General features: G+C 51.3%; 1 protein-coding gene and 1 long non-coding RNA gene across 4 annotated transcripts; one reads left to right on the top strand and one right to left on the bottom strand.

Annotated features, from left to right (window-relative positions):
- Positions 1–17,388: 17,388 nt before the first annotated feature.
- Positions 17,389–51,144, top strand: MEF2D (myocyte enhancer factor 2D). 2 transcript variants are annotated; one of them, XM_079919880.1, is made up of 12 exons: positions 17,389–17,838; positions 34,609–34,800; positions 35,415–35,618; positions 37,057–37,194; positions 38,243–38,453; positions 38,619–38,675; positions 40,319–40,509; positions 40,999–41,019; positions 42,252–42,381; positions 46,291–46,504; positions 46,976–47,282; positions 47,612–51,144. In XM_079919880.1, exons 2-12 carry the CDS (start codon positions 34,747–34,749, stop codon positions 47,621–47,623), a joined length of 1,539 nt encoding a protein of 512 aa, XP_079776006.1. In that variant the 5' UTR covers positions 17,389–17,838; positions 34,609–34,746; the 3' UTR covers positions 47,624–51,144. The 2 variants fall into 2 exon arrangements, with proteins under 2 accessions (XP_079776006.1, XP_079776007.1); XM_079919881.1 differs by lacking the exon at positions 40,999–41,019.
- A 78-nt stretch (positions 51,145–51,222) lies between these two features.
- LOC307187181 lies at positions 51,223–56,693 on the bottom strand. 2 transcript variants are annotated; one of them, XR_013828540.1, is made up of 3 exons: positions 56,498–56,693; positions 54,934–55,096; positions 51,223–51,764 (listed from the first exon to the last, which is right to left on the bottom strand). It is a non-coding gene; the product is annotated as an uncharacterized lncRNA (long non-coding RNA). The 2 variants fall into 2 exon arrangements; XR_013828541.1 differs by lacking the exon at positions 51,223–51,764 and adding an exon at positions 54,853–54,896 and having other exon boundaries at positions 54,927–55,096.
- Between the last annotated feature and the right edge of the window lie 13,374 nt (positions 56,694–70,067).

Below are 70,067 nucleotides of genomic sequence, written 5' to 3'. Positions count from 1 at the left end.
TAAGCCCGTGCACCACAACTACTGAGCCTGTGCTCTAGAGCCCACGAGCCACAACTACTGAGCCTGCGTACCACCACTACTGAAGCCCGCGCGCCTAGAGCCCGTGCTCCGCAACAGGAGAGGCCACCGCAATGAGAGGCCCACACACCGCAACGAAGAGTAGCCCCCGCTCACTGCAACTAGAGAAAGCCCGCGCACAGCAACGAAGACCCAACACAGCCAAAAATAAAATTAATTAATTAAAAACAAAAAAAATTCTTCAAAAACGTTATTAATGTCTATAACATAACCCATATAGTTCATATATTTAACATTCCCATAATATTGGACAGTTTTCCATTTTCATTAATTTATATAATTCTGCAATGGATATCCTTGGGTATAAGATCTTTATTTACATTTCTAATTATCTCCTTAGAATGCTAGGACAGAAATTACTAGATCAAAGAGCATGAAATTTTAAAAAATTAGGTTTTTCCAGATTATAACACATATTCATTGTAGAAAATTTAGAAAATATTTAAAAAGCAAAAAAAGGTTAAAATAATTCATGATACCATCACCAAATGATAGCTACTTGTAATATTTTGATGTATTTTCTTCTAATCATATTTGTAATTAGAATCACACTACGCATCTTATTTTGTAACCTGCTTTTTCCATTTAACACTGTAAAAAATTCACCATATTAAATGGGATATACCATAATTTACTTAATCCATCCACTATAAAATAACCATATATACTTAATCCATCCACTATAAAATAACCGTCTAGAGGGTTAAGTTTTGATATATAGAAGAATGTTATGTTGCAAATCCCTTGTAGGGGGCTCTGTTGGCATTGTTCTCTCTGGGTCTTTTTTTTTTTTTTTTTTTTTGGCCATGCCATGCGGCACACGGGATCTTAGTTCCCTGACCAGGGAGCGAACCTGTGCCCCCTGCAGGGGAAGCCAGAGTCTTAACCACTGGACTGCCAGGGAAGTCCTGAGTCTTTTCCTTTAGGGTACTGATTCTCTCTTCCTCCAAATGACTGGTGGGATTAATGGTTAGCAGAATCTGCCTCCCCCTGACCAGGACACTGGGCTCAAGGCTATAGAATAGACACAGACTCCCTTCCCTTCTGCAATCAGAATTTGAATTCTGAGGGTGACACCCAGGAAGGAAAGCCAGTTGAAGCTGAGTCACCAGCTGGCAGCACCCTGGAGAGACAGCCAGCAGTTTCTGACACTGAGATCCCTAGAGGGGTCAGCGTGTCATCTTTCCCAGGTCAAGTCATCTCACTCCTTACAACCCTGAGTGCTATCAGCGTCTCCTGACAGATCCCTGCTTGCTGAAATTCCTCAGCGCCATGTTTTATTATTTACAAAGATTCCTTCCTGATTCATCTTTCTACCTAAATCTTTGTGCCTGGGTTTATTTCCTTGGATTATACTCCTAGAAGGGAAGTTGCTGTGTCAAAGGGTAGGCACCTTTTAAAGGCACTTTTTGCATGTGACCTAATGTCCTCCAGAAAATCTGTATCAATTAACAAAGAAAGAGGGCGCAGAAGGTGAGAGAAAACCGGTACACCCTATGGGGCCAGTACTCCTTGATCCAGAATGAAGCCCAGCCTGACTCTTGCAAATCAACACAAATCTGCCCTCGTGGGGCTTGCGAAACCTCTCAGTTGCCTTCCTACCACTCCCAGTGTAGCATAAGAAGGCCCCTTCCTCGGCAAGGAACACACATTTTAAAAATACAGATTGCCAAATGCTATGTGGTACCCTGGACTGAATCTTGGGAAGAAAAAAGGACACCAATGGGAAAACTGGTGAAAATGAATAAAGTCTAGAGTTTAGTTAATAATAATATGCTAATATTGGTTTCTTAGTTTTGACAAATGTACCACAACAATGTAAGATGTTAACCTTAGGGATATACAAGAACTCTCTGTACTGTTTTTGCAACTTTTCTGTAAATTGAAAACTATTCCAAAATTAAAAGTTTATTTAAAACTCTATTACACCAATTTATAGTCCCACTAAGAGGGCATAGAAGTGTTAGTCTTACCACGACCTTGCCGACAGCAAGTATTTTTAAAAATTCAGTCCTTCAGCAAATATTTATTAAGTGCCGTCTCTGTGCCAGGCACTATCCTAGGTACTTGGGATCCGTCGTTAAACAAAGCAGACATAGATTGATGCCCTCATGGTGTTGACATTGTAAAGAAAGACAGATACTTTAGTATGTTAGAAGTAACAAGCGCTTTGAACAACAAGGATTTACTGTATAGCACAAGGAACTATATTCAATAGCTTTTAATAAAGTATAATGGAAAAGAATTGAAAAAAGGATATAGATCTATACATATATAACCGAGTCACTTTGCTGTACACCTGAAACTAACACAATATTGTAAATCAACTATACTTCAATTGAAAAGAAAAGAAGTAGGAACTTCCGTGGTGGCGCAGTGGTTAAGAATCCGCCTGCCAATGCAGGGGACACAGGTTCGAGCCCTGGTCTGGGAAGATCTCACATGTCACAGAGCAACTAAGCCTGTGCACCACAAATACTGAGCCCGTGTGCCACAACTGCTGAACCCCGCACACCTAGAGCCCGTGCTCTGCAACAAGAGAAGCCACCGCAATGAGAAGCCCACACACTGCAACTAAAAGTAGCCCCTGCTCGCCACAACTAGAGAAAGCCTGTGCGCAGCAAGGAAGACCCAACGCAGCCAAAAATAAAGAAATTTAAAGAAAAAAAAAGAAGTAATAAGTACTTTGGAAAAATCAGAATAAGGGACAGCACGGGTGAAGGGGAGGAATAAAGGGTGGGTTACGATTTTCAGGAGGGTGATAAGGAGAGGCTTCACTGAGGAGGAGGCATCTCGGCAATGACTTGAAGGAGGTGAAGAGGTAAGCCATGTGGATATCTGGAGAAAAGGTTTGAGAGATAAGGTGGAAGGACCGATCGTGTATGGCCTTGTTGGGGTCACACGAGATGTGGCAGAGACCACTAAATGCTCACCCCAAACCCCAATTACTCTGCTACATTCCCCAGCCCCTTGCAGCTAGACAGGTCTATATGAACAGTTTGGACCAATGAAATGTGAGAGGAGGTGTAGTGTGTCACTTCCAGGCTCACAGGCGACAAAAATCCCACATGTGATTTTCTGGTCTTTCTTTCCCTCATCGGTATCTGTGGTCCAGAGAGTGCAGCTACAAGATGGTAGAGCCTCCATCGGCCTGGGTCACTACCGAGTGGCTACCTGGAGCAGAACTTCCCCCTACTATCCTATGTGTGACAAGTGTCATGAGCTGAGTCACCAGCGGGTGGCACCCTGGAAAGACAGCCAGGCACTGTCTGGCACTGAGACTTACTATCTTCAGCTACTGAGATTTGGGGGGTGGTCATCACCGCAGCACAACTTAGCCCATCTGGCCTGACACAGAAGGACTTGGCTTTGACTCTCTGTTAACCGAATCCATTGTTCGTTTGAAAACTACAAGCGTCATTGTTTAGTTTTCATTTTTTGATAATGACTGAAACAGCAGGTTATATTTTCTAAGATGGCCATAACAAACTCTCCCAGCCCCCATGCTCTCCTTATCATGGCATCGGCCCTCCTCCCATTGAGAGTTGGCCTTTATGTTCCCTTCCCTTGAATCTGGGCAGGCCTAGAACTACACTGAAAGTGAGGCTCTGGGACCTCTAAAGGTAAGTCACAAATGATATGGCTTCTGCCCAGTCCTGTTGGAACATTTATTCTTGGTAGCCTACAGCCATGCTGTGAGGAAGCTAAGCTGACACAGAGGAGCCAAGTGTAGGTTCCAGTTGACGTTCCCAGCTGAGGTCCTAGCTGACAACTAAACATGTGAGGAAGCCTTTGGGAAGACTCCAGCCATTGTCTGTCTGCAACTCCATGAGTGACCCTAAGACAGAACTGCTTGGCTGAGCTCAGGCAAGCCCAGAACCATAATGATAACGATGATGGTGATGAAGGTGATGATTGTGATGATGATGATGATGGTGATGATGATGATGTTTTAAGCCACTACGTTTTTTGTTGTTTTTTTATAAATTTATTTATTTTATTTATTTTTGGCTGCGTTGGGTCTTTTTTGTCTGGGCTTTCTCTAGTTGCAGCGAGCAGGGGCTACTCTTCGTTGCGGTGCGCTGGCTTCTCATTGCAGTGGCTTCTCTTGTTGCGGAGCACGGGCTCTAGGCACATGGGCTTCAGCAGTTGTGGCATGCAGGCTCACTAGTTGTGGCTCATGGGCTCTAGAGCACAGGCTCAGTAGTTGTGGCGCACGGGCTTAGTTGCTCTGTGGCATGTGGGAGCTTCCCGGACCAGGGCTCAAACCCATGTCCCCTGCATTGGCAGGCGGATTCTTAACCACTGCACCACCAGGGAAGTCCCCTAAGCCACTAAGTTGTAGGGTGGTTTGTTACATAGCAATAGATAACTGGAAGAGTGAGGCTGAATATTTTCACTATTCTTACCTAATATATTGAAGTCTTTTTACACCAACATGCCACTCCTTACCAAGCCTGGCTTTTCTCTTTCCAGATAAATATGTGAAAAAGGGTGAGACAATGGATGGAACTACCAGAGATGTCCCTCAAAATGGACTCAGAACAAAAATGTTCTGGGAATAGCTGTTCAGTTAACACACGTAGGTATTCAATAAATAGTTGTTAAATGAATGAATGATCCTATCCATGGGGGGTGGGGAGATAGGAGATGTTGGTCAAAGGGTACAGACCTCTAGTTATAAGAGGAATAAATTCTGGGATCTAATGTACAGCATGGTGACTACAGTTAACGATACTGTATTCTATACGTGAAAGTTGCTAGGAGAGTAGATCTTAAATGTTCTCACCACAAACACACACACACACACACACACACGATAATTATGTGAGGTTTATGGAGGTGTTAACTAACCCTGTTGTGGTAATCATTTTGCAATACGTACATGTATTAAATCATCACATTGTACACCTTAAATTTATACAATGTTATATGTCAATTATATCTTAATAAAGACAGAAAAATAATAAGAATGCTGTCCAAACTAACACATTGTAAAACTATACCCCAATAAAAATAAATAAATAAAATAAAATATTAATGCTGTCCACATTTCTGCATCTTGTTTAAATATATTATAATCAACCTAATTAAATGGTTTCATGAATTTCAGATGCATTATACAACATTCCCCAGAAATACCAATCTATTAAATAATTTTATTATAAAAGGCTTACAGCAAAGTTTTACTTTTTCCTTCTCTTCAGTTTCCTTTTCATTAAACAAATAAAATAATGTATATTGTATCTCAATGTAAAAGACTCAAGTAATAGATATGAAGGTAAGCTAAAACATCTGCTACCTATTTTCCCCAGAGGGAAGGTTTATTGATAGTTTGGTGTGGATCCCTCCAGCCCTTCTTTATATATATTATTTGCATTTATGTATATGAACTTTTTGTGGCAGAATGTATTTTCCAAAAATGGCCATGACACCATTTCCCATCCCACATGCTCTTCCAAAACGTTACCACACTCCCTCAGGTGGGGGCTCTGTCCTCTACCCCACAGCCTGGGCAGGCCTCTGGGCCTGTCTCACTAAGGTGTGACAAAAGTGGTGCTAGGTGACACCCAAGTCTTGTCATAAGAAGCAATATTGATTCCCCTTGGCTGTCTGTATTAGGACACATACTTCTAGAGCCGTAAGCCACATTGTAAGAAGTCTGGCTACCCTGAAGCCCCCATGCTGGAGAGACCACAAAGATAGACTACAGAGGGAATAGATCATAGCTTTTCTGGACCCCTGCTTGAGTGTTCCCACCCCATGTGCCAGACATGTGAGGAAGCTTTCACCTTAACCCCTATCAGAGTGTGACAGTGTAAGACCCTGAATGAAAAAGCCACTAACCATTAGCTAATTGATTAATATACATATATCTATGTATATTATGCTTACTTGCATAAATGACCTACTATTATATAGATTGCTCTGAGACTTGCTTTTTTCACTGAGCAATTTCTCAGACTGATGTGTGTCAGTGGGCTCAGATCCACTCCACGTTTTGTAAGGCTGTGCAGCATTCCATAGCATAGATATTCCATAACAGGGCATAGAAGATTTTCAAACATCTTTTAGCTGGGGCCTGCCTCTTCAAAGGAAAAGTATTCTTGGAAGCCCACTGTTTAAAACAAGTGAAACAAGCCACTGGGGCCCAGACAGAGCCTCTCCTCACTACACTCCATGGAGGGAGGGACCCGTCCTTGAAAGAACTCCTAGCTTTTGATGACACATTTAAAAATCACTCACCTTGGGACTTCCCTGGCAGTCCAGGGGTTAAGACTCCACCCTTCCACTGCAGGGGGCACTGGTTCGATCCCTGGTGGGGGAATTAAGATCCCACAAGCTGCCCTTGCATGGCCAAAAAAAAAAAAAATTCACTCACCTAATAGAGGGTCCAACAGTAGGTCACAGCAGTGCTTCTTGTCTGTTTTTTATTCTCTTTCTCTTTTTTTAAGGTATAATTGGCATATAACATTATATTAGGTTCAGTTGTACAACATAATGATGATTCTATATTTGTATATATTGTGAAATGACCAGCACAATCCATCACCACACATAGTTCCAATTTTTTTTTTCTTGTGATAAGCGCGTCTCAGTCTTGAATGTACATTCGAATCACCTCTGAATCTTGTTAAATGCAAGTTGTGGGACTTCCCTGGTGGTCCGGTGGTTAAGACCCCACACTCCCAATGGAGGGGGCATGGGTTCGATCCCTGGTTGGAGAACTAAGACCCCGCATGCCGCACAGCGGGGCCAAAAAAAAAAAGGTAAAAAAAAAAATGCAAGTTGTGATGAGTAGGTCTGGAGTGGGTTGAGATTCTCAGCAGTTCTTACCGTCTCCCAGGTGATGCCTGTGCCCACTTAAGTGGTCAGGGATTAGCAAACCCCAGCTAGCTCCTGATGACCCCTGCTTTCCTCTCTCACCTACCAAAATGGTGGTGGGGGTTATCTTTCCCTCCTCCTTATTATTATTATTTATTTATTTTGGCTGTGAGGCATGTGGGGTCTTAGTTCCCCAACCAGGGATCGAACCTGCGCCCCCTGCAGTGGGAGCGCGGAGTCTTAACCACTGGACCACCAAGGAAGTCCTTCCCTAAAGATTGGAAGCTCCTATTTTCACCTCCAGTCTTTGGCTCCCCTTCTATTCTCCAGAACTCCAGAATTCCTCACAGATCGGGGGCCATGCCACCACAACCATCTGTGCAAATTCCCTCTGCGCTGCTGCGCTGCTGAACTTCACGGGGTGGAAACAGGAAGTTGCTGAACGAATGGGCTGTAGACTTGATTCTCACCTTTCCAGAACTTCAGTTCTCTCATTTCCACTTTAAATATCTGTTTTAGGAGAGAAACGGGTAGAAAACTGGAGTTGGGAATTGTGTTCCCTCTGTCATCTGTCACCATTACTCAGCCTGCTCCAGCAGACGACCCTTTTCTGGCCCTTTCTCAACACTTTTGCTCCAGACATGACCTTCCCCCACCCCCTGCCATGAGAGAAAGAGAGAAACCTCTAAGATGGTCCACAAACCTCCACCGGGCTTTGAGCATCCTGGTACTATACCAACAGATTTGCACCACTCTGGAATCTGGCCTTGGCTACATGTGACCCTCTCCTTCTGTAGGGGATGGAAGGAGAAGGCCTTTGTAGCAAGGCACCATACATACGTCATTTACATTAACTACTGTAATCTCTGCAGTACTTTATGAGTATCACCCTCACGTTATCACTGAGGAAATTGAGGCTCAGAAAGGGTCAGTGACTCACCTAAGGTCACACCGCTAGAAATGACTGAGCTGGGATTGGATCTCAGACCTGCCTGACTCAGCATTTTGCCCAGGCTTTCTCTAAACCTGAGCAATTCTGAGGTCCCTGTGTGACCATGCTGGGTCTCTGAGTGCCCTTTTCTCCCTCATTGGCACTTTCAGTCCTGAATTCATGAGGATACAGTCCCAACTACGCCCTGGGGTCTCCCCTCCGTGTGGAGTCCTGGGCCCCTCCAGCGTTCCTGTAACCACGTAGTCAGGGTTCTCTTATTTGGCAACAGTGAGACCATTTTGTCCCTGACCTGACTGGGCACACACAGGCCTGGGTTGGAATCCCACAGCCACCTGTTGTATGAATACAAACACGTTCCTTAACCTCTCTGAGCTTCAGTTTCATCATGTGTAACATGAGGATGATAACTCTATGTCAGATGGGCTATTGGAGGATGAGAATAGTGCCTCTAATGCCTTTCAGAGTGCTTGGCATCCAGCAGGAACGAAAACAAAACAAGCTTGTACCTTTTTTATCCTCAATTTTTAAACTTTCTCATGGATCAGGACCAAGGTGGCCTCTCATTGGCCCCTGCGTCTTCGTAGCAACACAGCCCTCCAGGGGCAAGTCAGGAGTGTGTGAGATGGAGCAATTTCCTAGCTCTTACTGAGAGCAGGAGGGGGCTGAAGCACACCCCGTTCCCTGTGGAATTTGGGGACCATGCCAGGACAGACCGCAAGCAGTTATTAACCAGTATGTGCAACATGTGTGAGTGGAGAGCGATGGGAGAACCAGAATTTGGCGAGACACCAGCTGGCAGGCTGGCACTCCACACGGGGAGCTGGGTATGGACCATCACGGTGCCCACCCCTCGTCACTTCCCCAGCTCCCTATCACAGGTGCTCAGTAAAACTTGTTGAACGAAGATGCTCTTTGGGGATAGGGGCTCAGCCAATGGGGGAAGCGATAGAAGAATGGTGATGGCCCTGTGTCGACACTGCATGAAGGCCTGAGCTGCTTCCTGATAGACCTGTTAGAGGTTTGGTTGGGTGGGTGACAGGGCTCAAAGGAGAAACAATAGAGTCGTTCCTTTTGATGGTTACCACTGTCAAACTCCAGCCAACTTGAAAATAAATTTAAAGTAATAGAATAAAAATAGTGAAATACTGTGGGGAACTTCAGCTTTGAGAACACTGAGACTTCCAGGATGAGAGAGGGATCCTGCTGCCAGGCTGCCTCTCCTCTGCAGAGCCTCTGTCTGACTGGGAGGCCAGTGCAGGTTCCAGCCAGCCTCTCCTCCCATTCCAGCTCCTGCCAAGCTTCTACCCTCCGGCCTTTGCAGTTCTGCAGAAGCTCCTACCTTTTAGTGGATGGGGCAAATCCTTGACCCCTTCTATCTCCCGATGAAAAAATGCTTGACCTGGTCTTTTGTCCCCTACCTCCCGTCCCCACTCCCAACAGCCCTCAACAGATAGTCTGGAGCTTCCCTGGTGGCGCAGTGGTTAAGAATCCACCTACCAATGCAGGGGACACGGGTTCGAGCCCTGGTCCGGGAAGATCCTACATGCCGTGGAGCAACTAAGCCCGCGCGCCACAACTACTGAGCCTGCGCTCTAGAGCCTGGGAGCCACAACTACTGAAGCCCGCGCACCTAGAGCCTGTGCTCTGCAACAGGAGAAGCCACTGTAATGAGAAGCCCGCGCAACGCAACGAAGAGTAGCTTCCGCTCGTCGCAGCTAGAGAAAGCCCGTGCGCAGCAACGAAGACCCAACACAGCCAAAAATAAATTAATTAATTACTTAATTTTTAAAAAGAGATAGTCTGATGAGTACCTCACAGGCAAGCCCACACAAACAATCATAGCATCCTGGAGAAGGACCATACACACACTCATTAACACGTGGAGTGACAAGTACACCTCTCCTCTGTAACCATCATGAGGAGGATGCGAGAGGGAGCCTTGAGCTTTGTCCACTTTGTTCCTTTACTGTCTCCTTGCCTCCCCTGCCCCCTACAAATGGTGCCAGGGCCCCCTCCTATGCCGCCACACAGGTACAGCCTCTGGTTGCTTAGCAACGGCGTGCCTCTTCCCCCTACCTCAGCAACCTCCCCTTGTAGCTCTAGTAGCAGCCACAGCAGGGAGAGCCAGGCTGGACCTGCCAGGAGTTGCTGCTGCTGCTGAAAGGGAATGTGTGGGAACAAGCCCCCAAATAGGCCCAGGTGTGAAACCCAAGGTTCTTTCTTAACACACAGGTCCCACACTGACTCTTGGAAAGTCCTGCCACCCTCCCCTGTCCCTAGCTTCTGCCAGGCTGCTGGTTCCCCCTCCCACACTGGACATCTCACCCCGCTGCTGTGCTTTCTCTGCCCTGGGTCTCTGGATCTTCCCCATGTGGTCTGTTCCCCTCTTGAGGTGCAAGGCCCCTTGTCCTTTGTCATCCTATAACTCCACATCCACATGTGTTTGTCTCTGGGGTCTCAGTGGCTGTCTTAGGCTCTCTTTCAGCCCCTCCTGCTCAGACTGAGTAACTGCCTGTCTCCCCTTCACTAACACCAATCCCCTCACTCCCCACCTCCAAAGACTGGTCACTGGGATGACCCCATGTTGCCCCAGCAACCATGACCACATCCCTTGTTACCACCTTTCCAGGAAAGGTCTGTGGCGGGAGGGGCTTCACCGAAATGGCCCCCAGGGGAATCCTGCTTTCTGCACTCAGCCTGCTCTGGGCTTCAGTTTCAATGGAAACTGACACTGGACTTCTGGCCAACTAGAAGAAGACCGGGTCCAGAAAAGAAAGAAAGTCCTCCCTGCTGCCTTCCCTCCATCCGATCAGCTACAATGTCAGAGTCCCCAAGAGAAGCTCCTGAAGAGACTCAGCGCCTGCAGTGGGCAGGAACCTGCCCCACCCAGAACAGTGCTGCCCAGCCCCCAGCTGATAGAGTGCCCTCCCAGGGCATGGTGTCCACCCCACTGTCTGTTTCCACCTGACCTGACCTCTTTACCTACACTCCCTGCCACCCCACCTCCCTCAATCCCTTAGGCTTGGGTTTGACAATATTACCTGTGGGTTAAGAACCAGGACTAGGGAGCAGTCAGCAAAGAGATGGCTGAGAGGAAATACTTTGAGTAAAGGGAGACCGGGTGGAGCCCAGGCACGGCAGGGTTGGAGGGATGCTGAAATGAGAGCATGAGGGAGATTTAGGGAGGGAGACCTGGATTCTCCTCTTCTAGCAGAGGAAGCCAGCAAACAGCAGATGGAACTTTCAGGCAGGAGGCTGGACTGAGTGACCTCACCCAAACCCTGTGGTCTGCTGCTTTTGCAAACTGGCGAGTCTCCCAGCTCTCCTGGGTCCCCAAGTAGGAGAGCTTTTTATAGTTCACTCCCCAACTTGGGTTTGAATAATTAAACAAGATGGACAGAAATAGTAGCCGGACAGCTAAGGCGGGTTATTTTGGGGTTTTCTGGAACACAGAGTGCTCCTGGGCGGCACCCTACCCCCGCAGGGGGTGGAGCCAGCATGAAGGCCGATGGGAGATTCCTGTGGGGGAAACCCACCCGCACCCCCCAGGGTTCCTTGGGTTGACAGGTTTGCTCTCAGCCAGAGGAGGGTCTCACCACATCTTCCTGGTCTTCAAGGAAGGAGAGGGCTCTCACTGCCTTCTGCTCATAGCTCCTCCCCTGGCAGGAAGTCCCTTCTGTTGTCTGTCAGCCCTTCTACTTCAGAGATGGTGACAGATATTGAAAATCAGATCGATAAGCAGCTTCAAGACAGGCTGAACCAGGACGAGGTGGCTACTGCTCCTCTGGCCAAGGAGCTGGAATCAGGTGATAGGAGGTCTTGTGTCCCCCTCGCCCTCCACTATAACTGTTGGAAAGCTGTGGAGGGAATGAGGGTTGGAATGGGGGATGGGAGGCAGAGCTGGGGAGATGAATTGATGGGGGGACAGACTAGGCTCCAGGGAAGAAAAGGCCAAAGATGGATTAGTGTTGGGGCTGAGAAACTCTGAAGGGGCAAGAAGCTCTCTTCTAGCTCCCTAGTGTCCTGTGTTCCTGGCAGATGCCCAGCCTGGGTTTGCTGGGACAGGGTTCTAGCAGCTGGGGATGGGGAGAGGTGAGGAGGGCCCCTTCAGGTCTCCATTGCAGACCAATCATTTGAGGCTTGTTTGCATAATACTTTTGGTTCAACCACAGAGATTAGGGCCTCACCCCAACTCTACCTTGAGGCTCTACCACAGAGCTTAAAACCTGGGGCCAGAGGGGGCACTTGTAATGTTTTCTCTCTTTGGTAACAACTTCAGGGGTGGGTTTGGAGGTCAGATTTCAGGAAATACTGAAATACTCATTCATTCATGTTTATTCATTCAACAAACATTTTAAAAGCACCAACTATAAGCCTTGCATTGTGTTGGTGCTGGGAATAAATTAGTATGGCAAGCTTGAAGAGGCTTGAAGTTCTCAAGAGGCCTGAAGTTTAGTGGGGGAGATGGCCATCTTAAAACCTGCTCTCCACCATTATTGAGTGCTTACTATGCATTCGATACCATATAGGAACTTCACAAAAATTGTCCCATTTAATCCTCATAACAAATCTGTGGTCTAAGTGGCATTAGCCCCATTTGACAGTTATTAGAACCAAGATGAAGAGATTTGTCCAAAGTCACTCAGCTTGTAAACTATATAAATGGAACTGGAACCTACGTTTATGTGATTCCAAGTTCGGGCTCTTAACCACTGCCCTTGTGGTCGCTAATGCCTGGAAGGAAGATGTAAATTCATTAACGCGGTGGGTGTTCAAAAGAGAGTGAGATTGCCTTTAGCTTCGGGTATGTGCTACGCGTGGCTGGGTGGGGCAATCAGGGAAAGCCTCCTAAAAGAGGTGGCTTTGCATCGTACTCAATTCATTCTACAAATACTTAAATTGAGTATCTACTACGCCCTTGTTGTTGGTGCTGAGGATCCCGAAGTGACCGAAGTCCTTGCGCTGTGGACATGCTGGGCAGGGATAGAGGAAAGGCCGAAATTATAATTGCGCGAGTCGTAAATGCCAAGTTTCCTTTACCCTCAGAGTTGTTCTGCTCCTCCTGGGTTTCTCTCCCAGAAGCAAATACCCAAACTTCTGGGGAATCTAGAGAAAAGGCCTGTCCGTCCTACTCTGGGAAGTCCTTCCTAACGTCTATCCTGCATTTCTTTCTGTTCCAACAGAGTTCCCCACCTCCCATTTCATTCCTCTTTTTCAAGGCCAAATCTCACAGCACTAACCCGGCAGTCCGAGAGCGTCTGGCCCTTTAAGGCCACCTTCTTCCCCCCACGTGCCGTCTGGTTGGGCTGGCGACGCTGACGCACGCGTGACGTCAATGGCAGCTGGCGGAGTCTGGGCACGAGGAGCGAAGATGGGGTGGGGGTGGGGGGGGCAAAAGCGAGAGGGCGGTTCATTTGCATTTAAAGGGTCCACTCCAGGGTTAGCGATCAAGGCTTTAAAGAAATGTGTATTTGGAAAACTTTCCGTCTTGCACTATGGGGCAAGAAAAAGGCGTGGTATAGCTAAAGTCGGTGGTGACTCAAGTTTGCAATGTCAATTATGTCCTTCCGCGGGAAGGGGGAAATAGTCCGTCGGTGCCCGGGCTGGAACCACGTGACTTGGAGGGGGCGGTGGGGGGTGGGGAGAGGGAAGAAGGGAGGAGCTGGGGAGACGACTGTCAGGCTTCGTTTCAGCTGCCCCCACCCCCACATCCTGCCCACCCTCCTGCAGCTGCCACCACATCCTGCCCAGCCGGGGGCAGGGAACTCGTGGGGGGGGGGGCACTCACCCAGGACACAGGTTAGGCACCCCTTCCCTACCTCTTTCAGTTCCAGGGTGGGGCGTCTGCCCTTTGCCCTGGGCCTGGCCCCAGGCACCCTGGCACTGAGCTTGGGGCACAGTTCTGCCAACACAGTCTTGGACACCTCTCTGCCCAACTCCGCCCCGCACCCTGCCCCCGCCCAAAGCGGGACTTGTTCGGTCCCAGATCAGAGCCCCATCCCTGGACTAGCACAGTTATCAATAGACAATTAGAAGTGTTCAATAACGTTTTTATAGTCTTAACTCAGATACACAGCTACAAACACATATACAGATTCATGAAACAGACTTTTGCTGAGCACATTCCATGCCAGGCCCTGAAAAGCCCTGAAGAGTCAAAGTTGAGTTAAACTGCTGCCCTCAAGGAGTTCAAAATCTAGTGAAGGAGAGTAAATTAGAAACCAAAAATGTCAGTACAATGCAGTGTGTACTGATGAGGTAGATACACAGAGTGGAGAACACTATACAGAATCAGAGGTACAGGAAGACACACAAGTCGAAGGATCACCAGTATATTACCCATGCTGATGGCCCTTCCCCTCACAAGTGAGGTGGAAGATGGGAAAGATTGGGAGCCTTTGCTGGGATTACTGGAAAACTGGGAGGAAGAATGATCAGCCCAATGGAAAGTATGACATGGATGGAGGTGAGGATGGAGATTGTCCAAATGACTGTGGAGAAGGCAAGAGCGTTAACCAAGCAGCCAGTTAGAGGCTGAAACAGCGGTAATGGCTTCCCATAGTTATGAAACAACAGTCAGGAGAGAAGCAGCCCTTGTGGATGAGGAAGACCTTTCCAAATTAAGTTGGATAGGGATGCTTGGGGAGGTGTGACTAAAGGAAGCTATTGATGTCCCTTTGCCATATAAATTGATGAAGATGATACTGTACTGAGGAGTTTACACACACTTTTTAGGACTTTGGTGGGCATCTGTCCGACTCACAGGGGATTTTATAGCAACGTTAGTTGACTTTTCTCTAAGAAAGATTGAGTTGGTAGTCAGAGGGAGAGAAGGAAAAATGAGACCCAGCCATCTGAGCCTGCCTAGGCATTTTCCACCTAGCACATCCTGGGATGGGTAGTCCAGGGGCTAGAAGAAAAAGATGTAGTGAGTCATTTTCAGGAAGTCTTTATTATAATCTAACTTCCAGCAACACTCCCTAGATCCTTTCTTAGTTCTCCATGGAAATCAAGACCTCATGTTTGTTACTTTTCCTTTCCTATGAAGTTCTCTCTATAAATACATGTATATGTAAATTCTATTCTACTTGTAATGTCAGCCTCTCCTGCTCTTTCCTACTCTGTTTTCTAGTGGATTATCATTTCAGCAACTCAGGGTCCAGGACACTCCATCTCCCCCACTGAGCTTTTCCCTGCCCTCCTTTCTCCCCCCTGCTCTTCCTGGCCCTTTAACACCCTCCTAGGTGACTCACCTACCTTCCTTCCTCATTCCTTTATTTAGGACCCAACATTCCAAGGCAGGGAGGACCAGGTGGCCAATCACAGCCCTGGCAAACCTACCTCGGGCTTGAGATTGGCTGGAGCTGTGGTTGGCGGGAGGCTCACCACTCAGATCTGTAGGATGTTGGGGAGGGGGTTTCTGGGAATCAGCCCTGGGAAATAATTTGTTCTGGGGCTGCTAATGGTTTTGAAGAGAATCCTTCCAATAGAGCTGGGGCCAGAGGGTCTCTAGCTTGAGAGCCTCAAAACTGGAGGCAGGCTGAGAACCCAGCTTTCTCAGCGTCCTGGGGGCTTGGCTGCCCCCCTGCCCACTTTTTTTTCCTGTGATCTGGGACCCAGTGGTCTGAAGGCTGAGTTCCCAGGCCTGTTCCTAAGAAGTCTTTTCCAGCAGCCCTGGATCTCTCCAGTCTCAACATTCTGCTTTCCCGACGTCGGAAACAGCCGGAAAATAAACACCCTGATGACTAAACGGTTTCTCCAGCTAGAGCCTGGGGAAGCACTAAAAATAGAGGCCACAAGTGAGGGGAGGTTCCCCACTTGAGGGAGGGGGGGGCACTTTCCCATCCTGCTATTGCCACAGCCCCAGGCCTGGCACAAGACTCTGTTCTTCTCGGAGTCCTTGGGGACAGGGCAGATGGGCTCCCCCTGCCTACACTGAGGTCCTTCAGGCAAGCTAGCCCTGCCTGGTAGGGAAGACTGACATCTTCTGGTGCTGGGGCCCCATCTCTCAAATCTAATGGGGAACTAAGAAGCTATGTTTGGGGACAAAGTGGAACACTCTAAATCAGGTTTCCTGAAGGAGGGGCCAAGTGGAAGAGTTGGAAACTGAGGCCAAGGAAATAGGAGCTTGCTGGCTTCCTGTCTTAAAGCATACAAGATAAGCCTCCAACCTATTTGCAAAGCAATTCCACTGAACTTGCCTCCGCTAATGCTTGTATGAGATAATGGGCCTAAAGGGGGTCTTGACAGTCCAGCCCTTGAATTATTATAATGCAGCATGAGGTACTGTTCAAAGCAATCTACTTGTATGAACTAATTTAATCTTCACACCAATTTATGAGTTAGGTACTATTATCAAAATCTCTATTTTACCCATGAGGATCATGAGGTACAGGGAAGTTAAGTAACGTGCCTCTGTTCCCAGTTAATAAATGGTGGAATAAGGATTTGAACCAAGGTAGCTTGACTACTCCAAAGTTGATGCCTCTTATCACCATAACATGCTGCCTCTTTCGGGATATATTCGTCTCTTCAGCCCTTAACCTAGAATTGAGTCTTTGTCCAGTAAATCAGACCCAGCCAGATAGAAATCAGGGTGTGTGAAGAACTGAGTGCCCTTCTGTTCTCCAAGGTTCTTTGAGATCTAAGCCAGATTCCATCATTTCCTCAAGCTCAAGGTAGGAAGCAGACGTTGGAGTAACAGGGATGCTGGGAGAGGAAGTCTGATGGGTCAGTTGTCCAGTAGGCATGGCACCCACACTCCTGTTGCAGGGCACGAGAAGATTCACCACACCCTGGAGCAAACAGGAATTAAAAACTTTTTAAAACAGCTACTACTGCTTCTTTAATAAGATGCTTTGGGGCGTTTCCTGTGCTGGGGGAAATTAGGGTCACACCCCTTTAAATTGCCCCCCTCAGCTGTAAGTGTTCTGGGGCCGCAGGCACTGGGGATTAGGTCACCCACGAACTATGAGCTGTCGCTTTAAATTGATGGGCGTCTGCCGAGCCGGGCTCCGGGAGGGGAGGGGGCCTGTCTCAGGTAGAGGGAGCAAGCGAGCTCTCCAGGTAACCCCCCAGAAATGAACGTGTCCCTTTAAGTGGAGCTTCGGCACACCCTAAGCGAGGAAGATGGAATCTTTTCAACACTTAGCGTCTACCGTTAATTTATCTACTTAGACTCCCACCTCCCAAATCTCCTGGGGCTTGGGGGATGGGGGGAGCTGTCGAGGTAGAGTGTGTGTGTGTATGAGAGAGTGTGCACGCAGTCCGAGGAAGCTCCCGGGAAAGGACCTCCTCGAGCGCACGGTGGCAGCAGTGCTAGGCGGCCGTCCGGCCAGCTCGAAGCGGGGGCACCACGGGCGCGGGCCGATCCCTTTAGGGGCCTCTGGGTCTCGCGTGCCTACTTTGCGTCGGTCCGTCGCTGTCTCCCTCCCTCCCGGCTGGCGGAGGGATCTGCCGCTCCCGGCGCCGCAGCCTAGCTTGGAAGGGCGGTGGGGTGGGGGCCGACCCGGCCCGGCCTGGCCGGCCCGAGGAAAGCGAGGGGCGGGGCCGCGTCCCTGGGACCGCCTTTACTCCGGCCCCGCCCCCACGCCCCCACGGGTTCCTCCCATTGGCTCCCCGCCTGTCCATCACCCCTGTTCCCCCCACCCCTCAAGCTAGGCTGAGCTGTGCCTACGTCGGCCTTGACTCTTGGGGGCTGGAGGAGTTACCTTTGAAGCCCGAAAGGAGGAAGGAAGGAAAATATCAACAACAGCCGAGGCGACTCGGACGCTCGGCCCGGGTCCCCCGCCTGCCTGCCCGCCCCCGCGCCCAGGACGGGGGCCTAGGCCCCCCGGCGCCGCCCAGGGCCCGCGCGGACGCCGGCCTCATTTATTATTCCCCCCGCCCGGAGCTGCGGCTTCCAGGTGCTGAAGATCCCCCGGACCAGGGGCGAGGGCTACCCCCCTCCCAGCCGTGACACCCCCCTTCCCCCAGTGGGGCCGGTGAGTATAGAAAAATAATGAGCCTGCCGCTTTAAGAGGCCCCCTCCCCCACCCCGTCCTGGGGTTGGGGTGGAGGGTGGTCTAGACCGTCCCCCTGAGGGGTGGAATGGGGTGGCCTTCTGGACTGGGAGGAACTCGCGGAGCGGGCTGTTTTCGTGTGGCGTTGGTGGGAGATTATATGGGGGACTGTTTGGGTGAGGGAGTCGGCTGTGGGGACAAGTGGAGTGGGCTGTAATTCCCTTGGGTGTTGGGGTCGGGGTGGGGACCGGGGGCTTGGGGGCGCGCCGGTCTGTTGGTGTCCGGGGGTTTAGGGCGATCCCCAAGTGGTCTGGGAAGGGGCGCCATCCTCAGAGGGGGTCTCTGGTGACAGCCGGGAGCGACTGACATTTTAACAGCCGGCCCTCCCTCCCTCTCCCTCCTCGCGCCGCCTGTTCCCTCCTCCTTGGCCCGAAATGGTGCAGAAGGGGGCCTGGGAGGGCGGCGGGAGGGTGGGGGCGGGGGGAGCCGCAGCTGTTTGGGAAGCGGGGGAGGGAGGGGGAATGTTGTTCAGATGACACCAGGGTGGTGGGTTGAGGTGTGTGAGTGTGTGTGTGTCCGGGGCCCGGGTTTGCCCGGCGCCTGTGGAGCTGGGACGCGGAGTCACCACGGAGGTGGGCACGCAGGACCCTTCCTTGGGACCTCCTAGCCCGCTCCCGAGACCCCTGATCTGGTTTGTCAGCAGCCCCAGCCGGAGAACCCCCGGCCAGAAGTTTGCAGCTGTTCAGCATCTGGGCAAGAGTTCTCCAGTCCCTCTCTCCACCTATGGCTGGCTGAACTGGGCTGGGAGTGGGGGTCTAGTGAGTGTTGGGGGGCTTTTGGGGAGGGAGGGCCAAAGAGGCTAAGATGCATCTAGTCTCTCACCCCAGTGCTAGCCCCTTTCCTATCAGTTTTGGTCTTACAGGGCCTCCCTTCCCCTAGTGATTGAAGCTCATCTCTCAGTGGCCTCCTGAGGTCTCTCCCCAATGAAAGGAGGGCTCCTGAGTGTGGGCACCTTTGGAACCACTGACTCGTTTATCCCAGGTTTGTCCTTTGAGTGGGGGACTCTCTCTGCCTTCGCTTAAGCAGCCCATTGTTGATGGGTTGGGGGAGGGTACAGTGGGTGGATCCTGTGTCCCCCTTCTCAGTGCTCAGCCCCCTTTTGAGATTTCCTTGTAGGCCTGGTTTCTTTGGTTTGGGGGAGTGGCCCTCTGCTGCCCCTTCCCCCATCCCCTCAGTGGGTGTCCTAGGCAATTCAGGGGCCAGCCTGGACTATGGGAAGTTTACCGTCTGGGGCGGTGACCTTGGGCTGCTCTGGCCTCGAGATAGCAGGGGAGCCCTGGCCAGCAGAACATTGGGTATTTTGAAGTTAGGGAGCTGTCCACCTCCCGCTCCCCTCCAAACCCCCAACAGAGAAGTCTTAGTAGTCAAGGAGAGCATTGAAAAAGGCACATGTCAGTGTTCACAGACGTCTACCCGCCTGTGGCCGCCGGGTCACACCCGCCCCAGGACTTAGCCTGGCTGTCCCAGCTCCCACGGCCTGCCTGGGAATGAATTTCCTTCCTGTGGTTTCCCAGTGTGTTGGGCAGGAGATGGGGGTGGGGTGGGATCAGTGTGAGGGTGGCTGAAGACCCATTTATATGGAGTGATTGGGGGTTCACAAGAGCTTATGTGTAGCTCTTTCTCCACTTTCCCCAGCAGACATTTGGACCCTTGGGTCTCAGTGGTCATATTCTCTTTGTTGTAACTTCCCTGCCACCCCTCCCCCAACACAGCCTGTGTGTGTTAGTGTATTTGTGTGTATATGTATGTATATGCGTGTGCATTTGTAAAGGGCAGGGTCTCTGGTTTCTCTGGGAGAAGGGGGAGCTTTCACTTACATACCTTTAGAGGCCAGAGAGGTTGTTTTTTTTAATCTGAGGTCACACAGCAAATCTGTGTCAGAGCTTTAGTCCAACCACCACTCTTTCAGGCATGGCTTCATAGCAGGGAGAGACCATAGGAAAGAAGACACAGTCCTTCCCCTTGGAGGCCCTGGTCCAAGTGGAGAAGCAGGACCCTTGTGTTGGGGGATGGGCATGAGAGGTTGGGCTGGATTCTGTCTGCTGTGCCCAGTGCCTGGAATAGAGTAGTGGAGGACATGAGAGGGTGGCGGGGACTGCCCGTTGTCTACACCACTCTGTACCTGCTGTCCCTGGACTGGAGGAGCCTGGGCTTCCCAGCTCTGCCCCTCTTGGCTCCTGGTTCTTCTCATAGGCTCGGAGATATGATAGTCTTTCTGGCTGCTGTTACATAATCTCGCCAGAAGATTTTTTTTTTTTTTTTTTAATCTTTCCTGGGTCTTTTCTGGGAGGTGTGATGAGGGGAGAAGGCAGAGGGTAGACTCCCCAGGTTGGGGCTGGAGGACCAGTAGCAAGGAAGCTGGGAGAGGCCTCCTGGCCTCTGAGGGGGACAGGAAAGAGGACACCTTGGGTTTAGGCCCTCATTGATTGTGACCTAGCCTCTCCCACCCTCCTCCCCGACCCTGCCCTGGGAAGGTCTCCCTGCTGTGGGTATCCCTGGGCCTTGTGCCCCCAGAGAAGCCTGCCCCTCTGCTCATCCTGTCAACCTTCTTCTTCTGGCCAGCTGGGCCCCTTGCCCTCCCCAGTTGGCTTTGGTCCAGAATCTCAATGCTTACCCTGGCCTGGTATGGGAGGGCCCTGTGTTGGACACTTTGCCACCCACTTCTGTACCTCTGTGGGGGCAAGAGGAGTCAAATGGAACAAATGGGTGGGTCCAGCATTTCCCTAGTTGTATTTAAAGCCAGGATCCCTGCTTCTCTGCCCCTCTAGTCCAGAGGGTGGTGGCCTTACTGGAGAAGGGGAGTCAGTGGGGGATGTGTAATAGAGGCCTCGACCTCTTGGGAACAAGTCATAGTTGGTGTTCGGCTGGGTCCTGGAAGTGGGTAAGAGGATCAGACATGGGCCTAGCATCCATCCTCAAGGGTCAGCCTATGGGTCTTGTGGCACTGTGGTGGTGGGTTCTCCCCACCCCTTGCGATCATAGCTGGGACTCTCCAGGCTCTCTGAGGCCAACTGGTTTGAGGCAATTATCTCCCTTTTAGAGGGAAGGAGGAGATGGTGGCAGGGCCAGCATAGCCTCAGCATCACTGTAATCTCTGGTGACTTTTATGAGCCAGTCATGGGGCCGGAGTCCGGCCAACCGTCTGTCCTTCTGTCCCAGTTTGGTGACTTACTCATGGGGTGAGGGGGAGGTGTTAGGTGCTAGTAGTTCTGTTCTGGGAGCTGAAAACCTTTCTGTGGTTGATGTTCCCCTGTCTGTCCACAACTGCAGCAGGCAGAATGGAGCTTAGACTTCAGGAAGAACTTATCAGTGGAGATAGATGGGAGAGAGAGAGAGAGCTCTAACTTGGCTTGGGAAGGATGGGATCTCAAAATACTTTCTTCGCCAGTGGCTCTTGGTGGCTCTGCTGAAAGGCCTTGAACTTTGGCCTAGTGGGGATGGTGCTGTTTGGCTCCTGTAATATTTATTTTCTCTTCTTCCCCCATGCCTGGGACTGAAAGTATCCTGAGGAGAGTTTGTCCTGAGAGCTGTGGGATGGCTGGCCTTTGGGCTCCTTTCCCCTGAAGGGGGCGGGGTGGGGGTCTCGTGCAGACTGGCATGCCCAGATGCACCTGGCAGCTCCACAGCGTTTAGTGGCACACACGCATGGAGGTGTGCAGCACACACACACGAGCGTGTAGACACCCATGAAGCAGCTGCTCCCTGTAGCGGGTGGGGGTAGCGAAAGGCAAAGATAATTGAAAAATTGGAGACTGGGGACAGGGTGAGGGGACTGGAGGCAAGAAGGCAGAGGCATGCACAACTCTGAAGAGAGGAGTGTTGACTCGAGCAAGAGGGATTGAGTTTAGACCTAGAGCATAGCGTGTGAGTTGGGGAGCCCTGGCTGACTTCCCTCACTGCCCCTTGCAGCACTCCACCCCCGCCACCATTTTTCCCTCTCTGTGCCCCTGGCTCAGCCTGCCTCAGCCCCTCACTCGAACCGTATGTCCTTGGGTAAGTCTGCTTTCCAGATGTGCAGGAGTTTCACTTAGCCTTGTGGTGAGCAGAGCACCTGGGTGTTTTGGTGGTTTGTCACTGGTCTCTTTTGCCCTCCCCACTCATCCAGATAAGCAAGGCCATTCTGAGGTATCAAGGTTACATCTGAGCCCTCAAGCATTTGGGGGCCAACTCCTGGCCTGGGTGACCCCCAAGACCCTTTGCATCTGATTTTTCCTTTTCTTGAGGCTGTAGCCGCAACCTCTCCTTCCTGGGAGCCTAGCCATGCTTCTCTGGCTGGTCCTGCCTGGTGTGGAGACAGGGGGATGCATTCACTGACTCTGCACAGGACCCTGATAGCCTGGGGTTGAGGGGTGGCAGCTGTGCCTATTGTCTGATCTCTCTCCCCTCTGTTGTAGGCTGGGAAGGGAAGGACTTGTATGGAGCTCTGGCCTGTTGCTGGCCTCAGCCAGGTGGGACCATATTTACTCATTTAAACTCACCCTCCCAGGAGGCTTCAGGCTCTAGGCCTGCTCACTGACCTTGGCTTGGTGCCTCTGGCTGGGTGCTCTGGCCACTCCCCTAGGAGTTGGAGAGACCAGGGAAGCATATAGAGAAGGAACATTTTTTGCACCCTGGTCATGAGCACTTTTACCCAAGGGCAGTACCCCACTCACCCTATTTTCCAATATACTTTGGAGACCAAAAACTAAAACTTTTGAGATCCCTGGGGATTGGAGAAAGGAAACTTCCATTTGTTGTGTCCCTGTGTGCCAAGCTCTGTGCTGGAAACATAGGAAGACTCATTTATTTTTCTCCACATTGTTTTTTGTAATTGAGGAGACTGAGTCAGAGATTTAAGTGACTTGCTCAAGCTTTCCCAGTTAGGAGGTGTTCAGGGCTTTTGTCTAAGGTTGAGGGAAGGATCCTGCCCTGCAGGAGGGGCAGTGGAAAAGGAGGCCCAGGGAGACCTGGGAAGAGGAGGAGGATACATTGAAGGGAAGAACGAACCCAGTAGGATTCCCTGGCAGGAGTGCAGAGGATTAGGGTCTGGTGGCAAGATGCGGGGGCAGGGGGACATGCTTTGGTTCCCTGAGAAGGTATTGTCTTCTGATTGAGTGCCATGGGAGGAAGCCAAAGCAGGGGTATGTAGGCAGGAACAAGTGACACTCAGAGACCCTTCCTGGGTACCAGTGAGTACCCCCTAAAGCTGCCATATGAGATGGATGAGGAGAGAGACTAGATCAGGAAAGACTTGAGCCACAAGAGTCCTGGGCTTGTGCAAAGGCAAGAGGCATGGCTGACTTGAGCCTCCCAGGCCCAGATATTAGGGAATCTGCCCTGGAAGGAATGTGCTGTTACTCCTGGGAGGGAGAACCTGCCTGCTCTCTGTCCAAGTTGTGCGGGGAAGCGCTGTGCTCAGCAGTCAGCCCTCCTCTGCCACTAATTCCTGGTGACCTTGGGCATGTCCCTGCACATTCTGAGTTGGTTTCCATTTCTGTGAAACAGAGATGCCTCCCCTGGAAGAGGAAGGAGGTTCCATGGGAAAACGTGTGGTACTCAGCAGAGTGGGTGCTTGGAAAGTGGCTGCATCCTTTCTTCCAGACATCAGCTCCAACCTGGCCCTGGACTTGCCTGCTAAGGCAGCGGTCCAGAAGGTGGGGTGGAGGCACGCAGTGTCCTGGGTAGGGACTGGATGTGAGGGGGACTTAGGAGGCCCTGAGGGGACCCTGGGACGGGCTTGGGAAGCTGAGCCCAGCTCTGCCCTCCCCAACCAGCTGCCTCCTTGTCTCAGAACCTGCCCACTCCACATTTCACCCCAGAGTCTTACCAGATCCCTCTGGCTGAGTGCTTACTTATCTCTCATGATCTCCCTGCCCCCACCCCTGCCAGCAAATACTTGGGATTGAGGGTTGGGAGAATAAGGAATAAGAGAGAGCTCATCCTCAAATCTCAAGGGAAGACATACAGGCGGGAGTGGGTGTGGATGGGGAGAGGAGGGTTGGTCTCTTTGTGGAGTCTTCCCACTCCAGTTGGATCGAGTAACACGGAGGCAAGGGGATGGAGCAGGTGACCTCAAACCTTTAAAGCATGCGTGTGTTAATGGTTGGGGGTAGACCAGGAGGAAGGGCTGATCTTGAAAGGGTTGCCTCAGGCCTCCCCAGGCACATCTCTCTTTGACCTCTGAGCCCCTTTTCTCCATCCCCCACAGCTGCCTGCCTCTCTGCTGACTCCCCTATGCATACCCCATGGCAGGCCTGTGGGGCCCAGGCTGACTGGGTGGGGACAGGTGTCCTGGCCCAGCTGTTCCCTCTTGTCTCCCCCACCTGTCAGCCCAGAGGGTGGAGAGCTGACAGGGAGCAGAGATGAGGAACCCCTTGGCCTCCTCACCTGCTCCCTGGGGTGGGGCCCTGGTTATAAAATGTAGCAGAGGGATTGAGAGTAGACAATAGGCAGGACTTCCCACTCAGAGGAAGGATAAATCCTGACCATAGGAATGGCAGAGAATGCTGAGTACATAGGGATCCTAGCTGTCAGAAATCAGAGGGGTCTTTGCACAATATCTTCTTGAAAGGGAGAGACTGGATATTGGTGAGGGACATGGATCAAGTCTGGGGGCAAGTATTTGACTAGGTGTATGTAGGTACTCCCCCCCCCCCCACCCCGTGCTGCCTGCTAGTGTGGCGGGGTCGGGGCAGCTCCATCTGGCTGGGCATCTTAGCCTCACCTGGCACCTTTCCTGAAAGCAGCAAGCTAATCCTATAAGAGCTGCCTGGCTGGCCGCCTCAGCAGGCCCACGGAGCCGCACTGCCGGCCCTCCCTTGCCAGGGGCTTAGAGGACTGTCCTTCCAGTCAGAAGGAGATCCAGCTGCCACCCTGAGCGGCCCCTTTAAATCCCCGGTGGCTTCCCGAGGTCACGATGTCTCTAGGAGGATTTGCTTTCCGTGATTGGATTGGCCTCTTTGTGGGGGGCAGTGCTGTCTGCAATTGTAGGTGAACACTTCACATTCTCATCCTCCACCTTCCCTTCCGTCGGAATTGGTGCTGTCCAGTCTGAGGGCCCAGGCCTCAGGCCTCCTCCCTTCTCTCCTTGCTCTCACGTTCCAGCAATCAGGACCTGGACCCCCTTCATCTACTTCAGCTAAAGCAGCCTTGCCCCTGTTCTCTGGATGGGAAAGAAGGATCTTGCTGCTTTAAACAAGGGGACAGACCACTGCCCTGGAATACAGTGCCCTTCTGAGACTGTCTACTGCCTGTTTTTCTCCACTTTTTCCTCTTCAGCTTGTTCTTCCTTAGGCCAGGGGCCCATGCTCCATAGTTTTCCCAAGCCCTCATTTCCATGGGCAGTCCCTCTCCTGATCTAACCATCAGCCCTCCTGCTGCAGTGGCAGGCAGCCCAGACCCAGCACTGGTGGCATTATGCTCACCCCAACGGCTCTCAAGCTGACCCGCCCCCAAGGCCCCAGCTGCCACTTTCACTTCTGTCTCCTGAGACCCCAGAGGGAAGTTGGGTGGGGAGGTGGAAGGTGACCCACTAACCGTCCCAACCGCCCCACCTCTCCTCAGCTGAGGCTTCAGATGGCCAGGGGCCCCTGTCCGCCACTCTCAGCTAGATGAGTGGAATGGGCTTAGGTTGCAGGGGAAGGGTTGGCTGCAGTGGGAGGAATGGTGGTTAGATAGCAGGAAGGACTTCCTGGGATAGGAGACCACTGCCTGCTTGGCTTCATTGTTTCAGAGGGTACAGCTAGAAGCATAGGTATTATAACTGGACAAACAGGTCATTTGACCTCTTCAAGGTAGGCAGGGGATTGGCTGTCTTCTAGCTCCCATTAGTTGGACTACAATGCTGGGGCTGCAGTGCCCTCCCAAGTGTTACCAGCTGCCCATGCTTAGTCAGGTAACTTCTAACAAAGCAAATTTTAGCCCCAGAGACTACTTTGAGTTCAAAGACTCAGCCTGGGAAGTCCTCTCTGTAGTCTTACATCTATGTCGCCTGCTGTACTAGGCTATTTCCTCTCGTTTTGCACTTTGGGGAATGGAATTTAGAAGTGGGGATAGAGGTGGAAGTAAGGACAGTCCGCTCGTGTCCTACTGCTGCCCCAGCCTTGGCACTAAAGAGGGGGATAGGGTTTTTCTCCTGAGGAGCCCCCAGGCAGCTTTGGAGCCATCACACTTTACCCCATGAACCTTATCCAATTCCTCTAGCTGCAGTGCTTACTTGTTCCTCATAATTACACCTCCTCCCCTCAGATCCCTTCCTGGACAGGGGACCTGGACAAGAGTGGAGGACCCAGTTGGATTGAGAGCTCTAGACAGTACCACTAGATCAATTCAGAAATGTTTTCTGCAGAAGAAGGATGAGACTGGAGACCTGAGGTGCCAAGAACTCCATGCGGGGTCCCTAACTGCCTAGGGATGCTGGGTGGGGGTGTCCCAGGTCCTAGAATGGGAAGTAGAACTTGATGGAATAAGGTCAGAGACACTATGCAAATCCCCATGCAAATGAGCAGTAGTGAGTCATTACTGATTGGCCTGCTGGGTGGAGCATGAGGCAAGGCTCAGGCTCAGGTTCCAGAGCTGGCCCCACTAATGACCATGACAGTGACCTTGGGCCAGTCACTACTCTAACCAGAAGCAGGATCCCAAGCCCTGGGTCTGATAGGCACTCCAGGTGTGTGAGGGGATTGGCTTGGCAGAACCTCTGCTGCCAGGGCCTGTGCACCCTGCCTGGCACCTGCCCTGGCTGACCATGAGCCTCTGCCAACCCTTGGCCATCTGTTGTGGAGGTTATCGTTCCGAAAGCACCTCCGTCTTCATCAGGCCTGTTCCTCCACTCTTCTGGCCTCCACATTGCCCTCCCCTCCTAAGCTGGAGGACAGGGGACCTAACTGGACCAACTCTTCTGTTATCTCTCCATGGAATCACACAGTCCTGACCTCCCTTCCTTTTGAGCCGCTATAAAGAGCATAGGAACAGAATGTCTAGGCTGGAAGGGCACTTGGGTACCTAGTCCACTCCACCTACCCATTATACTGGCCAGTGGGGTGAACTCTGGCGGGGGCAGTGCCATATTCAAGTTCACACAGTGAGTTAGGGCCAGGGCAGGGACTAGAACCCAGGCATCCAGAATCCCTACCCATAGTCCCCGTATTTCCCTGGGCTGTTCATTACCCTACCTCACCTACCCCTTTTCTACTAGGACTCAGTCTCCTGTTGCCCCCAGATTCTTCCTGAGGTCAGCGGGGTGGCTCTGGGAACTTGTGGGCGCAGGGTGGTTCCTAGGAGCCAGCCTAGAGGCCACCAGGGCAAGGCCAGAGCTGGGGTGGGAAGTGCTGGAGGTCGGGGGGGGGGGGGCGGTGGCTGCTGCCTCTGTAGGGGGCCATACAGCCTCAGTGATGCTACAGGAAGGATGAGAGCTAGACTACAGGAAGGACAAGCAGTGGAGGCGGCTCGGGAGACAGCCCCTCACTGGAGAGCCATCTCCTGGGCAGAGAACAGGCTGGCCCCATCCCAGGAGATTTGCCAAGGAGAAGAGGGCGGAAAGCCTAGGGTGGGGCGCGGGAGAGTTGTCCAGCGGAAACTGGAGGGAGGGCTCCTAGCCCTGCTGCCCACACTGGGTGCTCCTCTTGGCAAGTCGATTCCTGTCCCTTAAGCCCCTTAAGCGAAGGCTTCAGTGCCGACCTCCGCTTGTGTTCTTAGGGTGCCTGGGACCTGAGACCACCCCCGCCCCAGGTCCAGCTTTCTTGGACTGGCCCTCTCTCCCTCCCCACAGCCCAACAGTCCGCCCCCAGGTCCCTTGTCGGTGAGTTAAAATTAGCTCAGTGCCCAGACTAAAAATAGCCCCTGCCCAACCCTGAGGCTGTTGGGCTGGGGGAGGGGAGTCCCCGAGGGAGGGGAGGATGGTGGGAACCAGGGGTTTGGGGAGTGAGCCTGCCAAACAGAACTTTGAAGGGAGGAGGAGGATGGGGATGGGTACCTGCCTGTGCCTTTGAGAGCAGACCCTAGAAGAACATCGGGGCGAATGAAAGGAGGCTGCCTTGTGGGAGGGGGAGCAGAGAGGGGGCAGAGAGATTGGAGAACAGGGAGGAGCCAGGGAGCAGTGGGTGGGGAGCAGGCGGGGGTGCGAGAATTGGACTGTGCGCAGGTGGGGGAGAGGGGCAGCGTGAGACCCCAGCACTGCCTTTGCCCAGACTTCGAGGGGAGGGTGATGCCCCCCACTTTGGGGCTAGTACAGTGTTTGTGAAGGAAGGGCTGTCTGTGTAGATTCCAGAGGCTGCGAACCCCAGGGCTCTCTTGCCTGGGCCCCATCTCTTGGTGGTCACTGAGTTTACCTTCCCACCCATCTTCCAGAGCTCCTCAGCATGTGTCTCTGCGTAGAGGGCTGCGGTTCAGAGAGAGTGGCTTGGAAGGTTTGTGAGCCCTGGGGTGAGGCAGGAATGGAGGCAGTACCCTGGGCGTTTAGATGGCCGCTGGGCCTTGTGCCCACCTCTGCCCACTCTCAGGGCCTGCTTGCCCTGGAGCCTGGACCTAGCCAGAGCCTCAAGAGCCAAGATGCTCCATCCCCGGCCAGGTCTGGGCTCAGTCCTGACCCCTGAGGGCCTCCTTGCCTCTCCCTGCCCTGCCCTAGGTGGGCCCTGCCCTTCCCTTGTCTGTCTCTTGGCAGGACTGCAGGATTTCAGAGGACAGGGTTGGAGTCCTGTCGAGTTTCGCCCACGTGCTCGGCCTAGCATCAGTGTCGTGCAAGCAGTTTCTTGTTCTCTACCTGCTTCTCTCTCAACCTCTGTCTCTGTCTAGTCTCCTGCCTCTCCCTCTGTCCTCTGGCCCTCTCCTTGTCTGCCTCTGCCCCTCACTCTGCCTTCCTCTTGGACTCTCTGCCACTTTTTCTCTGTCTCTTTTCCTGTCTGTGTGTCTGTCCCCCTCTGCCACCCCCCTCTGTGTCTGCCTCACCCACGTCTCCTCCCTCGTTAGTGAGCAGGCTGTTTGAGGCCGCCTGACTGTGGGGGTGACAGGTGGATTGGATTGTCACCCCCTCCCCCAGCGCCTGCTGCTTATTTCATGCCCTGCAGCCCAGCTACAGGGAAGGGGCGGGAGGAGGGATGACAGCTGTCTCCAGCACCTCCTGCCTTCCCCTCCAGTCCACAGCCCTGAGCAGCCTGGGAGGAAGGGATGAAGGGCCTGCTTAATGAGAGTTTCTCACTATGTGGAAGAGCAGGGTTTGAAGCCCGATGCTCTGTGACGGGGGCTGCTCACTCAGCCTCTCTGGGCAGCTGCTCCATTTTGACTTGCGCTGGTATGGCAGCGCTGAAAGCAGATGCTCTGCAGTTCCTCTGAACTTCTGGGCCGCTGGGACAGAGGGTGGATATGGGTGGAAGGGTGCAGGGGAGAAGGGGAGCTAGGTAGTCCCCTGACGACAGCAGGAGAGGGGAGGTGGAGGCTAGCCCCTGGAAGGCACTTCTGCAGCTCCCCCAGGAAGGGCAGCCCTGCTGCAACTGCAGCTTCAGGAGGCTGCCCTGACCGCTTGCCCCAACTCCTCCCGCTGGCCCCAGGCCACCCTCACACAGGAACTGAGATAGCATCATTCTGAAACCCGAGAATGGTTTGAATATTGCTCAGGTACCAAGTGGTGTTACACTGGGGGAGGCAGGAGCCTGTTACTTCTCCCATGACCCCTCCAAACCAAGATCCCCTTTAGGGTACATTTTATATGTTATTTGCATCTTATTTGCATGTCAGTACAACCCACATGTTCCTATTGGGTCTGTAGCCCAGCTGAGGAAACCGTTTGTCCATGGGGTCCTTCTGGGACCCCCACCGTTTCTGGTCCCCTCGCTCAGCCTCTACTCCTTGTCAAGCGTGTTGTCAGATGAGCCTCCTGCCCTGTGTCCTGTCTCATTTGCAAAGGCTTCTCTGCAGCCACCCTTCTCCACAGACGGTGGGTCTGCGCCTGCCTCCCTGGGACTCAGCCCAGCTGCCATCCTCCTCCCGCTTTGCTCCTTCTGTCTCTGTTGGGGGAGGCCCTATCTCTGTCTGCTCCCACTTACTCCCCAGGAGGTCCACCCTGCCCAATCCTGTCCTGCCAGCACTACTCCGAGTAGGTGAATCAGAATCAGAAGCAGCTGGAGTCTTCGAGGGGGTACTTTGGTGACAGAGATGCTGCCAGCCCAAGGAGTCACAGCTGTGGCCTGAGGTCAGGATTGGGTGGGCCCTGGGGCCATCAGAGCGGGAAGGTCATCCTGGATAACCCCATCTCTGTGGCAGCCCTAAGCCCTCCCAAGCCTTTGGCCTCCAGGAGAAGCAGCCAAAAGCCAGGTCATCTGGGAGGGCCTCCTAGAGGAGGAGCGGGCTGGAAAGGGGAAGAGGAATGGGGCCGGCCCAGGCAAAGAAGAAAAGGCTCACATCTGGATAACATGCCCAGGCCTCTGGCTCCTGGCAGTTGGTTAGGTAATTAGGAAGAGAGCTAATTAAGGAGGTCCAGGTGTTCATTAAAATCTCCCTAATTGGATAGGAGGGAAGCTTGGTCAAGATAGGCCTCCATACCTTGGATAGGGTCAGTTTAGGGTTCATTGTGCCCACCCAGGCCCCAGCCACCCCTTTTTCCAAAGTAAGGGCTGAGTTCTTGCCCTTACTGTTCTTGCCCCCAAGCTTTCCAAGACTGCAACAGTGTAGAATGGATAGCAGAAGGGGAAAGAGATGAGTACAGACTGACCCTGCCTTGTAGGAAGGTTCCTGGTTAGATAGGAGGAAGGACTGCCCAAGGTAGGGGCATCTCCTCCTCTGGCAGTGTTGGCACAGAGGTAGGAGTGGCAATGGGGAGGGCGCCATGGGAACATGGCATCATAAAAAGTGCTTTGGGCTACTGGGTATAGATGAGGCCTGGTCTTTTTAACCCTGACTTTGCTCTATCAGAGGATGCTCAGTGGGTCTCTGTGGCTTCCCTGTCTTCTCAGCCCTGATCCCTCTAGCATCCCAGCTCCCCCAGCATGAGGCGGGGGTGGGGGTGGTGGTGTAGGAGATCAGCCAGGGAGCTGGTTGCCAGGTGACAGTTGCCTAAGCAACCTAGTCCTCTCCATCTCCATGTACTCAGGGCTGCTCCTTAGAAGACTTTAGAGTCTCACCGTCTGTACCAACCAACCTGAGGGTAGGGAGGGTTGAGGACTGGAGTAGCAGGGGTAGTTGGAGGGTAGGGGGTGTCCAAACAGACAAGCTGCCGGCGCAGCTGGGAGAGGAAGAGTTCTGTCTCCTCAGAGGATAGAGTGGGAGGAGCTGGTCCTGCAACAGAAGTTAGACCAGAAGAAGGACTTCTCACAGGGTCACAGCGATGAAACAATCCTTTCTTCCTGTCAACAGACATTTCCCAAACTCCTCCTTACACGGGATAGAGTGGTGAAGGATACAGATGTGGTTCCTGCCCTCATGAAGCTTCAGTCTCATAGGGGAGCCAGGCATTAAATAGAAGCACAGAATTGTAATTATTTACAATCATGATAAGTACTAGAAAGAAAAGAACAAAATACTCTGAGAGTCAATAATCTTGGGGAGAACCAAAGGAATGAAGTTAGATTGTAGGAATGACTTTTCTGAGGATCGTGAGAGCAAAGAGAGGGATCTCTCCCAACTTCAGGGAAGAGACAGCATTGGCCAGAAACTGGTAGAGGTTACCTCTCAGCAAAAATTTGCTGATGAGCAAAAGGTGGCGAGAAGGAGATAGTAAAATGGGAGAGGGATGAAAGGTGGATACTGTGAGCCAGAGGAGGGTGATGGTGACTGCATTTACCAGTCTAGATTGGGGTTTTCAAGGCCAGGCCAGAGAATCCCCTTTAAAAAGCCGCCTTCTTGAAAAATTTTTAAAAGCCCTCTTCTTAGCCCTCCCTTGCCCTCAGTGTGCCCTCCCCGCCCCGTTCTCTGCCAAACCCGTACCACTGCAACTCTGGAAAATACAGCCTTTGGATTGCACTGGGAGGCGGGGCAGCCGAACTCCTCGGGCTGGAGCCTTTGCAGTGGCGTGTTTGGCAGAGATCGGGGTCACAGGCGAGGGATGGGGTGGCTGGAGCTAGTTCTGGGTCCAGATATCTGTTCAGCCGACTCAGGGTTGGCTGGGCTGGTGATGGTGATGTCCTAGGGCATGTGTGAGGGTGGACAGTAGGAGGCCCAAGGCCCATGGAGCACCTTGAGGATAAGGAAAAAGGGAAGAGGGTTTGAAGATTTCTCCCTGGGGAGAGAGAGGGAGGTGTGGAGGGGCCTTCTAGGAGTGGGGAGGGGGCTGCATTGTTTTCTGAAGCTACCTGGACAGAGCAGAAGCTCTCTTTCCAGCTGGGCTAGGGAACGCCTGAGGGAAAGTCCTGGTCATGGGAAAGGGTGGGGAGGGATATTCCTGGCTCCTCCCAAGGCCATAGATTCCCTGCCTTCCCTCTCTCCTTCCCTCTGTGGCCAAGATGCCAAGGCTGAACTTTGGCATCTACTGTGGAACCTTGGGACCCACGGTTGAGTGGATACGTAAAGGCTAGAGGACCTCAGCAGCCACTGGAAATGGGGGCTGGGGAGAGGGTTCCTAATTACAGGTGTCTCTGTCGTCAAACACCCACCCTCTGCCCAGGTTGGTTATGGGGAGGTGAGAGCCCACCTTCCTGGACTCTGTAGTGGGCCCTCTGGCAGGGACTCTGTGGAAGGGGAACTCTGGAAAGGAGGACTGGGCTTCTGTGGTCTGGGCTCCTTCCAGGACCCTATCAGAGTGGCTTTAGAAAGCGTGGGTCCCATGCCTACTGCCCCTTTCCACCATCTCCCACTATTCCATCTCTGGAATCACAGAGCCAGAAGGGCCCTGGGGTCATCTTGTGCCTCCATCCTGGGCCCTTCCAGTCCCCGGGGGCTCACCCAGCCTGTTTAGGTGCTACCCACACCTGAGAGCATGCCCCTTGTCTGGCTCAGGCTGGGCTGCCATCCCTGTGCTTCCTTCCATCCTGTGGTACCTCACGCTGTACAGTGCAGGGCCTCCGTTTTCCCTCCTGGCCCTTTAATTGGAGCTCTTCGACCAGTGGGCCATGATGGGTTTATAGGTGTACTGAAACAAGGATCCTTCCACCTGGTGCCTGTGTCCCCCTGGCTGCCAGCAGCCTCTTTCCTGTCTGGCACTGGTTCTATATTTTCTCTACATGCTTTGAGTTGAGCAAGGTTGGGAGGCAGTGCTCTTAGACTGAGCTTGGGTTCTAGGCATGCCCCACTCCTCTAGAGCAGGAGTTGGCAAACTGTGACCCATGGGCCAAATCTGGCCATGCCTGTCCTTATAAATCTAGTGTTATTGGGGGCACAGCCACACTCGTTCTTTTAAATGTGTTGTCTACAGCTGCTTTCATGCTGCAATGGCAGAGTTGAGTAGTTACAACAGAGACGGTATGGCCTGCAAAACCTGAACTACTTACTATTTGGCTTCTTTTTTTTAAAATATTTATTTACCTTTTTTTTTTTTTTTTTTTGCTGCAATGGGTCTTAGTTGCGGCACGTGGGATCTTTCGTTGTGGCGCGTGGGCTCCAGAGCACGTGGGCTCTTCGTTGCGGCACACGGGCTCTCTAGTTGAGGTGCGCGAGCTCAGTAGTTGTGGCGCGAGGGCTTAGTTGCCCTGCAGCATGTGGGATCTTAGTTCCCCAACCAGGGATCAAACCCACGTCCCCTGAATTGGAAGGCAGATTCTTTACCACTGGACCGCCAGGGAGGTCCCTATTTGGCTTTTCTTTTTCTTTTTTTTTTTTGTGGTACACGGTTCTCTCACTGTTGTGGCCTCTCCCGTTGCGGAGCACAGGCTCCGGACGTGCAGGCTCAGCGGCCATGGCTCATGGGGCCCAGCCGCTCCGCGGCATGTGGGATCTTCCCGGACCGGGGCACAAACCCGCGTCCCCTGCATCGGCAGGCGGACTCCCAACCACTGCGCCACCAGGGAAGCCCCCTATTTGGCTTTTTAAAGAAAAAATTTACTGACCTCTGGTGTAGAGGGGTGGTTGGTTGGTTTGTTTGTTTATTTAAAGCAGCAGAATCCATTCTTCAAAGCAGAAATTTAGGCCAAGGCCCACTGAGTAAAACAGATTGGTGTAGAGGAGCCCTGGTTAAAAGGAGATAGGGGTTCTGCAGCCCAAGCCCTACTTTGGGACTCCAGGCTCCAGGGTTCCATGAGTCTGGTATGAGGACCACTGCTCTAGACCTGCTCTGGTATATTCTTGAGCCAGGGGTGCAAACACACTCCCATTCTGGCAGCGGGTACACCGGGCTAGCTGTTCACAGCCTCGGCGGGTGTTCACTCGGCACGTTCTCTGCACCGGGCTCCGTATGGGAACCACCATCCTAGGCCAGTGGGGCAGCTGGCAAGCCCAGGTGTCTCTGCTCCTGGTGGGCTCTGGGGAGAAGTGAGGGGGTCGGACATTCTCTAAGACTCAGACCCTTAGGAGCCAGGGAGCTCCCTGATTGTGTGCTGTCTGACCTAGAACCTGAGGGCAGCAGTGATGGTGTGGAAGGAGCCTGGAGCAGAGTCCTGGGCCCTGAGTGAATTCCGGCTTGTGCCTGGCTGTGGCATGCCATCACCTCAGGTCGCCAACATTTCCTTAGTTTGTGGATGGGGCTCAGTTGCTGCCAGCCTCTCACAGGGGTGCTGTGAGGCTGGCCCGTGTGCCAAAGGAGCAGGCCTGAGGGTTGCCAGGGCTGACAGTCCTCTTGTGACCCTCCCCACCCAGGAGGCTGTGCAGAAGGTGTCCCGCAGACCATGAACTGAGTGCTGGTCCGAGACTGTTCATGAGCACAGTGTAAGGTGTGCCGAGACCCGCCACCCAGCTATCCCCTCCCCTCCCCGGCAGTGAAGATCCCCGGAAAAGATGGGGAGGAAAAAGATTCAGATCCAGCGAATCACCGATGAGCGGAACCGACAGGTGAGGGGATCCGGGAGCTTCACGGAGTGGATGAGGGCAGGGAGCTGGCCTCTGCCTCCACTCCACTTCCAGCCACTCCAAGAAGGCTTCCTGGAAGAAGGGGGCTCTGGAGTCTGTTAATGGAAGGGCAAGGGCTGAGTTGGGAGAAGAGGAATCCCCACCTCCCTGCAGCTCTTAGGACCCTGTGTCCTAGAACCCCAAGACTTATCTGCTGCTGCAACCAGGCAGACCTGAGCCCCTACAATATGCAATATGCAAACCTCAGGCCGCACCCAGGCACTTCCCCTTTCCCGAGATGAATCCTTCCCCTCCTCCTACCCCAAGGGAAGAGCCTGGAAGCTCTTCTGTTCTCCCTCCCCAACCTCTTTATAGCCCCCAGCACAGAGGTGTGGAGTTCTGTCCATCTGAATGTCTGCCTTCAGTGAATTGGCCCTGGGCTGTGCCTTGGCCATGTGTTGGCAGAGGGGTGCTGGCCTGTTCCTTGCCCAGACCAGGGGCTCCTGAGAACAGGGTTACCCTGAGGCAGGGGCTGGCTATGTCCAGCTTCCTGTAGGTGGGACTCCTGGGCAGACCTTGACTGAGCCAGGCCTGGCCGCCCACACGCCCACCTACAGGTGACATTCACCAAGAGGAAGTTCGGGCTGATGAAGAAGGCGTACGAGCTGAGCGTGCTCTGTGACTGCGAGATCGCGCTCATCATCTTCAACCACTCCAACAAGCTGTTCCAGTACGCCAGCACGGACATGGACAAGGTGCTGCTCAAGTACACGGAGTACAACGAGCCGCACGAGAGCCGCACCAACGCCGACATCATCGAGGTAGGCCCACGCACGCGGACCCCACCCCCGCCTGCAACTGCACGCCACGTGCCATGCAGCATGCACACTTGGACCTCCCCGTGCACGCACACATGCACACCTGCCCCTTGAAGCCCCCTCACCTGTGCGCAGACACATACAAACCCACATCCTCTTCTACAAACCCCGGGCCCGAGAAGGAGGGAGGGCAGTGAGGTAGATGTCAGATGGGGCTGCCCACCCAGCCCAGTCCCACCCCAGCCCTCTCTGAGCTGCTTTCTTCATGTCTGTCAGGCACAACATGACATCTCTGCTCTGTCTGCTCTCAAATTCTCTCTCTCTCTCTTTCCTTCCTTCTCCATCTTTTGATATGCTCCTGCATCTGACTCTTCCTTTCTCTGTCTCCCTCTTTGTTTCCATCTCTGATGCTCTGTCTCTGTCCCTTTGTGGGTCCCTGTGGCTCTATTTTCTGTTTCAAAGAGAGCTGACATTGTAAACCATTAAAGGACGTGGGCTTTAGAATCCAGCTCTGGCCTTTACTGGCTGTGTGGCCTTGGGCAGGTGGTTTCGCTTCCCAGAGCCTTGGTGCCCACCTCCACGAAATGGGGCCAGTGCCTGCTTTGAAGGGTGTTGTGTGAATTGAATGAGACAGCCCAGTTCCTGCTTCTCACACTGGGGGTACGGGACCTGTGCCGATGAAGAAGGGTGCCTGGGAAGCCACAGGCCTGCCTTCCTGGAGCGAGACTTCCACTCCACAGATGTGGAAGAAATTCTTTTATTTTTATATTAGAGAAAACAGATTTACTCTAGACTAGAATGTGAAATTCACATTCATTTTCAAGACAAAACAAGCATCTGTGAAGATGTTTTGAGCATGGAGAGGTCAGCTTTGGGGTCTCCTCCACACCACCAGGTGTGCATCCCCTACTTTGTGTGGGTGCATGGGAGAAGCTGTGGCCTTTGCTCGAGGACAGCGTACAAGGTGGTACATGGTAGGAACTCAGTAAATGCAAAGAAATGTTTTGTCTTTCTCTCTCTTATTCTTCTACCTCTCTGTCTCCATTTCGATTTCTCTTTCCCCTTCTTCTTTTAAGCAGAGCCCAGGAATTGAGCCGGGCAAAGACAGCCCTGACTGCCTTGCGCTGGAGAGCGCTCTGTGCCTTCTGGCTGGGGCTCACCTAAGGGTAGACAGGGTACCAGCCCCTCAGCTCATCCCCCAGAAACCCCCCACCCCACCTGTCACCTTGGAAGCACATGTCCCTGTGCCGGCTGCAGTCCCTGGGTTAGGCCCACCTTTCACGTGACCCTGTGTTCTGACGCCTCCCCCACCAACCACACAGTCACACAGTGCCCTAGTAGGAGAGTCTTAGGGAAGGGCTGGAAGGAACGCCAGGGAGGCGGGGGGTGGTCGGAGCTGGGAGGACCCTCACCCCTGCTGACGGTAGTGGTGCGGTTACAGACCCTGAGGAAGAAGGGCTTCAACGGCTGCGACAGCCCGGAGCCCGACGGGGAGGACTCGCTGGAACAGAGCCCCCTGCTGGAGGACAAGTACCGGCGCGCCAGCGAGGAGCTCGACGGGCTCTTCCGGCGCTATGGGGTGAGCCCCACTCACTCTCTCTCTGTTGGCCCCCCTTCCGGCCCCTTCCCCCCCAGGCGCTGCACAAGAAGCACAGGGAATGTGAGAGCCCTGAGGTGGACGAGGTGTTTGCCCTGACCCCCCAGACGGAGGAGAAATATAAAAAGATAGACGAGGAGTTTGATAAAATGATGCAGAGTTATAGACTGGCCGTGAGTAGTCGCATGGAGGAGAGCCTCCCTGTGGTGCATGGTGTGGCTTCGCGCCCCGCCCCGGCCCTCGGCTGCCTCTGATGGATGTTCTGCTCTGAGCCATGCTGGGGCTATTGGTGACCACTGAGGAACCTCTGACGTTGGTCGTGATAAACCCGTGACCCTTGCTGAGACTCATCTTGGATGGAGCATAAGCCGGGAGAGGCCTGGAGTGTCCCCCTCACCAGCAAGAAGTGTGTAGATGACCTGAGATCCTTAGATGACAGGAAAGTAGAGAATGTGCTCTTTGCCCAGATTTGTTCTGGGGAGAGGCCCCTTTGGGCCTGCTCTGACACCCCCAGCCCAAGATACTCAATAGCACTGTCAAGGGGAGGCAGAGACTCCTGCTGAAGGGGAAGGCAGTGAGGTGGGTGAACGCCCTCTGCAGCAGGCAGACGGATGAGAGGCGACAAAGTGAGGTGACGCCCCGACCCACGCGCTCATCCTTAACAGCTGTGTGTGTGAGTTTGGGTCTGTACTCAGGGCCTCTAACCTGCTCTCTGTGTGTCCTGCCTGGCTGAGGACTAACCCACCTCCGCTAGGGGGGTTCCAGGTGTCCCCGGGTCTCTCTGCAGTGCGCAGAGCCTTCTTCTCATCCTCTGGGCCAGAGCTGGATCCCAAAGCACTCCAACCAGCATACTTCCTTGGTGGGAGTGGCAGGCATGACTCCAGGGGGTTCCAGAGCAGAGAGCTGGAGCTACTGGCCCAAGGACCCACAGCCCAGAGGCTAGAGGAACCCTGGCCTGCCCTCCCAGGCAAAGTGAGTCCAGGGTAAGGGATCACCCCGGCCTGACCCTGCCTCTCCATCTTCTGTCTAGTCAGCTGTCCCGGCCCCCAACTTTGCCATGCCCGTCACGGTGCCCGTGTCCAATCAGAGCTCACTGCAGTTCAGCAATCCCAGCGGCTCCCTGGTCACCCCTTCCCTGGTGACGTCATCCCTCACGGACCCACGGCTCCTGTCCCCCCAGCAGCCAGCACTACAGAGGAACAGTGTGTCTCCCGGCCTGCCCCAGCGGCCAGCCAGCGCAGGTGAGTGATCTGACAGGTGGGTAGGTGACGTGGCAGTGAGGTGTGGTGAGACTTCGGGATTCCATTTTCCACGGTGACTATTTCCCTTCACCCACCACAGCACTCTCCCAGGACTCACTCTGGAAGAGGCTGTCCTGTCGGCTTATGGTTCTCTTTTTCCTCCAGGGGCCATGCTGGGGGGAGACCTCAACAGTGCTAACGGAGCCTGCCCCAGCCCTGTCGGTGAGTAAAGCTGCCCTTCTGCCTGGGGGAGGGCCAGGGTCTGCCTGCTCGGTGGCCTCAGGTGTTCCAGGGACCGAGAGTGGCCTAGATTAGGGGAGAGGAAGATCCCAGGGCCTGAGCTGGTTGTAGTATCTGAGGATTTCTAAGCCCCTGGATTTTTTTGTCTGTAGCAGTGATTGGTGTGGATGATTGGCAGAGATGTAGGCTCGGAATTCTGGGAAAACTCTGAGAACTGACCAACATTTCTAGTTGGAAGAGAGATTCCAGATTTTTCCAGTTCAGTAGGGGGGTGCGTCTGGTTGGGATCTGGAAGATACGAATATCTGACATTGGCAACAGATAAAGAGGCACAGACTCACACGCACTTACACACGTACGGACACTTTCTCACCCTTATGGAAATATCCAGACATTAGATGTGCACTTGTAAGCACACGTCTATGAACCACAGAAGAAAGGCTGCTCGCCCCATGCCACCCCACCCCCCTAGCAGCTGACAGCCCCTCCTGCCCTGTGCCGTTGTCCGGCTGGTGACTGTGACTTCGAATGTCACCATTGACGTCACCCCAACATTCCTGCCATTCCCGGAGTGATCCGGGAATTGGGATGGAGGCAGCCACACACTTCCAGGGAAGCAGTGTGCTTTCAGAGCAGAGGGCAAGGTGATACTTCTGGCGTTGGTCACCCCCACATCTCTGGGTTTTAGAGTTCCCCAGCTTGGCCCCAGGAACCACGTACTACCTCCTTAGCAGCAGTTGTGTACGGGGGCAGGAAATGGGGGGAATGGCTGAATACCCCTCCCTCTCCAAGGAAATGTCCCGTGAGGTGCCTGCAGACCTTAAGGGAATGGTGATACTTCTAGGCCCTCGAGCGCAACACGTACAAAGTGGTTGTGTGGCCCTGGAGAAGTCATCGCATCTCTCCCAACCAGCGGTTGGCAGGTGTTTCGTCGTCTGTAAATAGGGCTAACGATACATGTCCTGTCCATCTTGCAGGGTTAGTGTGAGGATTAAATACGCTGATACGTGTGTGAAGGCCCTGTGTTGGTTATGGAGCGTGGAACAAATGTAAAAGATGGTTATTCTGCTTGTTATTACCAGTCTAATTTTGGTGGCAGCTATGTCATCAGTCCCCCAGTTCCAGTAACACCAGCACTGCAAGTGAATGGCTCGTCTTTTTCCCAGAGCTACAGGCATTTTGTCACGTGCTTATCCACATCACAGCATCCCGAGCTCAAGGCAAGGGGAGCAGTCTGAGTGGTTGACTTGCCCTTGTGACTGGGATCCACACTGAGTCTCAACTTCCAGGCTGCCCCCCTTCTCCAACCTGCGTCATTATGGGCCCAGTTGGGGGCAGGTACTGGACGTCCTGTCGTTGGAGACCAGCTCCTACTACCCAGTCCCATCACATGTAGCTTAGAGGCAGGGGGATGAACCCGACGATTGAGGAGTAAGGAGTGTTCTCCCCTTACTCCCAAGACCAGGGTGGTTTTAGGGGAAAATGAGAGAACTTAGTAGCCACTCAAAGTTTGAACATGGCTTTGAGAAGTTCTGGGTGACAGGAGTATTGGTTTGGGAGCAGTTAACAGGGCTAAGTGGTGGGTCCACATTTTTCCTTTTACCCTCATCTCTTCACCTTTCCAGGGAATGGCTACGTCAGTGCCCGGGCTTCCCCTGGCCTCCTCCCCATGGCCAACGGCAACAGCCTAAACAAGGTCATCCCTGCCAAGTCTCCGCCCCCACCCACCCACAGCGCCCAGCTTGGAGCCCCCAGCCGCAAGCCTGACCTGAGGGTCATCACTTCCCAGGGAGGAAAGGGGTTAATGCATCATTTGGTGAGTGGGGTGTCTGGACCGAGGGCCAGGGGCTGGGGAATGGGAGAGTGGGGAGCAGTAGGGTGGGAGGACAGAGCCGACCTCTAGCAGGAGAGAGAACCAGCAGTTAGGACTTCCCTAGAGAGATCGTGGAATCGTGGCTTTTTATGACCTCTTCCTTCCCGAAGGGCCTTCCAAGAGGTTGGAGCACAGAAGTACCAGTCTCAAAGGCAGTAAAAAGGGACAGGAGGTGGGAGAGAAGGTTCCCTGATGGTAATAGGAGGGTGATCAGAGGGATGAGGATTAGGCTGTGAGGGGTTCCTAACTGGTGGGCATTGGGATATAGCATCTTCTGGAAATCAGGACAGTGACGAGCTCTGCCCTCCTAGGCTGGAGAGCCATCCTGCTCCGATGCAAAGAGGTAGACGGCATGGCTGTGGGGGCAGGGGCGTGAGGGGGGGGCAGGGGTCAGAGACTGAACCATCCCCTTGGTTTTATTTCTGCTCCCAGACTGAGGACCATTTAGATCTGGTAAGTGAGGCTATGAGATGTTTGCTGTGGCTTTAAATTCTGGGTTAGCCCATTGCTCTGCGGTACCCCAGCATGGAGTATGTGTGTGCCTTTGTCCTTTCGCCTGTGTGTGTAGTGTGTGGTGTTTGTTTATCTGGTTATTTGCCAAGAGCTATGCTTAGTGCCAAGTGGGATGCAGAGATGAACGGGGTGGGAGCGAGGAGTTCAACGCATGTGTGTGTACCTGAGTGTCCGTGGATGTTTTCATGGGATGTTGCATTCATGCAGACACACCTGTGTGTGTGTGTGTGTGTGTGCACGCATGCACGTGCACCAGTGGAGTGGGCCTGCCTCAGGCCTCAGAGGTCCCATCTCAGTGTATCCCTGGGTGCCTGGATTAGGCCCTTGCGCTTGCCCTCTGACTCTATTCATGCCCACCCAGGACAGGGACCTCCTTAGGAGGGATGCCAGCTGGACAGGAAAATCGGTTTTCTAGGGAAAGCTGAGGCCCAAGGCAAGGCCAGAGTTGTCCTTGGTCAGGGGCTTCCCTGCTTCCCTCTCTCCTGGTGCTCCCTCCTGCACGCAGCCTGTCTTACAGACACTCAGAGGCATACGCAGCACTCTTCCTCTGTCACACATATACACGCTTACATCCTCACCCTCAGCCAGGAGTGGGGCGGGGGCTCCTCCCTCCCGAACTCCCTGACGGGAGGCCAGAGAGGCTGGAAAAGGCAGGCAGGCTTTGGCGGCCAACACGGCGGCAGTTACGGCCCCAGCGTGGAGTTGGAATAAACAAGTGACTCAGCGGCAGATGGAGCTGACAGCCCCACACACGTGTGTGCGTACACGCAGGCACACGCCACGCCAGGCCCTGCATTCCTCTCACAGATGCCAGCACACTTCTAGCAGGGCGTGTGCTGCAGTGTGACAGATGGAGGGTAGACTCTAGGGGGACTAACCAGGAGAAGAATGGAGACAGGGCCCATGGCTGGTGTTGGGGCCCCAGGGCCAGCATATGTACTTTCCTTTTCACATGTGCGTAGGCGTCAGTGAATCTGTGTGTGCATGTCTCTCTCCATGGATCTCAGTGTCTCTGTGAATGCACCAGTGTTTGTGTGTCTGCGGTGTCTTCATGCTGAGGCATTCCTCCTGGGCCTTGAGATTCAGGGACCCCAGCTTGTCCTTGGAATGGGGGGCCTGGATAAAGCAGCCCTCCCATTTGCCACCTCTTGACAGACTCTTTTCTCCTGCAGAACAATGCCCAGCGCCTTGGGGTCTCCCAGTCTACCCACTCGCTCACCACCCCAGTGGTTTCCGTGGCAACACCGAGTTTACTCAGCCAGGGCCTCCCCTTCTCTTCCATGCCCACCGCCTACAACACAGGTGAGTGTTCATGTGACATGTAGCTGTGTGCACTTGGCCTTGGGGCACAGGAGGGACCAGAGAAGGAACACGAGGTATTCTCTGGGGGATGCCCCCATCTGAGGAGGGCCATTGATTTGGGGTAGCCCCTACCTAATTAAGGTTGCCAGATTTAGCAAATAGTAACATCGGATGCCATTCACATGGTGATGGTGTTATTGGAACTGTCTCAAAGACATACTTGTGCAAAAATTATTCATTGTTTTGTCTGCAAATCAAATTTAAGTGGGTATGAGTATCCCTTATTTTTAAATAGGACCTAATGGAGAGGGAAAGCCCTGTCCTTGGGGAGCTCTCATCTGAGGTGGGTTGAGCAGCTGGGTGACTCGGGCTGACCAGGGTCGGGGAGTGGGGAGGGGAGCATGCCGAGTTCAGCAAGGCTTCCTGGAGGAGAAGAATGAAGGAATGAGAGAGACAGGGAGGCTGAGGAGACCCGAGAGGAAGCATGGTCAGGAAGATTTATCCAGCTTCCTGGGAAAGCCAAGTAGGGACTCCAGGGCGGGGCGGAGGAGGAAGAAGGGGGTCTCTCACCCTGATGTCGGCTTGGTGGAATGATGAGGGGGAAAGGGAGGAGGAGGTCTGATGAAAGTGGGGGAGGGGATCTGAAGGTTGAAGAGTCACTTGGAGACATGGGAGAGACCTCTGGGTAGAAAAATTCAGAAAAGACACCCAGTGCTTGGGCCGTCCTGGGTCCCCAGGGCTGTCCTGGCCTCTGTCACCCACTCACACCCTCCCAGGAACAGTCTGTGACATTTTCAGCCATCCTTGCCTGCATTCCAAGCTGCTGTGTCAGGAAGGACTTCCCAGTGCGGAAATGCCTTGTCACCTTGTTTCAAAGTATCAGTGTGGCTGGGAACCTGGTCTGTTTCTCCCACTGAAGAGGCTTCTGATGTTCCCCAGCTTTTCTCACCTGTGAATGGCTTGCATCAGGGCTGTTCTGTGGTGAGATCAGACTAGACCAAAAGACCCCTAAACTTCTAGCCACTCCCCAAGCCTACATTCCAGAGTTGAACCATGCTAGGTAGGGTCCCAGACACCAGTACAAATACCCACAAAATCCCACCTCTTCCCTGTGTGTAAAAATCCAGAACCCAACCCTGTGTGTGGGAAAGCCCTTCGGGGCAGGTAAGAGAGCTGGAGGGACTGCCTCGTGTTGAGAGGCCAGACCCTGGCATGTGGGTCTGTGTCCAGATTTTATCACCTGGGTGTCTTGTGAAGTCCCTCGTCCCTTGTGTGTGCTCCCATGTGTGTACCCACTCCCAAGTTATCATGTCCTTGGGCAGCTTCAGAGAGGACTGCTTCAGATGGCCGCACCTTCGGGGGCCAGTAGGAGTTCTCATCTGTGAGTTGTGGGTGGACAGGAGGTCTCTGAGGCCCTTCTAGCCCTACCAGTGGGGGCGGTTGGTAGAGGGCAGTACAGGCCACTTTTCAGGAGCTGCTGTTTATTTGGGCATCCCATGGTGGTGGTTTCCTGCCATCTTCTCGGGTCCTCCCCCAGTCTCTGTGAAGCAGGAGGCAGGTTAGTGGGTGTCAGTGAACCTGTGACAGGCGCTCAGCAAGGCCAGACTTTAGACTCTATTTGTCAGTCTGGTGTGAAAGCAGATTCTGACCCTGGGCCTGCCGTTGGAGCCCTGCTGGGAAGTGTTTGGGCTTTCTCACATCCTCTCAGAAACCAAGGGCTCCAGTTCCTCTTGCTGCAGGAGTAGTTAAGCAGACCTCGGTTTAAACAGCAGGTGTTTTCAGGTGACCCTACGTATATAAACAAATCCCCAATGAACACATTGCTGTTTAGTTGTTCACTATTTACAGTGCCTGGCCCCAGTCCAAGTTCCAGCTGGGGGTGATCTGCCTGTGGTAATATCATGGATAAGGGACGCACCTGGCCCCTTGTTGACACTGGCTGCAGAGGTCTGGCTTGGTCGCTCTAGGAGGAGACCAAGAGGCCTGCTGGGGAGCCAGATCTCCAGGTAGACAGGGCTGGAGTGTGGTGGGAAAGTGCAAGACTGGGGTTTGAGTCCCTACCATTCACTGGCTGGGGGACATTGGGCAACACTGCACTGTTCAGGGTTGGTTTCCTTGTTTGTAAAATGAATGTTGTAAATAGTTGGTCCTAGGGGCCCCTGTCTGCCCTTGGTCTGCTTTTTAAATGTAAGCATCTCAAAACTCCTGGTTAATTAACATTGTTATGAGACCAGAGGCAAGCGTGGACCATCTGTAGAGTGAGATTTAAAGGTAATAAAAGAAGCCTGGGGTCGTGTCTTAGCTCTGCCATTGGCTTTCTCTGTGACCTGGGGAGAGTTCCTCAAACTTGAGGCTGCAGTCACCTCCTTTGTAAATTAATAATAACAGCAGGTAAATCTTTTGATTATTTATCATGTGCCAGACACTGTTCTACATACTTCGTGTGTATTAATGCGCTCAGTCCTCATAGCAGCTGAGTGATGCAGGCAGGATTATTGCCTCCAGTTTATGGACAGACTAAGTAACTCGCCGAAGGTCGCATGGACTGTAAGTGGAGGTGGCTAGGAGGTTTGACCCCATCGCTCATGCCCTTCACCTTACCGTTCTGCTGCACAGATAATCCTGTCTTCCCTGCGTAAAGACAGAGGGCTGGAGCAGATGGCCCCTCAAGTAGGAGCACGTGGTGTAGCATTGGGAGGACTGGCGGGTGTGCCCTCCTCATCACGCTACGGTGCAGTCAGCCTGTGTTCCTCAGGGAAGGCATTTTCTAAAGTGTCCCAAACAGGCTGCGGCATGAAACATAACAGAGCTGTGTAAATTGTGAAACATTTCATGGTTCTGTTTGTTCAGTGCAAACATCACAGTTTCTTCATTAAGACAGAAATTTTGAAAACAACGAGTGCCACCTCATGGGGAAATCCGCCAGAACCTTGGCCAGTTGCACCGCAGGCCTGTTTCGCTCACAGCCCCTCTGCTCTTGTAGGCCCTTCTGGGCGGCAGATGTGCGTCCTCTGTGTTTGTGGGCACAGCAGCCCGAACGCTTGCTGCTACCTATTCCTACCTGTTTTATGTGTTGACAGTCTTCAGGAGACTAAGGGACTTTGAGGAAGGTGGAATGGTAGTTACAGTCATTTGCTTCAGATGCGCCATTCACCTAGCATTTCCCACCATTCCCCTCTAATCTCAGAAAGGCTCTTGAAGACTTGGCATTTGAAGAGATGACAATTAGACATATATTAGACCTTTCTTACTTACCTTTTTTCCCCTTCTTTTTTATTTTTTTAAAATTTATTTATTTATATTTTTAATTTTGCCTGCTTTGGGTCTTTGCTGCCGCGAGCGGGCTTTCTCTAGTTGTGGTGAGCAGGGGCTACTCTTCGTTGCGGTGCACGGGCTTCTCATTGCGGTGGCTTCTCTTGTTGTGGAGCACGGGCTCTAGGCGCGCGGGCTTCAGTAGTTGTGGCGCGTGGGCTCAGTAGTTGTGGCGCACGGGCTTAGCTGCTCCGCGGCATGTGGGATCTTCCCGGACCAGGGCTGGAACCTGTGTCCCCTGCCTTGGCAGGCGGATTCTTAACCACTGCGCCACCAGGGAAGTCCCTCGCCTTCTTTTTTAAAATTGACATTCTAAAAGTGATACCTACACACGGTTAAAAAAAAAAAGTTGAACACTATTTTAAAAAACCACCTCTCTTTGCATCCTGTTAAAAAACAGCACCTCGTGGTTATCAAGATTTGCGTTTCTTTGAGTGCCATCTTCACTGAATTTGTACGGGCTTAGTTGATTATTCACATCTGTCGTTAACAACTCCCCCCACCCTGATAGTCCTGGAGGCGGCTCCCCCACGGGAGCCTCGGTCCTCTCTCCCACCGCAAGAAGCTCACCCGCACTTTCTTCCCCACCCCATGCAGATTACCAGTTGACCAGTGCAGAGCTCTCCTCCTTACCGGCCTTCAGTTCGCCTGGGGGGCTGTCGCTAGGCAGTGTCACCGCCTGGCAGCAGCCGCCGCAGCCGCAGCAGCCGCCGCAGCCCCAGCCGCAGCCGCAGCCCCAGCCTCCCCAGCAGCCCCAGCCGCCACCTCAGCAGCAGCCCCACCTGGTCCCCGTGTCCCTCAGCAACCTAATGTGAGTCCCAGGGGATGCCCACCAGTGTTGGGGAAGGGGGAGCTGAGGGGTGGGAAGAGGAGGGGCCTCATGAGAGCTGAGATCCCTTTGAGGTTGTCTGTCATCAGTGGACAGCACGTAAGCCACTAAGTGGCAGCCCTGGAGTCCCCTGCCAAGGCCTGGGAGAGCCATCCTGAGCCTTTCCCCCAGCCAGCCCGGGCTTGGGGTGGGGTGCGGGGCCCTCCTGGCTCTGCAGAAGATGACATGGGATGGAAAGACAACTCACGTGACTTCTTTTCCTTCTTTTCCCTTCACTTGGCCCTCTCTCTCCTGCTGCCTCTGTCTCCATCCACTTGCCTCACCCCACCCCCAACCCCCATCCTCTCACTTTCTGTCCTCTCTCACTCCGTCGTGTGACCTCCCATCACTTTTTCTGTCCCTCACCTCCTCTATTTCTGTCCCCTGTACTCCATGCCCACTGCCTGTCTCCAGCCCCGGCAGCCCCTTGCCCCACGTGGGTGCTGCCCTCACGGTCACCACCCACCCCCACATCAGCATCAAGTCGGAACCAGTGTCCCCAAGCCGTGAGCGCAGCCCTGCGCCTCCCCCTCCAGCTGTGTTTCCGGCTACCCGCCCTGAGCCTGGCGACAGTCTCAGCAGCCCGGCTGGGGCCTCCTATGAGACGGGGGACCGGGATGATGGACGGGGAGACTTCGGGCCCACACTGGGCCTGCTGCGCCCAGCCCCAGAGCCTGAGGCTGAGGGCTCAGCTGTGAAGAGGATGCGGCTCGATACTTGGGTACTGTAGCATCGCCCCTCCGGTCTGCCATTGTCTGCTGCACCCAGGGACTGGCCCATATGCCCCCAGCCTGTCTCATCTCCCACCTAAGAGGTGGCCAGCTAGCCCTTCCATCAGCCCTTATGGGGCAGCACGGACACCCTTTCACCCCCGCCAAAGGCCCATCTCCCCTCCCTCCAGTATCAGTCCTTCTGCTCGATGACTTCCTCCCCTCAGAGCTGGCCCTGCCACTAGAATCCTGGCCCTACTGGGAGAGGGACGTGGGGGGCACATACCCCGTAGCCTGGGCCACGCCCTCACACCCCCTTCTCCATCTCCTCTTTTCACAGACATTAAAGTGACGGTTCCCACTCCCTTCCTCTCAGCCTCCCTGATGAAGAGTTGACAATCTCACCGCCCACCCCTCCCTGTCCTGGGCTCCTCCCGCTCGACCCCCACTTCCTTTCTTGTGCTCCGTGTCCTGTTGACGGTTACATTTGTGTATAATTATTATATTATTATTATTATTATTATATTTTTTTTAATTTGGATTCTCGCTTTGGAGAGGGGGATGCTCCCATCCCCTCTTTCTGCACCCCCCACCAGTTTCACTGGCTGGGGGGCTCTTTTTTGCGGGAAGGGGGGGACACTTTGCACGTTGTACACATATGCTGCAGGAGGGGGTGGGGGGCCCGATAGGCCTTGGGAAAGGACAGGTGCCGAGCCCTGCATGCGGGGCCCTCCCACCCCATCCCCCAGACAGAGGGAAATAACCAAAAACTACCAAACAACAAAAACCCCTTACAATAGACTGAAACCCCAAAGTCGGCCTCATGGGTGGTTTTGTGTTTCAGGGGGAAAGTGAGGCAGAGGTTCTGAAGAAGGTCTCTGCTTCTCGGCTGTTCCTATGGCCACAGGCACATGGGGCAGAATACCCAAGCCTGGGCCCCAGAGGCCCCTGCACACACACCACACACTCTCAACTGATTCTCATGTGATCTGCACCTCCAAGGTGTGCGGGTGCTGGCCGAGGTTTGGGGCTGGGAAGGCTGCCTGGGAATCGAGGCTGGAGGGAAGGGGCTTGAGGTGGGGCCCCTATGAAGCACAGTTGGAGAGAAAGACAGAGCCATGAGGAGAGGGCTGAGGAGGGGCAGAAGGGCTGGGGCAGGGGGTGAATTGGGGGCCCCCTCCCTTCCCCAGCACTTTCTCTAAGATACACAGTGCAATAGCTCCCCGTCCCTCAGTTGACACCAGCCCTGTAAAGCCGGCCACGAAGCGCAGGGAGAACTGGGGAGAGTGAAGTGGCTCAGCAGGAGGTGGCCTCAGGCACCCCGGGGTGCCTGAGGACTGGAAACCCTTGCATCCAGGGACTAGCGTGAGTGAGGGGACTTGCTCTTCCTTGCACGTACACATCCCCAGAGGAGTGGACATTGGGGTGGTGTGTGAGGGTGGGAGAGGGGATGGAGGAGGTCCGCAAAAGGCCTGCCTCCCTTCTTTCCTCCTCGGCCCCTCTCCCCAGCCCTCCTCCCAGCTCCTTCCGCTCCTGACCCCACCTCCCTGCTCTTGGCGCCCTCATTGTCTCGCTACCTCCTGTCCCACCACCCCCAGGCCGCATCCCACCTTCTGTCTTGGCTACTGTAATTGTAAATAGCAACCTTTGGAAAACGTTAGCAGTGTAACAGTCCAGGAAACTGTTTTTTTTTTGTTGTTGTTGTATTGATATGAAATGAGATTCTATTTTTGTCAAAGTATATTGTAATAATAATGACTCAAACGGCCCGTACTGTACAGACGAGATTCTTCTGCTGTTGTTCTTGCTCCCCTCCCCTCCCCCCCCCAAGTCCGCCCTCTCTACTGCCTCCCCAGTGGGGGCAGCCAAAGCGTGGGGTCCTGAGACCCCAGGCTGGATCACAGATCAAACTGGAGGGGGCAGGCCCCCGGCCCGCAGTCCACCACTACTCCCTGCCCTAAGGGGCCTGTCCTGGGGTGACGTGAGCAGGCAGACTGGGGCCTGCCCCACTCCTTCACATAAGAAGCCCAGCCCCTCTGCCCAAGGGGTGCAGTGCTCCCTTGGGGTTTCATCCTGGTGGGAAAGTAGAGTTAGACAAGGCCCGGTTTTGTGGTAGGCGACACTGCCTGCCTCTACGATCCAGCCGCTTGCAGTATTCCGATACTTGATGCAGGGAAGGAACCCAGAGCAGAGGGGTGCGTGTGACCGCACAGGTACCCGAGTGTGTTGATGAGGGCATCTGGTATTTATGTGTCTGAGTGTACCCTTGTATTTATGTGTGTGTGTGTGTGTGGCTGCATGGGTGTACCTTTATGTGGCTCTGAGCCCGTCTGGGCATGTGTGTGTGAATCTGTGTGAACTGAGCTCTGAGGGTGTGTGCGTGTGTGTGTGTGTGTGTGTGTGTGTGCGTGCCTGAGTGTGTGTTTACAGAGGGACAGATGGCTCTTCTTGGAGCCACACAGCCCTGGCTTCCAGCTCTGTGACCCTCCTTCCTGAGCCCCACTCTCTTCCCTGCTGCAGCCCCTGTTCTCACCCTCAGCTCTGATATGTTTATACTTCACTTGGGGATCTGGCACTTGGCGTCTTTGCTTCTCCCTGTAGCCCTACCTCTCCCGCAGCTCCACGCACAATTGTTCACCCAGTCCCCAGGCCTTTATACCCAGCTCCCTTTCTTGGAGTACCCTCTTCCCCCCACACCCCCTCCTGCTTTCAGGATGATACTCAAGTTCCTCTTCCTCTCTGCAGCTTTTTGCTCACCTGTGCTGTGGTCCTTCCTTACAGCTTACCCCCCCAACTGCTGATTGGGCACACAGCATGCCCAGTCTTCCTGCACGTTCCTAGAGGGAGTGTCAGTAGATGAGACTTGATCAGGACCTTGAAAGAAGCCAGGGTGTAGTCTTGTGCATGCGTGCATGCATTCCCAGAGCCTTGCCCAGTGCCTGGCACATAGCCAGCGCTCAACAAATGCTGATTGGGTGAAAGGTGAATGATAGGTGCTCAATAAACGTTGAATGACTGGCCTTCCCTTCTCAGGCTATTCCCGCCATCAGTCTGCCCACCTTTCTAGGCTGGGCTTGGCCACCATTAAACATGGGGTCGGGGTGAGGGCCCCTGCAGTTCACAGTGCAATATTCACCAGTTTTGCCCTCTGCCTTGTAATGGCAAACCTGGCTTTTGATTACCATGTGTGGATGTGTGCGTGTCCTTTTCTCTCTATCCCTGGGGGCAGGGGGTGATCTGTGAATGAATATGTGACATTTCTGCAATTCAGTATCCTGAGGTTTCTCTTGGGGTTAGGGGCCCCTGGCCGGCCTGATGAATGGGTCTCTGGGAACCCAGACCTCAAGTGGGGACTTCATTTCTTCTTCCTCTCACAAGCCAAATTTGCCTCCACCCACTCCTTCCTCCGAAGAACTGGGCATTTGCCAAAGTAATCACTGGAGTCATCCAATGCCCCTCCCCTCCCCAGGTTTCCCACAGCTTTCAGGGATAGTGGGCAAGAGGACCTCCCACACATACACCCCTGCCCCAGTGGAACACACCATTTCCCCTCCCCCCAGCAGTACACTCAATGCAGAGAGACTGACCCCTGACCCTTATCCAGCCCTTCCCACCTTGGACAGGAAGGAAGTAATGCACCTTCTCTTGCTGATTATTTATTTGTTTGGAGAGACAGAAATGATGTAAAAGTGTATCTAGAAATATCTATATCTATATATTTTTAACTGACTCTTTGGAATCCCCTGGGGTGGGATGGGGGGTGAAATTAGGCTTTCACGGAGGGGAGGAGACATGGAGCCTGGGAACGCTTCATCTCCCCTCTTGCCACCTCTCCATCCCCTAAGCAGTTGGTAGAAGGAATGGGATTTGTAGTGGGGGAGGGGGGCTTGGAGTGTCATACGGAGAATCTGGATTCTCTGTCTTCCCCATTCAGGTCCCAGAGGGAAGGGGGGAGGGAGAGGGAGGGGAGACAGGCCCCGAGGTGCCCCACCCTCAAACCCGACAATCACCCACACTCCTAGGGCTCATCCTGGGTCCTGGGGAGGGCGAGTCCAAGTGTGTGACTGTTGATTTGTTTTCAATATTTCTTTTTGTGCTGTATGGTGATGCTTTCTTAGTATTCTACACAATAAGAAAAGACAAAGTCCTCGAGATTCTTATGAGTTTTGTTTGAAAACTCTTTCACTATATTTGTTGTAAAGAGGTTTACTATTAAAAGAAAAAGAATACACGTTTCTGATACTTTGGCCTGGGTTCTGGTTTCTTTGGTGCGGTCGGCTGAGTAGGGGAAGGAAGGATCGTGTGGCCCTGCCAGGGTGGGAGTCCAGAGCTCCACCTCAGCAGGGAAGAAGGGCGGTTAGCCTGCCGGGCGGACACTCACGACGTCTGAGGTGGGGTTTTCAGGTGAGAATTTCTTCCAGGTGCTCTGGTCAGAAGCAGAAGCAGCCCCAGGACTCAGGAGGGTTGTCTGGTTAGAAGCCAGAGGAGGGATCCTGGGACACAAGAAAAACAAATACCACTCAAGGCTGGGTCAGGAACAGATGGAATGTGCGTGGAGGAGGAGTGTGATAGAGGACCTTCAGCTACGGAAAACTTTTCCACGGCAGAAAGTTGCCCAGGCACTCTGTTAGGCACAGATGGATTCCACCTTCACGGCCCCCACAGAGTTCCCTCCCGAAGGGGCAGCTGCCCTACCCCTCCCTTTTGAAGCGCCCTTTAACAGTGCCAGGAGCCTCTCCCTGCCCTCCTCACATACCCCAAAGGGCTTCCCCACCTGGTGCCTTTCTGCAGAGGCTGGCAGGGGCTGGGGGCTCTTGCGCCCGAAGCCGTGTGCCCTGCACAGCTGTGCTGTAGGGCAGATGCGGGGGCTCTGGAGGGAAGTGCACAGGGAGGGCCTGGCTCACTACTAACAGGCTTTGGCCACTCTTCTGTACTAGGCCCATGCTAGGTGCTGCAGCGGCAAAGATGGAGTATGAAGGGCCCACATACGATGGTGGCGACAGGCCTGCAAATGCCTAAAATCCACAAACCGTGGTTTTAATGCTTGTTGCTGCATATGCAGGCACATCACAGAATGTCTTCATTCCTTGGATTCCTCATCTGAAAACTGCGGTCGTCTGTACCAGTCCTGCCTCCCTCTCAGGGTCGTGACAGATTTTGCTTCACTTCTCCCTCAGCTGGAGCAGAGGTGAAAGATGCTGAGCAGGAAAGGGTTAAGAAGGTACTCTCCCCCGATGAGGTTCCCCTGCTGGCTGCCTGTGACTAGAACAGCCTTGACCTAACACAAATCCCGAGCAAAACCTCTCTCCTTTGCACATCTCATACGCTCAGACTGTTTGGCCTCACCCCTCCTTCTCTATAGACATCGGCCCCTGATGTCCTGGGTAGGCATTACTATAGCCCACAAGTATTTCCTGCCCTCTTCTGCTTCCTGGACACATAGAAGACTGTATTTCCCAGTCCCTGTGTAGTCAAGTGAGGTCATCAGACTAGTTCTGGCCAGTGGACCGTACTGGAAGTAATGTGTGTCACTTCCAAAATCAAGCTGGTATGTGATTCTCCAAGTGCTCTTTCCCTGTCGTGGCAACTGTGGAAGCATGTCGAAGCAGCCTGGATGGCTAAGCTGCCTTAAGGTGATGTCCAGCGCCACAGTGGACTTTGTGTGAATGGAAAATAAGTGTGTTATGTTAGGCCACGGAGATTTCAGAATTGTGTCTGCAAGATAACCTATCCTATCCTGATGAATGGAGTATCCATTCACACTGGGACAACCTTGAAGCCCCCTCTACTGCATACCCGCTGTGGTGTGGGACAAAGATCTCTGGACTTGGCATAGTCCAGAACTTGTTCAACTCCTAGTTCTGTTGCTTACCAGCTGTGTGGCCTCGGGTAGTCACCATTTGCCCAAGCCACTGTTTCATCAACTGGAAGACAGAACTAATAGCTACCCGTTTTCTCTAACCCAAGCCTTCGCCTTCTCTAATCCATCCTCCCATCTTTGGCACAGCACTGATCATCCAGCACCTCATCGTTCTCTACTGCCCACCAAATAAGCCCAAACTCCTGGGCAGGGTTCCCAGGGCCTTCAAAGAACTGACACAACCTCTTTTCCAGGCGTAGTCCATGCAACTCCACTGCACATCCCTTGGCCACTAGGGCAACCAGGCAGTACAGTCCATTCCTTGACAGACCCTTTGAGTCTTCAGTCATGCCATCCTCCTGTCTTAAATGCAACAAACATTTATTAAGCACCTGCTGTGTGTGAAACTCTTTGTTAGGCATTGGAGACACAGAGAGGAACAAGACAGCTCCTGCCTCTCAACTCACAGTTAAGCGGGGACAAAAGACAGGTGAACCAACAGTTAACACTTGAGTCAGCAGGCTGCATTAAATGACAGGTAGGAAGGCTGTAAGTGGGCTGTGGGATCAGAGGAGGAGGCACACCGACATCCGAGCCAGTACAGATCAGGGGAGGCTACTTAGGGGAGGTATTTGAGCTGGATTTGGAAGACATGTACAAATGAGGGCAGGGAAGGCATTCCTGGTAGCTGGAATAGCGTGTAAAGTATGGAGAGAAAATGGTGCATTCAGGAAATCTAATACTGTGGTATGGGTCAAAGGTACAGCAGAGAAAGCTGAAGAGGTAGGCGGAAACCTCACTGTGAAGGAGGGCCTTGATGGCCGTAATTTGGATTTTATTCTGCAGGAGATATTTGGTCATCAAAGGATTTTAAATAGAGGAGGGACTTGATCAGATTTGCACTTCAGAAAGCTTCCTGCCAGTATAAGCTCCCTCAGACAGTAATGCTGAGAACCAGTTGGAAGGCAGGCAGAATTGAGGTCCAGTCGGGGTCCTTTGCAAGTGAGAGGATGAATTTAGTAAATACTTAAGAGGTAGAATTAACAGGACTCGGAAACTGCCTGGTGAGGGTAGAGGACGAAGGAAAGGGAGGCGAGTCAACGACTCTCAAACTCATGCTTGGACTACTGACTGGATGGTGGTGCTGTGGCACCAGACAAGGCCACCAGGTACGTCCGAAGCAGATGAGTTTCGTTTCAGATGAACTGAGTTGGAGGTGTACGTGGAAGGCCGGCAGGGTGAGGTCACCCCATGGGTAGAGAGGTTTTTATGAAGAGGGAAGCCATTCATAGTGTTGGTCACCTGTGAAGTCGTCGTCGTCCTTGGGACATGGGAACTCCAAGGACCAAGGAAAAAGGCTGGAGGGCGGGGCAAGGAGAGACTCATGGAGGGCCCCAAGCTGCATAAGAGTTTGAGTTGTAGAGATCAGAAGAACCAGAAGTGTATTTCTTATCTGTGATCTCCTAACTTCACTAAAGGCCTGCTTGACTCATTAGTCTTTTTTTTGGCCGCACCGCATCCGGGATCTTAGTTCCACGACTAGGGATCGAACTCATGCCCCCTGCAGTGGAAGTGCGGAGTCTTAATCACTGGACCACCAGGGAAGTCCCTTGACTCATTAGGCTTGTGCTAACCTTGAAAAAGGGAAAATTCACTGATGCATTCTTTGGGGCATCGAAGGTAGGGAGGAGTGTTTTGCTCCCCAGGGGTAACTGCAGGGTCAGGTGTGGTGGACCTGGTGCAACCCTAGAGGTCACTGGTTTTCCTTCGATAAGGAGAGAGAACACTTCTTTACTCGATACCTGGAGGATATTCCGGAGGAACTACCTGGTAGGCAGCTGGATGAATGAAGCTGGGGCTCAGGACAATGCGTAGGCCAGAGGCAAGAGAAGGCTTGTGAGACATCAGCCTAGGGAGAACCTTAACTTCTTCATGACTCAGTCACTTCATGTGTAAAATGGGTTGCTGTGAGAGTTAAATAAACGTTACATATTAATCACTTGAAACCATTCCTGATCCATAAGTGCTCAATCAGTGTTATTATTTTTATTACTGCTACTTGTCAAAGACATGAAAATAGATTAACTTACGTGGGTAAGAAGAGGTTCTATGGGCAAAAAATAGGGCTCTACATGCCTGTTTCTTTGAAAACTTTCCTATCATTCAAGCTTTTACTCCTACAGCTTTACCTCCATTAAACTTTTCCTGATTTCCCCCATCCTACCCAGCTGGCTATGATATTCTTCTCTTATGAAGTGTCTTAGGAATCTGCCCTTTTTATAGCTCCTACCTCATTCTACCTGAAACTGTAGGTACTAGTTTCTATTTATTCTGTACAACTGGACTGAAAGCTCTTCTTAAAAATTCACTGCCTCACCCATTTTTGTGTCTGGCTCAGTGCCTGGCACACAGTACGTGTTCAGTCAGACTAAAATGAGATAATGCATGTCAAAGTGCAGTTCATAAACTGAGCGCTACAATCTACAAAGGGTTTTTTTTCCCCTCATGGGCGTGGTAACTTTCTGCAGCTTCTCTACTTTCCAGCACCAGATCCAATGGGGCTGAGAAGCGTGGAGTCCAGTTTCTTCTAGTTATCCCTCCACTGAAGAATTAGCACCCAGTGGGCGCCTATCCCCAAAGAGGTGACTCTTGGGAGGTGGGAAACAAAGGGTGGTATCTGATTGTTCCAGCCAAGGAGGCCAAGCAGTTCCCTGTAGCTCATGTTCTTGTGACTCACCCCTCAGTCCCATGGGCTAACTTTTCCAGCCTTGTGATTGTGGAAACTTGTTTCAGGAACAGCAAGCGGATGTGAAAGGGACATAAGGCGACCCCACCCCAGGCTCCAAAGTGGCTCCTACTGAGCCAGTACAGACTGTTTGTTTCTGATTGCAAACTTAAATCATTCAGTGTCATTGCCCGGCTAAGGGGCACGTCCAGTGCCCTGCTCTATTTCAGTTGGTAAACCCTAGGCCCAAAAAGAAAAGGTGGCTCTCAGGTTCTTTCCACAGCGCAGTTCCCAAATAGGTATAGTTCATTTGAGCCTAGGCTTTATTGCTTCCAGTTGGATTGACTTGCATTTACCCACCCCACCCCCCTTTGCTTTGCCCCCGTTTCCACCTGTTTACAGCTCTTAGGCCTCATTTGGGCACTTCGTTTGGCTTGAGATCCCCGCCTTCGCAGTGTGGCCGCCCAGAGTCACTCCCATTTACTGCGCATCAGCCGCCATGTGTCCAATAAAAGCTGGCGACGACGCCGAGGGCCCAAGAGGGAAGGGGAAAGGGAAGAGGAAGGGGAAGGGCCCCGCCTACACGGAGGTCACGCGCCCGCCAAACCCCGCCCCTACGTGACCGCAGCGCCAGTCCTCACCCCCAGACACCGCCCTCGGCCGGGAGCGGAGGCTGGCCTCGGCGCCTTGGTGTCCAATCCCAGCGCTGCCACCCAGTGCCGGGTGGGGACCTTGAATTGGTTTAGTATTCGCGAAGAGGAGAATCTCCATCTAAGGCGAAGGGGAAGAAGGGAGGTGTAAGGCAATAAAAGCACTTGTTTAACCTGTCCCACTAGGCTGTAAGCCCCCATGGAAGCAGACATCACCGTTCCAAAGCGCCTGCCTAGGGCAGCGTCTGGCATACAGTGGGTGCTCAACAAATGATTGACTAGCAACGACCCCTGGGGACCCCGTCACCCTTTACACCGACCCCTTCACTCTCTCATTCACCCTCCCCGCTATGACAGCAAATAAGGCAGTCGGTCGCCAGCGGGTGAGCCAAGCTTCCTGCACGCTCCCAGGCTAACTTCCCAACCTCTTGGTCCGCACGGGCATGAGTACGGACAAAGACCCAAATCCACTCCTAGGGCTCCCCACCGGAGGGCGGGAAGTGGATCTTGAGGCTCACTTCATTGGCTCATCCGATGACGGATGGGACCATCAGCCAACCGCAGCCTACACAAGACGCGTGCGTACAGAAGAGATTTTAGCCCCTGTATGGAAAAAACACGAGCGGAGCGAACCAATTTTGGCTGGGTCTCACCAGGGCCTCGAGGAGGAGATGCGCATGCGTGAATACAACTGCCTCGCGCCCTGCCCAATTCGAGGGGGAGGGAACGCCCTCCCGCCTGCTGGCAGTTTTCACAGAAGTTTAGCCTCCGTTAAGAGTATGGCCAGCCATGGAGCTGCCTGGAGTATCCCGAAGAAAGGAAGAATCCAGGTCCCTGCCCTCGCGGGTGACACGGCCGTCCCCAAACACAGCCAGAGCGCCACTGGCCTGGCCCTGTTTGCAGAGGCCCCTCTGGAAACTGTGGGCCCAACGGTGACGTGAATATTAATTCTCAGTTTACGAAGCGCGTTGTATCCGCTGTTTCAGGAGTTCCTCGCAAAAACCCTCCTGTTAAAGTAAAGAAAGAAGTGGGAGGCTCAGAAAGGGGAAGGAGCCAGGCCGAGGACACTGCCTGTGAGGGTGACACCGGAATTGGAACCCAGGCCACCCATTCAGTGCTCTCCTACCACGATAAGCCACCTCCCTGCCTTCCAAGGAGTTTACGTCTAGTTAGGGTGATGCCACTTAAGATATAGGAAAAGTGAAGCTACAATTTCAGCTCATTTTAAAAATAGACAGTGACTGCTAGAGGCGTTCATAGTGGGAAGGATTGCTTTGTGCTCTTGTGATCTGAAGAGGCTACGTCAAGGAGATGAAGCTTCAAAGTATGTATAATTGAATTGACTAAATCTTAGGAACATACTGTTGAATGATAAAAGAAATCCCAGAACACTGCAAATATTTGAGACCATTTTCATAAATCTCAGAAACAAGCAAAATTAAACAATATATTGTTTGGGTATATATGATAAAATGTTTTGAAAAGCAGAGGAATGATAAACACAAAATTTATTAGTAGTTACTTTGGAGAGAGTTTGGGGATGGGATGGGGAAGAAAAGTGGATGCTCTTGGTAATGTTCTAGTTATTGGGTTAAATGGTAGATTTGTGGGTATCCATTATATCTTATAACACACATATAACAACTATTCTTTTGTATGTATAAAATATCTAAAAGATGACAGTGGAATCATCTCCACCACCACCACCCCCAAATATAATACACAGTTGGAGAGATGAGGGGAAAGCCTTAGCTATATTACACTTGGTTTCCAGAGCATTTCTACACATGTTATATCAGTGGATCCTCACAAAAACCCTTCGAGGTAGGTTTTATTATCTCCATGTTAGAGAAGAGGAAACTCAACTGAAAGTTACTGGAGGCCAGTGAACAAAGACAGGAAAGGCGGAAATGCAGAAGGCCTGCGGGGAGCCCTGTACAGCTAAACCTCCAGTGCGCCAAGCACGATGCCTGAACAGAGAACGTGATCAGTAAACATTTGTTGAGTGAGCGAGTGGCTGAATTTTCTAATTACTTGGGTGTCTAGTGGTGAAATGAGCTGCCCTAGAAGCAGTTGAATACCCTGCACAACAGCTGGCTGACCATTGTCAGGATCAGGAGTACTACAGAAGTGATTCTCTCTCTGGGTGGAGGTTGGATGTAGATAACCTCTAAGATTCTTCTCAACTCTAAGGCTCTATGAGTTTATCAGGGGCTGAAGGCAAAACCATATGAAGATAATATTTCCACTGGGGAAGTGGAAGTGGTCACCAAAGAAATGCCTGGACAAAGGAGACATTTTGAAGGACAAATTAATAGGACCTTTTGCCAGAATAAGTGTGAGGTGTGTTGTAGTTGTTGTTATGTGTATTGTTGTAGGTAGCTGCAGGATGTTGACACATCCCAACTGGATGAATGGTTGTGCTACCAAGTAAAACAAGGAAGTAGGCCTTCTTTTAGAAATGCCTGGCAGACAGTTGATAATACAGGATAGTGCTCAGGAGAAATAAGGGCTGAAGACACAGTGAGATGTAAGAGAAAGAACACTGGAGTTTGAGTTAGGAGACCTGATTTCTAGACCTGGCCTTGCCTGTAATTGACAGAGTCGCCTTGGACAAGTTACTCAATCCATCTGAGTTTATATTCTCAGATATTAAGGAACATATACACACAGCAAGAACTATAAAAAGAAGAATGTGCCCTACCCCTTTCTCAAGATCTAGTTAAATCTACTCATATAGTTACATATGCAGGTATCCATCATTGGAACTTTGCTGTCCTTGGTTGTCCATTAATGTCATGTTCTTTCTCCATTATAGGACTTAACCACATTTTATTTCGTGTGCTTGTGCTAGAAGTGAGTTCCTTGAGAGAAGGAGCCCTATCTAATTCAAGTTTATATTCCCCCAAGGTGTCTTGCACAAAGTAGTAGATGTGTCTTGAATCGCGCAGAATTGTGTGGTTAAGTAGAGAGCAATGTTTAATCTCTGTGAGACCTAAATGTCCTTATTTGTAGATTAAGCTAGTTCATCTTTAAAGTTCTTTTGAATTATAGAAGTCTGTTATCCAGCTATGTTCTATGGATTGGGAAGATTGAACTATCCAATCTCTAAATTCCTTTTCCAACTCCAATATTCAAAGATTTTATAATATTGAGTTACAAGTAATCTGCACAGAAGTGATAGATTGAACTTGAACAAGTTCTTGAAGGGAAAACGTGTAGAAGAAGAAGATTGAGAACAGAAGCAACATCCAGTTATCCGATACAAGAAAGAGAAACCATTGAAAGTGACATAAAAATCAGTCTCAGAAGTAAGAGAGACTTCCCTGTCGGTCCAGTGGTTAAGACTCTGCATTCCCAATGCAGGGGGCATGGGTTCAATCCCTGGTTGGGGAACTAAGATCCCAGCATGCTGCACAGCATGGCCAAAAAAAAAAAAAAAAGTAGGAAAGATAATAATAGGAGGGGTGACAAATTCAGATGCCTAGAGGAGCCAGGCAGATAACATAAATAAATGAAGTGGTCATGTAGTAAGTATGAGGGAGCAGTGGAGACTGGAGAGGCCACAGCCCATCTGAAGAAGTCAGCAGCAGTCTCTGATTACCAAAGCTTGTGTTGCCACATCTTCTAGTTTTTAAGATGAAGCTGTAAATCCAGATTTTTGTTTGAAATCTCATGACTTTTAAATGTGGGCAACCAATTAAGATTCTTTTGATGCTCTATGCAGGTAAACACACACACACACACACACACACACACACACACACACACATACAATCTATAGGTCAGATTTGTTGGGCCACAGTCTTTAGCCTCTCTAGTATAGTAGCAAAGAGGAACTCTTTTCCCACCCTCAAATCATATGTGCTTAAGTATAATTTTAGTGGAAGAGGTTCCTGTTTCTGTTCATAGCAGTTCTATAATATCAATCCCAACCCTCTTGGTACTTCCAGGGCTTTGCCCCATCAGTTATACCCTTCTCTTCCTCTTTTTCTTTTCTTATTTATGCTGCGCATGGGCTTTTTCTAGTTGTGGTGAGCAGGGGCTACTCTTCCTTGCGGTGCGTGGGCTTCTCTTGTTACAGAGCATGTGCTCTCGTCACACGGGCTTCAGTAGTTGTGGCTCGCAGGCTCTAGAGCGCAGGCTCAGTAGTTGTGGCACACAAGCTTAGTTGCTCCGCAGCATGTGGGATCTTCCTGGACCAGGGATCGAACCTGTGTCCCCTGCATTGGCAGGCGGATTCTTAACCACTGTGCCACCGGGGAAGTCCCCCTCCTCTGTTTTCAACTTTTCCCTTTCTACTTGCATCTTTCCTGCAGTGTAAGAACATGTTTAAGTCTCTCCACTGCTCCACTGTCCTATAATCCCTTCTAGGTACTTTCTAGAAAGTTTTCTCTCTTTTTCCCTTCTCCAACAAATTTCATAACAGAATTAATTGCATTTGCTATTTCTACTCTATCTTTTCCCATTATAAGTTGGCTTTACTCTTCAACTCACTGTAGTCTAAGGTCAGCCTTCACCATTCCACTGAAGCCTTTCTGACCGGGGCAAAGGTCTCTGTTGCTAAATTCACTGAACTGCTCCAACTGGGCTAAACTCCTCAGAGATCAAGTATTATCCTTTGCACCTAAGTAAGAGGTGTTCCATCAAAGTTTATTAAAACAAACTGGAAAGTGTTTTCAAGAAAGAAGGATGGTCAGCATCATCAAACTTGCGAAAAGATCAAAGACTGTGTTGGCCAAATAAAACCCATTAGATTTTAAGATAAGGAGATTGTTGGTAACTTTTGAGAGGGGTAGTTTCAACAGAGGGAGTTGGTAAACATATTGCTGTGGTTTATAAAGAAAGCAGTTGTGAAGTCATGACAGAGGATATAAATCATGCAGAGAAGTTTGGCACTACAGGGAAGAAAAATCAAGCAGGAAATACTGGAGAAATAATGCCAGTTGGAGTTCCTAAGATTGAGAAAATCATGGCATGTTTGTAGGTAAAGGGGACAAAACCAGCAGCATAGGAGATACTGAAAATGCTCGAGAAAGGGAACATGCATCATCAGAGGGGATGGGAGGGAGTTGAGAAATCAGCCAGTTGAAGAGACTGGTTGGCTTTTGCAAGGCAGTGAGAAGTCTCCTCCTCTGAAGTAGGCAGCAGGGTTAAAGGCACAAGTCATAATTATATACAGACCCTTGAGGTAGGAAAGGTGGTGTAGGAGAGCTCCTGTGGATTTTTTCAGTCAGATGGAAGCAAGGTTACATGTCTCCAGTAATGGGGTGGTGTACAAGAACTATAGATTGCTGGTGATCTAGGAGACATTATTCTTTACTGGCTATACTCCTTTTGCTTACTGTGTATTGTTTCCCGGGGGTTCTGTATTTGCTGCCCTTTCTTCTTTACTCCTTTTCAGGGAAGTGTCATCTAGTCCTGAGGTTTAAGCAAGCACGTAAATGCTGATGACTCCCAATCTATGTCAGTAGCTTAAATCTCTCTCTTGAGCTTCAGATCTATGTATCCAGCTACCTATATATATAACATATCCCCAGGGTATCTTACGGATTAAACTGAACAAAAACTCAGTATCTCCAGGACTGAAACTGTTAATTTCTCCTAAATTGTTTATCACAGCTAATGGTCACAATACTTTCTCTGTTGCCCAAGCCAGATACATGTCTTCATCTCGCTCTCTCTTTTTCTCTCTCCCTCTCCTTCTCTCTCTTTCTCCAAATGTGTGCGTAGGTAGATAGGCATTTAAAAGACTGGGAACACACTTATATTTTGTGTATTATGTTTTCTTTTTCACTTACTAATGTCATAATCATTTTATCATGTCAGTAAATGATTGTCTATATTTTTAGTGTCTGCATAGTATTATCTCCTAGACATGTACTATATTCTACTGCCCTGATGAAAATTCTGTTTGCTTCCTTTTTTTCTATTATAAATAGCACTGAACATACATGTACGTATTTTATTTCCTTAGACTGAGTACTTAGAACTGAAAGTGGAAGGCCAAAGGGTATGCACATGTGAAAAGCTTTTAACACGTATTGCCAAGTTGGCCTTCCAGAAAAATTGTACTAGAAGTATATGGGTAGCATTCATTTGCCTGTACTTCTGCCAACATTGGATGTTAACACCTTTAATTTTTGCTGATATGATAGATTATATTTGGCCCTCCAACTCTCAGCCCCTGCCTTTCCCCCAAATCCTTTATCCTTTGTTTCTCACAACTCCCCCGGGATACACAACTCACTTGAAAGGCCGAGGGGAAAGTTACACCAAATTTCCCATAGAGATAGTTCTCAATCTTCTGCCCTTTCTTTAAGCCTCTGGCCCGATTTTTGCTGCTTTCCTGCGCAGTGGTTTCTAGACTATTCTATATGAGCTTCCAAAATATGTTTTTGGTGACTCTTTAGTATTTTCTCTTATCTCCCTCTTTTCCTAAATTCCTGTCTCTGAAAAGTCGTCTCTTCTCCCTCCTTGAAGGTTGACCCTTCCGAAGCACTCCTGCCCTTCCCTCCTCCCCTAGAACCTTTGCCTTATTTGAGCAGTATCCTCCATTAATAGAGTATTAATGTCCTTCCTCTTCCAGCAAATATAGTTAAATCTCTCCTATACAAGAAAAGAGTTCCATCACCTTTTTTACCTTCTCAAACTTGTACCTTCTCAAACTCTCCTATTTTTCATCATCAAACTTTTCTAAACAGTGATCAAGAAGTGTCTATTGAGTCTCATTTACCTCTCACCCCTTGAATTACGTGTTCCAGCCCCTTTTCTCTCCTGAAATTGTAGTCTTCAAGGTCCCAAACAGTCTCAAAGCCATACTGAAAATCTTGGTCTCTGTTGTCCTCCTTCACGTCTTAGTAGCTTGTGACGCAGAACCATGACCTCCATCCTGAGGCCATCTTCTTCTGGCTGTGTGGCTCTGCCTTCTCCCGATTCTCCTCTCAAGAGAACGTCTGTAATTCTTCATGCCCTCTAAGTGTTTGTGTGCCTCCACCCTCATCTCTTCTCTCTCTCCCCCCTCTCTCTTTGGGTTTTCTCACCTACTTCTGTGGCTTCAGTGATCTTCTTTACGTTGATGACTCACAGCCTCTCTCTTGAATTCCAGACCCAAATGAGATAGTTACCTGTTAGACAGCTCTACCTGGATGTAACTCCTCAGATTCCACAAGTCCCGTATTGAATTCCTGAGCCAACAACCCCTTCCCCTCCCCACACAGAAAAATCTGCTCTCCCACCATGTTTCCCATTTCAGTTAATGCTGTCACCATACTTTTAATGGTCACGTTCAAAATCATAATCTAGGGCTTCCCTGGTGGTGCAGTGGTTGAGAGTCCGCCTGCTGATGCAGGGGACACGGGTTCGTGCCCCGGTCCGGGAAGATCCCACATGCCGCGGAACGGCTGAGCCCGTGAGCCATGGCCGCTGAGCCTGCGCGTCCGGAGCCTGTGCTCCGCAATGGGAGAGGCCACAACAGTGAGAGGCCGGCTTACTGCAAAAAAAAAAAAAAAAAAAAAAAAAACAACCATAATCTAATAGTTACCAGGTATTGAGTACCTGCTATATGCCAGGTTCTTTCCATACACTGTCAAATCCAATCCTCTTACAATAATTGTGTAAAGTTGATTTACTATTCCCATTGTTATAGATGAGGAAACTACTAGAAAGCGGTGGTATTCACAAGTCTAGTTATTGGTAAAGCCTCTGTGTGGTATTTCACCACATAATTTCTTCCTGCTCCTCTACCATATCCAGCCAGTTTCCAGGTCCCCTGAATCTCTGCATGTTCACTGTACATCTGCCCCTTCTTTATCTGCCCACCACCTCCTTCAGTCAGCCTTTGTTCTTTTTGCCTAGAAATTAGCAAACCCTCTTCAACGATCACTGACAGATTTCATTCTAAAGCATAGTTTTAAACATATCACTCCTTGTAGGTTAAAAATCCGAAATTGCTCTTGGTGCTGAATGAAGTTCTAACCCTTTAGCTTGGCCTCCAAGGCTCTCCACCCTCTAATGCCAGCCTTTCATCCTGCAAGTGCCCTTTGTGGACTTATATTCCACCTAGCCAAAACATGAGGCTTCAACATGCCCCGCACTCCTAACCCAGTGTTTGTTCTTGCTATTGCTTCCCTCTTTAATTCCTTTTCTTCCTTATCTAACCCTCCCCCCCACCAATATGTGTCTGTTGAAATCCTACCCACACTTAAAGCCCAATTCAGATGCCACCTCCTACCTAAAACCCCTTCAAATCCTCTAAGGGACATTTCAGTTCTACCTCTTCCAACCCCCACTCTTAGTATTTTCTGCTTTTCTTTGTCATATTTTTCCTTGTCTCAGATTTTTGTAAATGTATGTCTTCCCAACTAGTCTCTTATATTCTCAAAGGATATGGACTGTTTCTTAGCTATCTTTGCTCCTCTCACCTTAACCCCGCCCCCGCACATCCCTCCCCCCGCCGCCCACTGGGCAGTGTTCAAAGCAGTCATGTGCTGTGTGTTAAATTTTAGTTTGGCTGATTTGAACCAATCAAATAAACATTTGGTCCATTCTTGTTAATCCTTCAACTTCCACATTTCAGGCTCTGTCAGGTGAGCTGTTGTGCTGTGTTTCTAGACTGAGTGGCCTTGTAGGAGGGAGTCATTCCTGGAAACTGGAATAGATCAGAGATACCCCTAGGAAGAGAGATTATTTTCTCCCATTGGATTCCTACATAAATAAATTTTACCTACTTTTACACAGTCAGTTCTATTCCAAGTGTTAGGTAGAGGGAAGCAGTGTTCCAGGCTTTGGAGTCAGCCCAGGTCCCACCACTTACTAGTATGACTCAGAACATATTGCTTAACCTCTTGGACTGTCTGTGAGTACTTACCTCGTAGAGTTGTGAGGAGTCAATATAATGCAAGTAAAGCACTTAGAATAGTGCCTAGCAAAGATTAAGTGTTTAATAAATTTTAGATGTTATAGTAACAGTAGAAATTATAAAATACATTCAAAATGGGTTGGGGTTTTTTGTTGTTTTTTTTTTTTGGTATGCGGGCCTCTCACTGTTGTGGCCTCTCCCGTTGCGGAGCACAGGCTCCGGACGCGCAGGCTCCGTGGCCATGGCTCACGGGCCCAGCCGCTCCGCGGCACGCGGGATCCTCCCGGACCGGGGCACGAACCCGTGTCCCCTGCATCGGCAGGCAGACTCTCAGCCACTGCGCCACCAGGGAAGCCCCAAAATGGGTTTTATCTATTTATACTTTAGTATGAATGTGCCTGCCTTTCTGGAAATCCACATCAGTGTAGATTAAATGACTCTACTTCCCAGCTTCTCTTCCCAGGTCAGCCCTTCCAGCCCCTCTCCTTCCTCTCTCCTCACTCTCCTCCTGTGTGGAGGAGGATATTGCCATAGCCTTGCATGGCCACCAGGAGGAGCATTTGTGCCAAAGGAGGAGTTCCAACTCTCCCGTAGGAAAAAGTCAGCTTGAGTCTCCTGGCCTCATACGCTCCCCTCTAGGGCATGTTGCTCGGTAGTGTGCTATTTTGCGATGCCACCACTTCCATCTCCCTGTCCCCTCCTCCTCCAGGCATACATGGGGCTCTCTAGTTCTACATTTCCATTCTCTTCTTTCAGACAGCCTGTTCTAAAGGAATGAACCCTGGATGAGAGCCAGGAGACCTGTGACTTACCCAGCTTTGCCACTGATTAGCTAACTGCTTGACTTTCTTTAGCATCCGTTTCCTCACCTGTGAAATAATGATACTAATACCTGCCCTGTGAGCCTCACTAGGTTGCTATAAATCTTAAATATCCTGACATGTTGACACTATTTATTAACTATAACATGCCACAAAGGTTATACCTTTGTCTAATCTCATACAGTGTCATTGCTCCCTTCCACTGTCTTTGCAGTCTATGCTCTTCATTCCCATCAACCCTGTGCCTCAAGTTGGAAACTCATGGTCAGGAAGGGAATACAGAGCACAGCTTCTCTACCTCTGCTAACAAAAAGGAATGAGTTTCAACCATAGCAAGAGGTTGAAAGGCTGGAGCCTCTTTTTTTAACAGGGAGAAAAGGGCAGAGAGGGAACTGTCTAGAGCAACATGAAAGCAGGGATACCTAGAAACAAACAGAGGGATGGGGTGACTTGCTCCATAATTGGCCAGAGGGAAGGCTTAGCGTATTTTTGCTAAAAGATTAAGGGCATCAGTGAATAAAAGAATGAATGTAGGACTTCCCTGGTGACGCAGTGGTTAAGAATCCATCTGCCAATGCAGGGGACACGGGTTCAAGCCCTGGTCCGGGAAGATCCCACGTGCTGCGGAGCAACTAAGCCCGTGCACAACTACTGAGCCTGTGATCTAGAGCCCGCGAGCCACAGCTACTGAGCCCACGTGCCACAACTACTGAAGCCCGCGTGCCTAGAGCCCGTGCTCCGCAACAAGAGAAGCCACCACAATGAGAAGCCCGCGCACCGCAACAAAGAGTAGCCCCAGATCTCCGCAACTAGAGAAAGCCCGCACGCAGCAACGAAGACCCAATGCAGCCAAACATAAATAAATAAAATTTTAAAGTTAAAAAAAAAAAGAATGAATGTATTGGGACTTCCCTGGCGGTCCAGAGGTTAGGACTCTGTGCTTCCAGCTGCTGGGGTCCCAGGTTCTATCCCTGGTTGGGGAATTAGGATCCCGCAAGACACGCGGTGCAGCCAAAAACAAAAACAAACAACAACAACAAAAACCCGAAAACAAACAAAGAGAGAATGAATGTATAAATGAATCTGCACGAATGAATGAACTGTGGTCCCTCCCTACGGTAAGGTATTTAAGGTTTTGGGACACTAGGTGGCAGCACAAGGCAAGAAACCAAGAGATGAGACGGAGCACCTCATCTGTATTCCTCTGACTTTAAGCACCTTTTCCCTTTCTCTACCTACATTCTTTCAAAGGATGACACTCTCTAATGGTAAAGATGCAGACAGGGAAGAGAAAATCTGAGGGGAACCAAATGCATGTTTCCTAGGGTCGTTTTCAAATAGCCCCTGGGGTTAGAGTGTTCCAGCTTTCAAAAGGGCATAAAAAGAAAAAGGAAAATTCAGAACACTGCATGAGAAATCTGGATCAGGGTAAGGAGGCATTCAGATAGGACTCCCAATCTAGACTGATTGGGAAAAGAACTGTGGCAGGAATCTTTTTTTTTTCTTTTTTTAAAATCAAATAATGTTACTCTGAGGAAGTGAGTGCCTCACCCATTCCTGCCTCAGGACACCAAGGACATGTCTCCTCCAATTTCTCCATAGACAGAAAGCCCATAGCATTTCTCAGCAAAGCAAAAGCAAAGCAGAGATCAGGAGTGTAGTTAACGGAGACTCTTCATTTTATCCTCCCATCAAGTATTGGTTCTTTGCTACAGGAAAGAAGGCTCTGCCCAAAGCTGGGGGCCATCGAGTAAACCCCCATCTCAGCCATGAAATCCTGAAAAGCTACTGTGGTACAAAGCAGGGAGTTGCTCATGCCAGCTTTGCCACCATAACGCAAGTCTTCTGTGTCGTGAACGTCACCGCAGTGGAAATATGTTGCCTTCTCCTTAGTTTCACTCTGCTTGGTTTTGTAACTCTAAGACAAAATTCCCCTTTCTATATGATTTCCATTTCTCCTGTTGCTCTGTCCAACATCCTATCTTAGCAGCCATCCGTGGATGTGCAGCCCAGTGACGCCCCAAATTTCCTTTAGCACAGTACAACAAATACCACCATCTGATCCTGTTTTCTCTATCTCTGGGCTATGACTCCTTGATTCTCCCTGTTTCTTCCAGACCTCACTTCTTCCCATGCTTTTCCTTTGAACTGTAACATTTACTGTCTTTGTAATAATGCGTATAAAGCACTTGAAACAGAACACTCAGTTATTCATTCATTCAACAAATTATTTATCAAATGCCTGTTATACTCTTCTGGGCACTTGATAGAGAAATGAACCAAACGGGCATGATTCCTGCCTTCATGGAACTTTCAAGGAAGCTTATAGTTTTCAATTTAAGCTGACACATCCACTGCTTTGTGTCAGAATCTTGGCATTGGAAGGAATGTTTGAAACAACTAGTTCTATCCCTTACCCAAATCAGAAATTCCTTCCTCTATGTCTTTGAAGGGTGGCCATTATTAACAAAACATTCTCTATATTTGGTCTTTTCTGGCCATTTATACATCCTTCTTCATGCCAACCCTAATCTGCTTCCTTATTCCCATTCACCGATTCTTCTCCTACACTATTTTTTTAAATATCTTTATTGGAGTATAATTGCTTTACAATGTTGTTTAGTTTCTGCTGTACAACAAAGTGAATCAGCTATACGTATACATATATCCCCATATCCCCTCCCTCTTGAGCCTCCCTCCCACCCTCCCTATCCCACCCTCTAGGTCATCACAAAGCACCCAGCTGCTCCCTGTGCTATGCAGCAGCTTCCCATTAGCCATCCATTTTACATTTGGTAGTGTATATATGTCAGCGCTACTCTCTCACTTCGCCCCAGCTTCCCCTTCTCCCCCCACACACATCGTGTCCTCAAGTACATTGCACACGTCTGCGTCTTTATTCCTGCCCTGCCACTAGGTTCATCAGTACCATTTTTTTAGATTCCATATATGTGCGTTAGCATGTGGTATTTGTTTTTCTCCTGCACTATTAGTCTGTCCCTTTTCTTTCTTTTCTTTTTTTTTATTGGGGTACAGTTGTTTTACAATGTTTTGTTAGTTTCTACTGTATAGCGAAGTGGAGTTCCTGTGCTATACAGCGGGTTCTTATTAGTTATACATATTAGTGTATATATGTCAATCCCTAGTCTGCCCCTCTTCTACATGATGGCCCATTGAAAGTTAAAAGTTAAAAACAGATATCATGTCTTGTGTTTTCCATGTGCCAGTCACTTTAGTGGGTGTTTTCATATGATCTCATTTAATCCTCACTTACTGTGCAGCCAATGTCATTCTCACCTTACTTACTAATAAGGAAACTGAAGACAAGACAGGTGAAGTAACCCGCCCATGGTCATACCTCTTATATATCACAGAGCCCCCTGTTTTTAGCTAATCCTCTTCTCAGTGCTATCTTATATGTTAGTATCTCACTTCAGATGAAGCCAGTTCAAAGAGCAGTAACATTCTTCATCTTTCTTGATCTGGATGTGATTCTTCCCCTCATAAAGCCAAAGACCACGTTAGCCTTTACCAGTTACATGATGGTATCGGTTCATAATGAGCTTACGATTACCTAAATGTTCAAGTCTTATTGATAGGCATCATCGTGAAGCATGGTCTCTCCCATTCTCTCCTTTCCCTACATTCTGCATGTTCAGGTCCTATTCAGCCTTCAAGGCCCACCCAGCTCATGCCACCCCCTTAACGAAATCTTCCTGATTCCACATTATGCCAACTGAATATTATCTCTTGGGCTTCACTTGTGGCACAGTGGTTAAGAATCCGCCTGCCAATGCAGGGGACACGGGTTTGAGCCCTGGTCTGGGAAGATCCCACATGCCACGGAGCAACTAAGCCCATGCACCACAGCTACTGAGCC

Source organism: Stenella coeruleoalba, assembly GCF_951394435.1.
Source record: "Stenella coeruleoalba genome assembly, chromosome: 1".
In the NCBI taxonomy this organism is placed as follows: domain Eukaryota; kingdom Metazoa; phylum Chordata; class Mammalia; order Artiodactyla; family Delphinidae; genus Stenella; species Stenella coeruleoalba.
This window is presented reverse-complemented; position numbering and strand designations above follow the sequence as displayed.

Coding starts and splice junctions, on each gene's coding strand:
- MEF2D (XM_079919880.1), top strand. CDS start 34,747: ATGGGGAGGAAAAAGATTCAGATCCAGCGAATCACCGATGAGCGGAAC. Junction 37,195..38,242: donor GGCTCTTCCGGCGCTATGGG/GTGAGCCCCACT, acceptor TCTTCTGTCTAG/TCAGCTGTCCCGGCCCCCAA. Junction 40,510..40,998: donor AGGGGTTAATGCATCATTTG/GTGAGTGGGGTG, acceptor TTCTGCTCCCAG/ACTGAGGACCATTTAGATCT.